Genomic DNA, 71,631 nt, shown 5'->3' with positions numbered 1-71,631 from the left:
GATGATGGTAGTGCTATAGTAGTGATGGTGATGATGGTAGTGCTATAGTAGTGATGGTGATGATGATGGTAGTGCTATAGTAGTGGTGGTGATGATGGTAGTGCTATAGTAGTGAGGGTGATGATGATGGTAGTGCTATGGTAGTGATGGTGATGATGGTAGTGCTATAGTAGTGATGGTGATGATGATGGTAGTACTATAGTAGTGATGGTGGTGATGATGATGGTAGTGCTATAGTAGTGAGGGTGATGATGATGGTAGTGCTGTAGTAGTGATGGTGATGATGATGGTAGTGCTATAGTAGTGATGGTGATGATGATGGTAGTGCTATAGTAGTGATGGTGATGACGATGATGGTAGTGCTATAGTAGTGACGGTGATGATGGTAGTGCTATAGTAGTAATGGTGATGATGATGGTAGTGCTATAGTAGTGATGTGATGATGATGATGGTAGTGCTATAGTAGTGATGGTGATGATGGTAGTGCTATAGTAGTGATGGTGATGATGGTAGTGCTATAGTAGTGATGCTGATGACGATGGTAGTGCTATAGTAGTGATGGTGATGATAGTAGTGCTATAGTAGTGATGGTGATGATGGTAGTGCTATAGTCGTGATGGTGATGATGATGGTAGTGCTATAGTAGTGATGGTGATGATGATGGTAGTGCTATAGTAGTGATGGTGATGACGATGGTAGTGCTATAGTAGTGATGGTGATGATGATGGTAGTGCTATAGTAGTGATGGTGATGATGATGGTAGTGCTATAGTAATGATGGTGATGATGATGGTAGTGCTATAGTAGTGATGGTGATGATGATGGTAGTGCTATAGTAGTGATGGTGATGATGATGATGGTAGTGCTATAGTAGTGATGGTTATGATGATGGTAGTGCTATAGCCGTGATGGTGATGATGATGGTAGTGCTATAGGAGTGAAGGTGATGATGATGGTAGTGCTATAGTAGTGATGGTGATGATGGTAGTGCTATAGTAGTGATGGTGATGATGATGGTAGTGCTATAGTAGTGATGTGATGATGATGGTAGTGCTATAGTAGTGATGGTGATGATGATGATGGTAGTGCTATAGTAGTCATGGTGATGATGGTAGTGCTATAGTAGTGATGGTGATGATGATGGTAGTGCTATAGTAGTGGTGGTGATGATGGTAGTGCTATAGTAGTGAGGGTGATGATGATGGTAGTGCTATGGTAGTGATGGTGATGATGGTAGTGCTATAGTAGTGATGGTGATGATGATGGTAGTACTATAGTAGTGATGGTGGTGATGATGATGGTAGTGCTATAGTAGTGAGGGTGATGATGATGGTAGTGCTGTAGTAGTGATGGTGATGATGATGGTAGTGCTATAGTAGTGATGGTGATGATGATGGTAGTGCTATAGTAGTGATGGTGATGACGATGATGGTAGTGCTATAGTAGTGACGGTGATGATGGTAGTGCTATAGTAGTAATGGTGATGATGATGGTAGTGCTATAGTAGTGATGTGATGATGATGGTAGTGCTATAGTAGTGATGGTGATGATGGTAGTGCTATAGTAGTGATGGTGATGATGGTAGTGCTATAGTAGTGATGGTGATGATGATGGTAGTGCTATAGTAGTGATGTGATGATGATGGTAGTGCTATAGTAGTGATGGTGATGATGATGGTAGTACTATAGTAGTGATGGTGATGATGATGGTAGTGCTATAGTAGTGATGGTGATGATGATGGTAGTGCTATGGTAGTGATGGTGATGATGATGGTAGTGCTATGGTAGTGATGGTGATGATGATGGTAGTGCTATAGTCGTGATGGTGATGATGATGGTAGTGCTATAGTAGTGATGGTGATGATGATGATGGTAGTGCTATAGTAGTGATGGTGATGATGATGGTAGTGCTAAAGTAGTGATGGTGATGATGATGGTAGTGCTATAGTAGTGATGGTGATGACGATGGTAGTGCTATAGTAGTGATGGTGATGATGATGGTAGTGCTGTGATAGTGATGGTGATGACGATGGTAGTGCTATAGTAGTGATGGTGATGATGATGGTAGTGCTATGGTAGTGATGGTGATGATGATGGTAGTGCTATAGTAGTGATGGTGATGATGATGGTAGTGCTAAAGTAGTGATGGTGATGATGATGGTAGTGCTATAGTAGTGATGGTGATGACGATGGTAGTGCTATAGTAGTGATGGTGATGATGATGGTAGTGCTGTGATAGTGATGGTGATGATGAAGGTAGTGCTATAGTAGTGATGGTGATGATGGTAGTGCTATAGTAGTGATGATGATGATGATGGTAGTGCTATAGTTGTGATGGTGATGATGATGGTAGTGCTATAGTAGTGATGGTGATGATGGTAGTGCTATAGTAGTGATGGTGATGACGATGGTAGTGCTATAGTAGTGATGGTGATGATGACAGTATTGCTATGGTAGTGATGGTGATGATGATAGTAGTGCTATAGTAGTGATGGTGATGACGATGGTAGTGCTATAGCAGTGATGGTGATGATGGTAGTGCTATAGTAGTGGTAGTGATGATGATAGTAGTGCTGTAGTAGTGATGGTGATGATGGTAGTGCTATAGTAGTGATAGTGATGATGGTAGTGCTATAGTAGTGGTGGTGATGATGATGGTAGTGCTATAGTAGTGATGGTGATGATGGTAGTGCTATAGTAGTGAGGGTGATGATGATGGTAGTGCTATAGTAGTGATGGTGATGATGATGGTAGTGCTATAGCAGTGATGGTGATGATAACAGTATTGCTATGGTAGTGATAGTGATGATGATGGTAGTGCTATAGTAGTGATGGTGATGATGGTAGTGCTATAGTAGTGGTGGTGATGATGATGGTAGTGCTATAGCAGTGATGGTGATGATGGTAGTGCTATAGTAGTGATGGTGATGATGATGGTAGTGCTATAGTAGTGATGGTGATGATGGTAGTGCTATAGTAGTGATGGTGATGATGATGGTAGTGCTATAGTAGTGATGGTGATGATGGTAGTGCTATAGTAGTGATGGTGATGATGATGGTAGTGCTATAGCAGTGATGGTGATGACGATGGTAGTGCTATAGTAGTGATGGTGATGATGATGGTAGTGCTATAGTAGTGATGGTGATGATGGTAGTGCTATAGTAGTGATGGTGATGACGATGGTAGTGCTATAGTAGTGATGGTGATGATGATGGTAGTGCTATAGTAGTGATGGTGATGATGATGGTAGTGCTATAGTAGTGATGGTGATGATGGTACTGCTATAGTAGTGATGGTGATGATGGTAGTGCTATAGTAGTGATGGTGATGATGATGATGGTAGTGCTATAGTAGTGATGGTGATGATGATGGTAGTACTATAGTAGTGATGGTGATGATGATGGTAGTGCTGTAGCAGTGATGGTGATGACGATGGTAGTGCTATAGTAGTGATGGTGATGATGATGGTAGTGCTATAGTAGTGATGGTGATGATGGTAGTGCTATAGTAGTGATGATGATGATGGTAGTGCTATAGTAGTGATGGTGATGATGATGGTAGTGCTATAGTAGTGATGGTGATGATGATGGTAGTGCTATAGTAGTGATGGCGATGATGATGGTAGTGCTATAGTAGTGATGGTGATGATGATGGTAGTGCTATTGTCGTGATGGTGATGATGATGGTAGTGCTATAGTAGTGATGGTGATGATGATGGTAGTGCTATAGTAGTGATGATGATGATGATGGTAGTGCTATAGTAGTGATGGTGATGATGATGGTAGTGCTATAGCAGTGATGGTGATGACGATGGTAGTGCTATAGTAGTGATGGTGATGATGATGGTAGTGCTATAGTAGTGATGTTGATGATGGTAGTGCTATAGTAGTGATGGTGATGATCGTGGTAGTGCTATAGTAGTGATGGTGATGATGGTAGTGCTATAGTAGTGATGGTGATGATGTATGTCGAACTTCTTTCGCACCGTACGTAGCCAACCGCGCTAATCGGAGGTGCGGTGGAAGGACAACATAAACTAAACTTAGAAAGCAGTTCTCAAGAAATGCGTTTTCAACCCAGATTTAAAAGTGCAGCACAGCTCCGAGAAGCTTCCTAATATCGGAAGCGAAGAGCGTTCCAGACGGCCCCATAAGCAGCGCGGTTCGCGACGATGCCTTTGTCCGGCGGCTAAGCCACCAACTCTGTCGCCCCTTCATTAATGCTGATTGTTGCTGGCCTTTGGGCCTGTGCTCAGCTTCTGTGACATTTAAAAATATATATATATACATATGTAATAACGTGTATCAACGAGAAGATCTCGCCAGATCTTGCAAGCGAAGTTTGGTTTTTGAACCTGGATGACCGCTTGGATGTTGTGTCAAACCACCGCGCGTAACAGGCGCTATAGGCTGCTGACGGCGATGCGTTTTGTCAGCGGATGTCAAGCGCGGAAACGTATGTTGTACCGTACCATGCTCCAACGGCTATGCTACCCCCCCAACCCCGCCCTGCCACCCACCGACCCAAACCGGCCATGCCGGTGAAGTATGGTCAAATGACACAAGCGCGACCCGTCACGGCGTAGGGGGAGACACCCTTCCAGCAGTGGATTTGGCGACGGTTCCGTGCGTGAATTCGGTTGTACGCTACACGGCGGTGACAGCCTCGCAGAGTATGCATGTACCGCGCGTATGTGCCGCATGCATGTGCCACATGTATGTATCGCATGTATGCATCACCTGTATGTACCGCATGTATGTATCACTTGCATGTACCACATGTATGTATCACGTGCATGTAACGCATGTATGTATCGCATGTATGCATCACTTGTATGTACCACATGTATGTATCACTTGCATATATCACATTTATGTATCGCATGTATGTATCGCATGTATGCATCACTTGTATGTACCACGTGTATGTATCACGTGCATGGAACGCATATATGTATCGCATGTATGTACCACGTGTATGTACCACGTGTCTTTACCGCATGTATGTATCACATATATGTATCGCATGTATGTAGCGCATGTATGTACCACCAAATAATGACGAATCGTGATGCATCTATATTGTTGAACTCCTTTCGCACCTTACGTAGCCAACCACGCTCACTTGAGGTGCGGGGGTCTCTGTGCGCGTCTCTGGGCCTCTGTGTGAGTCTATGGGTCTCTGTGTGAGTCTATGGGTCTCTGTGTGTGTCTATGGGTCTCTGTGTGAGTCTATGGGTCTCTGTGTGAGTCTATGGGTCTCTGTGTGAGTCTATAGGTCTCTGTGTGAGTCTATGGGTCTCTGTGTGAGTCTATGGGTCTCTGTCTGAGTCTATGGGTCTCTATGTGAGTCTATGGGTCTCTGTGTGAGTCTATGGGTCTCTGTGTGAGTCTATGATTCTCTGTGTCAGTCTATGGGTCTCTGTGTCAGTCTATGAGTCTCTGTGTGAGTCTATGGGTCTCTGTGTGAGTCTATGGGCCTCTGTGTGAGTCTGTGAGTCTCTGTGTGAGTCTATGGGTCTCTGTGTGAGTCTATGGGTCTCTGTGTGAGTCTATGTGTCTCTGTGTGAGTCTATGGGTCTCTGTGTGAGTCTATGTGTCTCTGTGTGAGCCTGTGGGTCTCTGTGTGAGTCTATGGGTCTCTGTGTGAGTATATGGGTCTCTGTATGAGTCTATGGGTCTCTGTGTGAGTCTATGGGTCTCTGTGTGAGTCTATGTATGCCACCAGCATCCGTCCTGGAACGACTGAATACAGTGAGGGAAAAAAAAGTATTTGATCTCATGCTGATTTTGTACGTTTGCCCACTGACAAAGAAATGATCAGTCTATAATTTTAATGGTAGGTTTATTTGAGCAGTGAGAGACAGAATAACGACAAAAAATCCAGAAAAACGCATGTCAAAAATGTTATAAATTGATTTGCATTTAATGAGGGAAATAAGTATTTGACCCCTCTGCAAAACATTACTTAGTACTTGGTGGCAAAACCCTTGTTGGCAATCACAGAGGTCAGCCACCAGGTTTGCACACATCTCAGGAGGGATTTTGTCCCACTCCTCTTTGCAGATCTTCTCCAAGTCATTAAGGTTTCGAGGCTGACGTTTGGCAACTTAAACCTTCAGCTCCCTCCAAAGATTTTCTATGGGATTAAGGTCTGGAGACTGGCTAGGCCACTCCAGGACCTTAATGTGCTTCTTCTTGAGCCACTCCTTTGTTGCCTTGACCGTGTGTTTTGGGTCATTGTCATGCTGGAATACCCATCCACGATCCATTTTCAATGCCCTGGCTGAGGGAAGGAGGTTCTCACCCAAGACTTGATGGTACATGGCCCCGTCCATCGTTTCTTTGATGCGGTGAAGTTGTCCTGCCCCTTAGCAGAAAAACACCCCCAAAGCATAATGTTTCCACCTCCATGTTTGACGGTGGGGATGGTGTCCTTGGGGTCATAGGCAGCATTCCTCCTCCTCCAAACACGGCGAGTTGAGTTGATGCCAAAGAGCTTCATTTTGGTCTCATCTGACCACAACACTTTCACCCAGCTGTCCTCTGAATCATTCAGATGTTCATTAGCAAACTTTAGACGGGTATGTATATGTGCTTTCTTGAGCAGGGGGACCTTGCGGGCGCTGCAGGATTTCAGTCCTTCACGGCGTAGTGTGTTATCAATTGTTTTCTTGGTGACTATGGTCCCAGCTGCCTTCAGATCATGGACAAGATCCTCCCGTGTAGTTCCAGGCTGATTCCTCACCGTTCTCATGATCATTGCAATTCCACGAGGTGAGATCTTGCATGGAGCCCCAGGCCGAGGGAGATTGACAGTTCTTTTGTGTTTCTTCTATTTGCGAATAATCGCACCAACTGTTGTCACCTCTCTCACCAAGCTGCTTGGCAATGGTCTTGTAGCCCATTCCAGCCTTGTGTAGGTCTACAATCTTGTCCCTGACATCCTTGGAGAGCTCTTTGGTCTTGGCCATGGTGGAGAGTTTGGAATCTGATTGATTGATTGCTTCTGTGGACAGGTGCCTTTTATACAGGTAACAGGCTGAGATTAGGAGCATTCCCTTTAAGAGTGTGCTCCTAATCTCAGCTCGTTACCTGTACAAAAGACACCTGGGAGCCAGAAATATTTCTGATTGAGAGAGGGTAAAATCCTTATTTCCCTCATTAAAATGCAAATCAATTTATAAAATTTTTGACATGTGTTTTTCTGGATTATATTGTTGTTATTCTGTCTCTCACTGTTCAAATAAACCTACCATTAAAATTATAGACTGATCAATTCTTTGTCAGTGGGCAAACGTACAAAATCAGCAGGGGATCAAATACTTTTTTCCCTCACTGTAGGTAGCAATCATCGCCAACCTACAAAAAACTACGAAACTAAAAACGAAACCACGTTTTATTTTACCAACAAGTAAGGCTCCACTGACCAATATAGCACTTTTGTTCAGAAGCGACCCGATCATACGAATGATAGCTCAACACAGTGGCTTGTCGTGTGGAAATTTATAGCGGCCAAATACTCCAAACGCGTGTTTCTAAACGTGGAGGGGGAAACCAGATGACCCGGAGAGAGAGGGACACCGCAAACTCCAAATATAGAGCAGGCTTCAGGGTCGGGATCGAACCCACGACTTCCTGTATACCAGACGAGGTAGTTAACATCTCAGAGCCACCGTGATGATGATGAGAGACGCAAACTGCAAATATACAGCAGCAGGCATCAGGGTCGGGATAGAACCCACGACTTCCTGTACACCAGACGAGGTAGTTAACATCTCCTAGCCACCGTGATGATGATGAGAGACGCAAACTCCAAATATACAGCAGCAGGCAACAGGGTCGGGATCGAACCCACGACCTCCTGTATTCCAGGCGAGGTAGTTAACATCTCAGAGCCACCGTGATGATGATGAGAGACGCAAACTCCAAATATACAGCAGCAGGCATCAGGGTCGGGACCGAACCCACGACCTCCTGTGTACCATGCGAGGTAGTTAACATCTCAGAGCCACCGTGATGATGATGAGAGACGCAAACTCCAAATATACAGCAGCAGCAGCAGGCATCAGGGTCGGGACCGAACCCACCACCTCCTGTGTACCAGGCGAGGTAGTCAACATCTCCTAGCCACCGTGGCGACCTCCTGGCAGACTAATACCGCAGTTCACTCGTCAACGTGAGACTCATCCTGGTGGCCTCTTGAGTTCTCGCCACGCTCCGCAGAAAACGTTTCTGATCCACAACTTGAGAGAAAGAGAGAGATAACCGCTGGAGTGGCTCATCCTCGCCGCTTGCCCAGGAGTTGTTTTTCTTGGATGACGCCATCGCCAGATGAGGTTTTTAACATCACGCCTCGGACGAATTAGGCGCCTTCACGGCGGCTAAATTAAGCTGTGCGTGGAGCGGTGGCGCAGTGGTGAGCGCGCCCCTCTACGATTCGAGTCACCGGGGAGTGTCAGTCGCAACAGCAGCAGCAGCTATTTTTGAAACTGGCAGAGGAGGACTAGATCTTTTTTTTTAAACTTTATTTTTCTTAAACTTAGGCCTGTGAGAGAGAGAAGGAGAGAGAGAGAGAGACGAAAAAAAAGTTGCGTCTGGAAGTTTTCAAGGGTGTTAAAAACGAATGCGTTATCCGCCCCGATCGATTATCCCGATGTAACGAACACGTGGGGACAGTTACGCGAACACATAATTGTTTTCTTCGGTCTCGAGGTGACACATTTAAAACAAAAAAATGTAAAGCTGTCTAAATATATACATCTTGCGTAACAAAATTGACAAAATCTAAGAATGTTTTTATTAAACGAGATGCAGTTATCTTACTTCCCCGATGCTGAAGGATATTACCGATGATGATGATGAAAATAACGACAACGATTGTTTATTATGACGAAGATGACATTGATGATGATGAAAATAACGACGATTATTTATTATGACGAAGATGACATTGATGATGATGATAACAATGATTGCAGAGGACATTGATAATGGTGATGATTACAATAACGAGGAGAATAATAATACTAATCAGGATGATGATGACACTGATAACGATGAAAATGAATACAATGGTGACGAAGGGTATCGATGATGGTGATGATTACGAAGTCAATCATTGTAGATAACATTGACGACGATGATGATGACGAGGATAAGAAGGATAAGGTTAACTAGCAATATGACGACGATTATGGTGGTGGTGATGATGATGACGAAAAGAAGATACATTCTCCCAAGTAAGCATACTAAAGTTGGCCCAACATTGGTATGCGGCTGGAACCGCGTTTACTTGGCTGTTGCTTCAATCGAAGAGGTCGACGCCTGCGATGCCTCCATGCCTCTTGGCTCAAGCGGTGATTTCATCAACCGGGCATCGAGTTGCATTGACAGGGCTCATCATCATCAACTGTCATCACCACCAGTGACGTATTAAACTAGTGCGGGGCCTGTAGCATATGTTACAAAGGGGTCCTAAATAAAAAAACGTACGTATAAAAACACAAGTTATTTTACTAGCACAGTTAAGTAATTGTATTTGTTCATTTGCTATACAGCCAGATAATACGACAAATCGCTAACATTAAACACCCATTGGGTCTGTGTGTGAGTCTGTGGGTCTCTGTGTGAGTCTGTGGGTCTCTGTGTGAGTCTATGGGTCGCTGTGGGTCTCTGTGTGAGTCAATGGGTCTCTATGTGAGTCTATGGGTCTATGTGTGAGTCTATTGGTCTCTGTGTGAGTCTATGGGTCTCTGTGTGAGTCTATGGGTTTCTGTGTGAGACTGTGGGTCTCTGTGTGAGTCTTTGGGTCGTTTTTGGTCTCTGTGTGAGTCTATGGGTCTCTGTGTGAGTCTGTGAGTCTCTGTGTGAGTCTATGGATTTCTGTGTGAGTCTATGGGTCTCTGTGTGAGTCTGTGGGTCTCTGTGTGAGTCTATGGGTCTCGGTGTGAGTTTATGGGTCTATGTGTGAGTCTATGGGTCTCTGTGTGAGTCTGTGGGTCTCTGTGAGTCTCCGTGTGAGTCTATGGGGCTCTGTGTGAGTCTATGGATCTCTGTGTGAGTCTGTGGATCTCTGTGTGAGTCTGTGGGTCTCTGTGTGAGCCTATGGGTATCTGTGTGAGCCTATGGGACTCTGTGTGAGTCTGTGGGTCTCTGTGTGAGTCTATGGGTCTCGGTGTGAGTCTATGGGTCTATGTGTGAGTCTATGGGTCTCTGTGTGAGTATATGGGTCTCTGTGTGAGTCTATGGGTCTATGTGTGAGTCTATGGGCCTCTGTGTGAGTCTATGAGTCTCTGTGTGAGTCTGTGGGTCTCTGTGTGAGTCTATGGGACTCGGTGTGAGTCTATGGGTCTCTGTGTGAGTCTTCGGGTCTCCGTGTGAGTCTATGGGTCTCTGTGTGAGTCTATGGGTCTCTGTGTGAGTCTGTTGGTCTCTGTGTGAGTCTGTGGGATCTCTGCGTGAGTATGTGGGTCTCTGTGTGAGTCTATGGGCCTCTGTGTGAGCCTATGGGTCTCTGTGTGAGTCTGTTGGTCTCTGTGTGAGTCTGTTGGTCTCTGTGTGAGTCTATGGGTCTCTGTGTGAGTGGATATCTGCATGTTGAACTTCTTTCGCATCGAACATAGCCTGCCGTGCTAATCGGAAGTGCGACGGGAAGGACAACAAACTAAACACAACACGAAGCAAAGCAGTTCTAAAGAAATTAGTTTTAATATTCGATTTAAAAGTCCATAGCAGAATTGACTCCATTCCGAGTCTCCACGTGTAAATACAAATGTTTTAGTTCATCGGTCTACTGATTCCCCAGACCAATATCATTCAGCAGTAATTGGTTACGCAAGCAACACTTTGGACATGTTTCCACCACCCATCAGCTTGTTTGAACAGTACTTGTTTAAACAAACGCTGCTGGGTTACGAGAGTTGGTTAAGTGGTTGTTGTCATCTCAGAGGTTGTAATGCCGTGAGATACACAGGACATCATTCTGTTAAAAAACTACTTTTTTTAAACGTAAACTATTCAAACGAGCTGGGTAGTTGGTTAAGATATCTACACCTTTTGCAAGATATCTATTTAGATACCTTTTGCAAGGTATCTCTTTTATTGAGGGTAAAATAAAACTATTGTTATTTTTAATTCCTATTATTCGTTTTCATACTTTGATTCTGGCCATTAAACAGGTGTTAAGATATTCTTGGTTCTTTCGGTAAAGTCACGTAGAAGGGAAATAATAAAATAATGAAAATAAAACTATTAAATTCTCACGACGTTTCGATTGCAACACAATAAATAAATTTTAATTATATAAATAAGGTAGTATTGTCATCAGTATGACATACCTATACCAAGTTTTCAGTCGATACGACATTGGCAAGACGGTAGAAATTGAGTTACAAGATTTAAGGGCACGAAAACACACGTAGTAAGTTAATTAAAAGCGTGTAAAATGTTAAAAAATATATGTTTTGGATTTTTTTATGATTGAATATAGTCTTGTCATCAGTATGACACGTAGGTATTTCAAGTTTGCAGTCGATAGCACATTGGGAAGTGGGTAAAAATTGAGTTAGACGTTTATTTTTTTGTGGAGGATGCAACAGACGGAGTGAGTTAAATAAAAGCGTGTAATAATAATAAAAAAGGCCGTTTGTAGACAGCACAAGGGGACGATTAAACCTGCGAATATCAAATAAAATATCGAACCTGAAATTAATGATACAGCCAATGTCACACTTGTTATCACTATACCGCGTGCATAATACAACATGACAGCAAACACGTCAACGTTGTAGCCATGTGATTTACACCGCATCGAAGGCTAATTGGCAGCAACAAGTTCAGGAGTTCAGATGCCAAGATCGAGATCTGCTAGCCACGACGAGAGGGCTTCAGTAGAGAGTTGGTCTAGTTTCGCTATTCCTCCTCCTCCGTTGAAGATGCGCAGGCCATCGTGGTCTACTATAACGCTTTAGCACGGTTGGCTACGCACGGTGTGAAAGAAGTTCAACGGACAAGATATACACGTGGTCCATGGATTTGAGTGGCAAGGCGAAGGCAACGACTGTGGACCGTTTTCGGACCTAGAAGCCGGCCTAGCAACTTCCCAAAGCGAGGGGCAGTCCTGAAATTTGCAGCGTTTTAAATAGGACACGACACTAATAAAAACAACGTTCAATCCGTGTTCTTTGGTCAATGCTGTATCAATAAACGTACTGCACATATTTCTGGGGCGGGGGTTGAACAGTTTGAACGGTTTATTTAGAATTGTCCTGGGAGCTAAGAAGCTAAAGCAAGCTTCCGTCTTCAGGTGGGACCAGTTACAGCAAAATCGCTGCTGTGACTGGTCCCACCTGAAGACGGAAGCTTGCTTTGCCTCCGAAACGTCGTGTTTTAATTGTTTCTTTCATTTTATTTCAATTTATTTTAATTTGTTTTACCTACGTGACTTTACCGAATAGAACCAAAGAGTATGAATCCTTGCAGTCACGAAAGCTTCAAATCTAGAGCTAAGAAGCTCTTGAATCGGGTTTCATCAACAAAACAGAACAACTGTAACATTAAAAACCACAAAATTAGCAACAGGTCGCATAAAAAATATATAAATACAGTAAATACAGCAATTAAAAAAGTCAACAAATTTGAAAAATTTACAACATATTACTTAATTATAAATTTAATATTTACCTCAACTGAACATTAAGATTAGAGAAACGAATTGGAAAATGTGCATCTTGAGTGAGGAATAGGATTCGCTCAAATGTTACAAAACGAGGAATAGAAACGCCTTTAATAAAATAGTTTTCCTGTGCAAACAACTAATTCGAAGTAACGCTAATAACCATAACAATCACTATGACATTGCACACATTACAACAGAACAGGACTCATATACAGAATTAAAAAAAAAAAACACGATGTGTACATCATCCACTTGCTTCAGCAGTGGCAGATTGGCAGGCGTCTCAAGGGGAAGGAGGTGGGTGAATATCCCTCACCCCCCTTGTATCCGCAACTGGGTTTCACCTTTGCTAGGAATCATCAGTACGCGTAGAGCAATCACGGCCCCTCGTTACTTCAAGGCCTTTCTGTGGAAAAGCACTCCCTGATTTCAGCTGTGCCAGCTCAGTGGTTTAACCCCCTGAGTCAGCCGCATACGTCTGTATTATACTGGAAGGAACTTCCTGGTTACACCAGCCCACAGGGGATTATTGTGTCCGTCCGTCCGTCGTGCATCCAGCAATGGGAGGGGTGGGGCTGGGTGGAGATGGGAGGGTGGGGAGGGAGAGGCTGGGTGGGGAGGGTGGGGCTGGGTGGGGAGGGTGGGGAGGGGCTGGGTGGGGAGGGGCTGGGTGGGGAGGGTGGGGCTGGGTGGGGAGGGGCTGGTCACCCCGTGGTGCCCTTATAAAACTCAAAGTTTAACCTACTCACGCTGGCTTGTGCCTGCCCTCACAGTCGGGCATATTTGCAGAATACACCATGCCGCCGTTGACCCTGGCCATTGACCGAGCAACCCAACGTTCCTACCAGCTCCCTCCGCAGGAATGTGTTTATTAAAAGCCTCCTGCTGTTGTGCAGGTGTAATGACCGAAAAATTACCCAAAGCCAACCTGCAGCCTAACGGCCATTTGAGAATAAACAAAGTTCTCCGATTGGTAGGAAGAGGCCTCCTCGGTGATTGGTCGGGAGGCAGATTTTTAAAGTTATTGGAGGAATACGATTTGAAGCTTTCGTGACTGCAGGAATCCATACTCGTTGGTTCTTTCGGTAAAGTCACGTAGGTGTAAAATAAAAACGTCGTGATTTATTTTTAATTCTATACCTACGTGCCTTTACCGAAATAACCAAAGAGTATGGAGAAATACAGTTTGAACGAGATAAATCGGGGGAAAACTACAGAGTATCTGTTAGAGGGGAAGGACAGGGAGTGGCCAAGGGAAACCCAAGGACAAGAGAGAAAGGTTCCAGAAAGGGAGCTCGAAGAATATTAAAAAGGGGAGAGGACGAGGAGCGGGGACGTTCGGAGGAAGTTACAAGCTGAAGACAAGAGCGAAGCCTATTGCATCATCGTCTGAGTCGTTGCACATGTACAGCCTTTTCGTCAATGCACTGCTGGATGATGGCCTCCCCAGTAAACATGGAACGTTGGTCCAACATTGGGCCCAACGGTTCAAACCATATGCCGACGTTAGCCCAACGATGCATGTTTATTGGGGTTTGTAACAAAAATACTTCACGTTTGAAAACGGCGAGTACAGTATAGAAAAGTGTACAACTATGTACAAGGGCTCCTCTATTTAAGAACATTCGACTTACGAACTTTCAGAGATACGAACAAATCCATCCGTTATGTCCAGTTCCCCGTTCGGACCGAGAGTCGAAAGTTCAACCGCTGCGTAATAGATGGCGGTGGGGGCATCTACATCTGCAGAACGTGAAGAACCAGTGGCATCTACATCTGCAGAACGTGAAGAACCAGTGGCATCTACATCTGCAGAACGTGAAGAACCAGTGGCATCTACATCTGCAGAACGTACAGAACTAGTGCATCTACATCTGCAGAACGTGACAAACCAGTGGCGTCTACATCTGCAGAACGTGAAGAACCAGTGGCATCTACATCTGCAGAACGTGAAGAACCAGTGGAATCTACATCTGCAGAACACCAAGAACCAGTGGCATCTACATCTGCAGAACGTAAAGAACTAGTGGCATCTACATCTGCAGAACGTGAAGAACCAGTGGCATCTACATCTGCAGAACGTGAAAAACCAGTGGCATCTACATCTGCAGAACGTGGAGAACCAATGGCATCTACATCTACAGAACCTGAAGAAGCAGTGGCATCTACATCTGCAGAACGTGAAGAACCAGTGGCATATACATCTACAGAACGTGAAGAACCAGTGGCATCTACATCTGCAGAACGTGACGAACCAGTGGCATTTACATCTTCAGAACGTGAAGAACCAGTGGCATCTACATCTGCAGAACGTGAAGAACGAGCAGCATCTACATCTGCAGAACGTGAAGAACCAGTGGCATCTACATCTGCAGAACGTGAAGAACCAGTGGCATCTACATCTGCAGAACGTGAAGAACCAGTGGCATCTACATCTGCAGAACGTGAAGAACCAGTGGCATCTACATCTGCAGAACGTGAAGAACCAGTAGCATCTACATCTTCAGAACGTGAAGAACCAGCGGCATCTACATCTACAGAACGTGAAGAACCAGTGGCATCTACATCTGCAGAACGTGAAGAAACAGTGGCATCTACATCTGCAGAACGTGAAGAACCAGTGGCATCTACATCTGCAGAACGTGAAGAACCAGTGGCATCTACATCTGCAGAACGTGAAGAACCAGTGGCATCTACATCTGCAGAACGTGAAGAACCAGTGGCATCTACATCTTCAGAACGTGAAGAACCAGCGGCATCTACAGAACGTGAAGAACCAGTGGCATCTACATCTACAGAACGTGAAGAAACAGTGGCATCTACATCTGCAGAACGTGAAGAACCAGTGGCATCTACATCTGCAGAACGTGAAGAGCCAGTGGCATCTACATCTACAGGAGATTATAACACCTTTAAAGCCTTCTCCCGTGTTGACTTACGAACAGACCTCTGTCACCTAACTCGTTCGTAGGTAGAGGAGTCCCTTTATGTTGCTGCACTGCCCTCTGCTGACAACGTGGCCTATAGCGGACCCGCGATATTTTACTCATGAACACGTGTGGAGGAAAGCACGCCGCGCGATGACGTCACGACGCACACTTCGCGCGGTTTCAAAACGTGATTTTTTAAGATTGACGTCACGCGTTAAAGGTAACGAGCCGACGCAGTGACGTCCTCAAGCCACGGTCCTTCAGTCTGCGCGGCAAGCGGCCCGACGCGATGACGTCAGGACGCTCGCGCAGTTGGCTTTGCGTGGTGACGTCACAGCAACATTCCCCACAACGTAATGGCGACATCGACAGACCCACATTTCAGGCTGCGCACACAGACCACGGAGGTTTGACGTAATTTCATTTTATTTATTTTGGTATAGCCCTGTGAGCCATTCGGCTCTTGAATCGAGTGCAACCGCAACACACAAAAACACGAACAAGAAAACATCTTAAAGTGACTACGTGTGTGACTGTGCAAACAGAAAATCCATGACAAAAAAAACAGCAAAATATTCCTGAAAAAAAGTACCGCACACCAACGCTGCGTTCAACAAATCCCAGTGGGATGCAAGTCAAACAACAACAACCACGAGAAAACTTAGATTAAGGCCATCAGTCTAACTCCGTACTGCAACAAAACAAACATGTCCAAACCAAAAAACGTTTTGGAAATCACCAAAAAAATAAAGCCATAATTGCAACGTAACAGTGATCATAGGGACTGTGACCAAATTGTAAAAATTCGGTCACAGTCTCTATGATCATCTGCAGAACGTGATGACGACACGTGCAGATACAACGGGGGGGTGGGGCGGGGGTGTGCGCAATGACGTCGTGTAACTTTTTAAACCTGCGTAGGCGACCTCTCGCTCGGCAAAACCCTACGTGATGACGTAGTGGGGATGACGTAACGACGTCACGCGCAGATCCAACAGGTGGAGGTATGCGCAATGACGTCGTGTAACATTTTAAACCTGCGTATGCGACCTCAAGCTCGCCAAGATCCTACGTGATGACGTCGGGGGAATGACGTAACGACGTCACGCGCAGATCCAACAGGTGGCGGTGTGCGCAATGACGTTTTGTAACATTTTAAACTGCGTAGGCGACCTCACGCTTGGCAAGACCCTACGCGATGACGTCCGGGGGGTGTGGAGGGGAGTGTTTAGCGTGATGACGTCGAGGGGGAGGAGAAGGCTTGACGTGACGACGTCACGAACCGATTTCCATGCGTCCCGTCACAACAGACGCACGCGGCTTGCAATGGGTACGCAATGACGTAGCGCGCGTGTTTTCTGCCGGGGCTCTCTAATTGGCTAAGCGGACGCGCGCCCACTCCCTCCCTCACTCTCCCCCCTCCCCCCCTAAAAGTGCCGTGCTGCATATGGCGGCGCGGAGTTGCTGTGCGCTGTTGGGGTAAGCCTTTGTTCTCTTGACTCGCTCGGCCGATTTCCCGGCTCGCTACATCGAGCGCCGCGGCTCCGTGGCGCCTCGGCACCCCGCGCCGAGCGTCGCGCCGTGGGGGAGCTCGAGCCGTTCGCTGGACGCCAGTGGCGTGACGCGCGTGCGGCCTCGCTCGCCTGAGTGTGCCGCCCGGGGCCTGCGCGTAGGCCTCCCGCCTGGGAGCGTCAGGCAAGACCGCGGTGGCGCGAGGAAAAAAAAGCTTCGGGGTGGAGAGATCCGCTTCGGATTTGGTCGCTCTTAAATCGTTTATGTTTTTTCAGACTTAGCGTTTATCGTTGTGGCGATCGTGTTTACTTGAGAGGCGTTACGTAATTAGTTGGCGATATATGGGACCCCCCCTACCTCCAGCATAACATGAAAAACATGTGCCCCTATAGGCCAAAGGTTATGTTCACGCAGTACGTATACATTAATACGCATCTACGCATTTTACGATGCTAGGGGAATAAAACGCACCCCATTCGCGTGTCCGTTGTCAATAAAGTTATACACTTATGAAAAAAATATGTTTTATCCTTTCTAGCAATAAAGCAGGAGGTTTTAAGATGTTCAAACGCCAAATATAAACCTTTTTGCGAGGAATCGTGTTACTTGCGTTCACCACGCAACGGTAAATGCAGTGAACATGCAAACAAACATGCTCTGATGTTCATGATAATACATCATAGTTTGTTACTGGCAAATAAAAAAGGTCCCAAAGTTATACAAATCTGGTGACAGCGGATTATAAGACGCGACCGCGACTTTTTTGTTTCGGAATACAGAGAGAGAGGGAGAAGGTGATGCATGTATGATGTGGCTAATACGGTAAGCGCGCACGTACGGTTTGATTGTCAGACAATTCCAATCCACTGCTGGATGACTGCCTCCCCACGCATTCCGACATAATCCCCCACTTGGTCTTGAGTTGGTAAAAAAATATATAAAAACCTCGCCACATTAGTCGGTCAATAAGACTGCCCAATTTGAAAAACAGTAATCGGCGATGTATCGGGCGACGTACCGTTAATAGCTGTGGACGACGTTAATGGCAAGAGAAGGCTGCAGGTCTCCTTTAAAAGGGGCAGTTACCGAAACGTCGCCTCGCTCTCCTTTTTTTTTAGGGCGGTTGTCATTCGCGTGAGGGAGTTTGTTATTTGTGCTAGGTTGGCACGGCCGACACAAGTATCGCGAAAACATATTTGTCTTGCGTCCTCGCTGAGCATAACTTAACAACCTTGACGTGCGAATTTAAAAAAAAAACTGCTTTAAGCCCTTGAACACTTGATCGATATTGGACACGCATACGTGTATTAATACACGGAGAAACACACGCTATTAATCAATGTTGCATATCTGCCGCGATCTTATAATCACTGTTGGATTCAGGCCTCTCTGCGTCCGTATACCCATCCCTCATAATCCATCTCTGTCGGTGAATGATTCTCTCAGTCGCGAATTTAGGGACCCAACCAGCTACCAAACAACGCTTGCAGCAGCGTGGCCTGCCCTAGCCCCACCGGGTTTTGTTAAGTCACTATCCTGCGGTCAAAATTTACGCATCTTCTCTGATCAGTGTGCCCCTTTTCAATATTTTCGCGATGCAATTCTCTCATTCACCACTCTGTGCTTCTTTTGCGCACTTTTAAACTTTCATGTCAAGTTTTGGTTCAGTTTACGTGTTTCTTGGCCCCCCATATGTCTCGATTTAAAGCTTTCGTGACTGTAAGGATTCATCTTCTTTGGTTCTTTCGGTAAAGTCACGTAGAATGAGAATAAAATAACATATGTCATTGGACGTAATATGTACGCGTGAGAAAACTGATGATGATTGCTTGTGTTGCAATCGAAACGTCGTTATTCAATTTTTTTTTTACCCACGTGACTTTACCGAAAGAACCAAAGAGTATGGAAAACTGTTCTTATCTTCTTTGGTTCTTTCGGTAAAGTCACGTAGAATGAGAATAAAATAATACAATGATATAATAACACAATAATATTCTCACGACGTTTCGGCCACAACACAAGTAGCCTTCATGCAGTCACGCAAGCTTTAAATCGAAACTGTTCTTAGGTAATTTGGTGCTGTACGTTGCTTTATTTGTCAAGTTATGGTGGGCAAAAGCGCTCGGATCTGCTCGTAGCCTGGCGGGCCTACAATAACTCAAAAGAAGTAAACATTTATATTCTGCGATGATGATTTCCAGTTGTCCATCCCGTGGGTTTTGCTTTCATGGTTTGCCGACTGTTAACCATCCGAGCAATCCTCTTTATTCGGTTCAACTCTCTTCCTGGAGTACATTTCCGTTGGTTATTCTCATTACTTACATCAGCAAATTTTTTGAGTTTGTATGTACATATATAAATACTCCATTTATGTTTTCAAGGTTTATTTCTCCCAAACTATTTTCCGGCAAACTTGTCACGTTGCGTAAAGTCACGTAGGTGAAAATAAAATAACAAAAGATCACGACGTTTCGGCCACAACACAAGCGGCCTTCATCGGGTGAAGGGACGAGACTGTCTGGAGGACAGCGCTGGAGTGTTGTGGCCGAAACGTCGTGATTTTTTGTTATTTTATTTTCACCTACGTGACTTTACCCAATAGAACCAAAGAGTATGGATCCTAGCAGTCACGAAAGCTTTAAATCTCTAGTAGGTATTTGTATAAAATGCGTATTTTATTTACCTTCACGTAGCCTCATTGTACCGTTCTGTTGACCTATTTTAATGTTTGTAAAATATATAGTTAAAAAATATATATTTTTTAGTGCCTTGGTTTCTCAGCTTGGAAAACTCGATCAAATTTTCTCAAGTCACATGCCTTGTCATGGTTCACGAAGGCCTGGAAATTAGTATTTTACATTTATTTGAGTATTCCTTTTAAATCTTCACTTACAACTTTCGTGACTGCAGGAATTCATACTCTCTGGGTCTTTCGGTAAAGTCACGTAGATAGAAAAATAATTTTAAAAATCACGACGTTTCGATTGCTTGTGTTGCGATCGAAACATCGTGAATTTTTATTTTTTATTATTTTTCTATCTACGTGAGTTTACCGAAAGACCCAAAGAGTATATTCCTTTTAATATGAGATAGAATGTGTGTCGGAACTCACAGAGGAGCCTTTCATAAACACGGCCTGCTCGTGTGGTTCGTTGACCTCTTAATGATAACACTTTGATTTTCCAAACAAGCATTCCTGCTGTTGTGTTTATTGTCTATACAGTAATGTATTATCACAACAGTAACTAATAGGAAGGTGTTAAACAGAAAGTACTACAATTAAATATACCGTAGAAAACAATAAGAGCAGATCGATATAGAGATATACATATTGCTTTGATAATCTTAAAACATGACATCTCTATTGTACACCAGCGAGACCTAGAATTCTATCGTTAGTTATGGCCAATAGTAAAATATCGTCTCAGCTCGACGTTGCTCGATCATTCTACAGTGACAAAGTCAGGTACCGTATTTATCTTTTTATGTAACATAAATGAGAGGTTGTATGGAGTTGGCATAATTCTGTACCCGTAACTTTTAAATAATGTAATAAAATAATTCGAATGCAATGAAACAACATGGTAAATAATGACACGATACAATATTATTTTAACGTAGGCACTTGTTACCCCCCCCGCCGCCACCATTATCACCAATGTAAAATGCCTTGAGGTTTTATGAAAGGTGATCTATAAGCTCTAATTATTATTACTGTGGCTGAGGCTGACTTTTTGTTAGGTAAACACATCATTACAGTTTAACACGTAGGCTTTCGCGACCAATATTATTCATAATAAAGGTTTTTGGGTTAGATCGCGTTTATTTATAAATGTGTCGTAACCCTCCACCACCCGACACAGCCAATCAGCAAAAAAAAGGTGTCACGTTGACAAAAGACAAATAATTCACTACTTTATCCCACCGGTGTGTTGAAGAGTGAATCCACAACATTTACAGTTTGAGTACGACGTTTCGCTGGTAAATACATCCAGCATCATCGGGCAATTCGCCAGAATGGTAAAGCCCTCGCTTGCTCCCGGTTTTATATAGAGCAGCAGCAGGGTGACGTCATCACTTAACTCATATCAGGTGCATTGATTAGAGGCGGAGGGGGGGGGTATTGTAATTATATAATCGATTAGTAATCAGTCATTGGTTATGATTAGTAATTAGTTGTAGATTAGTAATTCTTTAAATCAAAATGTAACGTGTATTATTTAATAATACGCTTCCAGGCCGCACTAAGCCTGTAGCTGTCAGAGCGATTAAAGTTATCATTACAGCCGATTCGACGTGTGCTTCGTTAACCCCGGCGAGGTTGGCGGTTGCCCCAGTGTGAGTTTCACGGCATGTTGAAATTCAACCCCGCATCTCGCCAGCATAGTGAAGTATGGCCACTCGTCATCTCGCGGTCACAGAACAGCCTGAGGCCATGGTCCGCTATCGCCTGGTACGCCGAAATTCACCAAAGCGTTGCGCGGCCATGTTGACGCGTGGGATCTACATTGCCACCCGCGATGAAGATTGGAGATCAGAATTGGAGTTTTAAAGTAACTCGCAGCCAACGCGGAAAGATCCCTGGGTTTTATATTCCACGAGGCTCATGGGCGACCCTAAATCGCATCCACTGCACATGCGGGGATGCCTGATGCACAAATGGAAAATGAACAGCTCCATAGTGTGTGACTGGTCATCCAGAACAGACCGTATAACGATGCAATGCCCGATCAGCAAACATGAAGGAGACATCACACCCGATGCACTCCGCTGCTCCTGACGCAGTTATCTGGCTTTGACCACCTGAATGTGAAATTGTAGTTGTTGGGTCTGCATCTACATCAGCAGCCATACGAAAGAAGAAGTTCCTATGAATTGGAAAACGGGTCTGTCGCCTTTGTTTCCGGTTAAGAATCACTGGGTGTGAAATCGGTGTGCCTTGATTTTTTTGTTTAGTATTTTACCAGTTAAGGCCCACTGAGCTATACAGCTCTTTTTTTTTCAAAGACCACCTGGCGACAAATGATAGCCCAACGAAGTGACCTACAACGTGGAAATTTATAGCAGCCAAATTATCTAAAACGCGTATCCATGCTAAATGTGGAGGGGGAAAACTGGAGGACTCGGACAAATTCACGTGACCACGGGGTGGAGCGAGAGAGAGGGAGAGGCACGCAAACTCCCAAATACACATCAGGCGTCAGGGTTGTGATCGAACCCGTAACCTCCTGCACATGAGGCGAGGTAGTTAACATCTTGCCACCGGTTGACCCGGAGAAAAATCCACACGGGGAGGGGGAGAGAGAGAGACACGCAAACTCCCAAATATACAACAGGCATCAGGGTTTCGATCGAACCCACGACCTTCTGCACATGAGGTGAGGTCGTCAACATCTCACCACCGTGCGGTGCTGCGGAGGACCCGGAGATGGTAATCAAAGCAGACACTTGGTCAGTGTTCGTACACCACTGTGAACGTTTTGAAAGGTCCCCCCACTTAAGTATGAAGCACACTTCATTGGCTTCGACTTGTCGAATTGCAGGGGGCAGTATCGCGTTGTTTTGACCAAGTCATAAGACTGTGACAGTTGGCGATCGATCGTACGTGGAGGCCATTCGCCAGTGGAGTGACCGTGGCTGCTGCTGCTAATGATGGCCTGTCAGGTCATGTCCTGTAAAGAAACGCGCATTAAATAGTGCTGGGAGGACTGTGAACCATGAGGTTGAAGAGGTATAGGAAAAACACGAATTTTGCGTTGTTGTGGAATGTATGTATGCATGTTGAACTTCTTTCGCATCGTACATAGCCAACCGTGCTAATTGGAGGTACAGGATATAGGTATCGTCTTCCCTGGAGTAGAAAAAAAACGCTCTCCTGAAAGTAAAATCGACCCCAAACTTGTGCCCAATGTCAATGAAGTTACCCAAATGGGATTACACACACACAAATGCATACCTCCCTAGATTATAAAATGCACCGCCAGCATTTTATTTAAATACAGGGAAATAAGTGGGTATTATATTTCGGAGAAATTAGCAGCCTACGGTTGTTTTGGACCCATATTGTTTATCCTATATTAAACAAGCACTTGCTGGACTGGTTCAACCATTTTTGTATCATCAGCCGCGTTAAGCCAGTGGGACACTTCTAGATTGATCAGGGCCCTGATTTTCAAAAGCACTGCTCTGGCACTGCGACATTCCAGCAGCAAAGCCTTGACTGCTGATGAGATCGAAACGGTCGAAAACCTGCCCATACTATGCCTGCCTAAACAAATGCCTCCGGATAATATCGGTCTGAAAACCACACGGGCCGATGGACTAAAACATGTAACATTTGTACATGGCGGGTCTTATTTTTTATTTATTTCAAGAGCTGTAGGTAATGCGTCAACAGTTGTGTTTTTCCTCCTTTATGTCATAGTTATTTCTGTTGCTTTTATTTTAGGATCGCCGCATTGCTGCCTGGAACGTTAGTCATCTTAAGTTAACGGTTAAAAATTTCCCCCTGCAGATACGGGAAGTGTCGCTGCAGGGCAATAAAAAGGAAGCCCTGCGTTTTCACTCTCCTTTCTCGGTGTCAACCGGTTTATGGAGCCTCTGGCCTCTCTCTCCCCCTCTGTTATGAAGGGCCCTTTTCCCCAAACACAGCCCATTTTACTACACCTTTTCATTCTCAAGGAAGTGCTACTGACGTGGTCGTCGAGTCGTTTTATTATTTGTGCTCGGCACCACCGACGCAGTAGCATCGCTTAATAATCATGCACGAGTACAGCGGGGTCATTCGGCTGGTTGAATAATCGGTTGCTCTGCCGATTATTGGGTTCGATGCCTCTTATCGGATAACACGAACGTAGTTCGGTACGGGGAAAAACAAAAATAAACCTTAACCTCTGCAACCATGCGTTGCCGCTGGATGGGAGGTGTTGCCAAGGTTGGTGGCGTCGTCAGGCGCGTCAAGCCGAGCGTTGGTCGCTCTCAGGAAGTATGATGTGGGGCGAGGCTGCCATTTACAAAGGGCCTCTAGGAATCGTCCAGTGGCTTCCCTTTGCCGAACGAATACGTCATGAGGTCGCGTTCACTACACACGCACACAAAGTGCTTGCCACAAATGAATCGCAATACCTTGCTGATCTCGTCAAGGAGCATAAATCATCATCACGCGAACTCCGGTCATCCTCGCAGGGGCTTTTGGCTGAGCCATCGAACAAAGACGGTGGGCGCCTCATCGCGCACTTTCGGATGCGCTTCTGCGGCCGGCTGAAACGCTCTTCCGATGTTAGGAAGCCACTGGAGTTATGCACAGTCAAAGCGCACCTTTACCGAACCGATTCGTTTAATATGCTGTACCGCTAATCTCCCGAGATATAATCTCTCAACCTGGGGCAAACCCGTGCCACACGCTGCAGCCGTGTGAGTTCTGCGCGAAGGCTTCCCCCCGGTCGCTCGTAGCAGTGGTGGAATTTCCACCGTTGGCTCGGGGGCAGTTGTGGACAGTGGTGAGCAGAGCCAACGATGTGTTGCTTTGAGCGCGGAGAGGCTTGGACTAAAATGAAAGCGTGCTTCACGAGCGCGATAAGGTTCCACTGGAGAGGCCTTCTCCTCTATCTCAACTGCTTGCATGTTTGGGGGGGGGTCACCCTTAAGCTAGCGACAATCTCTAACATAGTTCACATGCTGTTGCTCTTAAGTCTCCCGCGCACGGCTTGACGTTTTGCAGTTGCCAACTGGAGTGGATTTACCATGCCCCAAAAATAGCCTCGTTCGCATTCCAGATCGAGCAAAGTAATTCCACACCCGCAAAAAAATCAAATCTGGATACCGACTGGATTTCTGTTGTTGCGTCGGTGACTTTTGATGCAAATTCTACCGGAATGGACCTGCATATAAAACGTGTGCATCTTTGCTGATGGACATCCGCGCGTGTCGTTTTGACCATTACGAATACGACTGAGAATAAGGCCAAGGTTCAGCGGTCACGTGAGCAACGACAACGATGTGTCTCGCCCCACCACACTTTGACCATCGTCTTGCCTGCTGCTGCTGGGGTCCATCGTAGCAAAGCCGATAACCCAGCCCTCCAAGCGCCGTTGAGTTGTTACGGATTGAGATGAGTGTTTGATTTGGCAGCTTGTTGCAATGCTGACCCATGGAGTAATTTACACAACCGAAGGCAATGGTAAACAAATCTAAAATGTGGTGTTCAGATGTACGCATCTGGACGTGTGTGTTGCGCAATAACTAGTTTTCTTGGGAAATAATTCATTATCGTGTTTGGGGGAAAAAAAAAAGTTGTGCTGGCTGGATTCTTGCGCAATGACATCACGTGCAGTCCCACAGCGTTGAGTCGGATTCCTGCGTTGCGCTCATTTCATACCCCCACCCCAATCGCTCTCCACCACCCCGGCCTTCGATGCTGTGCAAATGTGCCGGATACCCTATCACTCTGTGTTTGAGAAAAGTTTGGCTGGCTGGCTGGCTTGCTGGCTAGGAGGAGGGAGGGAGGGAGGGCATATGAGGTACATCCACGTCATTTGGACTGCGCGCTGATAGCGTTGTTTAAAAATAATAAGTACAGTAAAACCTTGGATTGCGAGTATAATTCGTTCCGGAAACGTGTTTGTAATCCAAAGCACTCGTATATCAGTTGTGATCACGTGACACTCGGCAGACAAGCGTACACGTACACTACTCGTATTGCAAGACCCTCGCTCGTTTATCAAATTAATAATTTATTTAAAAATTTTGCTCGTCTTGAAAAACACTCGCAGACCAAGTTACTCGCAATCCAAGGTTTTACTGTACATTTGTTGGGCCACCGTTTATTTTTCGATTTAAAGCTTTCGTGACTGCAAGGATTCATCTTCTTTGGTTCTTTCGGTAAAGTCACGTAGAATGAGAATAAAATAATAAAATAACACGATAAAATTCTCACGACGTTGAAGCTCTGTCGTCGCGACAGGTCTGTTCCTTCCACCGTTTATTGTTGAGAAGTGTGTTTTATAGTCGTTGTCTTGTTTCCAGCGCAAGCTATCGCGCCCGCGAAGGGATAACCCTCGTGCGCGAATCCCTCCGTGGTCTGGCCCCAACGTATCTCGCTTCTCTCCTTTCGTTCCACGCTCTTCTCCGCTCGCCATCCCAGCTGTCTCACTGTCTGTTCCTACCTCCTTGTGCCCAATCACCATTCCACGTTTTTCTCGCTTCTGGTTCCCCCCTTTACACTGGAAACCAAGTGCCCCTAAGTGCCAAATAATCGACCTCGCTGTCCAAATCGCGTTCATCCCTTAAAACCCTCGTTCACTCGCCTACCCCAACTCCTCATCCTCCTAACTCCCATCCCCTTTGCTAACTTCCCGAACCTACTCATTGCACTCGTTCATCGTCTGTTTCATCATTTTATTTCGCGCATAGTCTTATTTATTACGCACCACCACCACCATCATTTCAGCACACTTCTGCTGTCGAAATGTATAATTCCTTTTTCAGCGCCTTAGTCAAGGAAGTATATGAATTAAAATAAGGTGCCAACGGTGGCTCGGAGATGTTAACTACTTCGCTTGGTGTACAGGAGGTCGTGGGTTCGATCCCGACCCTGACGCCTGTATATATGGAGTTTGCGTGTTCTCCCCCGTGGTCGCGTGGATTTTTCTCCCGGGTCATTCGGTTTTTCCCTCCACATTCAGAAACATGCGCTTAGGGTATTTGGCTGCTAGAAATTTCCACATGATAAGGAACTTCGTTGAGCTATCATTTGTGGCCAGGTCACTCCTATACCTCTGTGCCTTACTTGGTAAAATAAAACGTTGTTTAGTTTATAAGATAAAAGTTCTAACGTGTCTGCTGTTGCTTTGTGTGCGTGTTGTTGCAGTATGCTGTGAAGTAAAGTGGGATTCCATCTGAAGTCGAGGTATAAAGAGAACAAAAACCAACGAAAACGCTGCTCAAAGAACCTAACGACGTAAAAACTAAAGAAAAAAGTAAAAAATTTCCACCGCGCCAAGAAAGATACCAAAGAAACCGAGCAGAGAACAACTAAAAGGGAACGTAAAAATTGTAATCTTAAAGACGAATCAAGTTTGAATCCAGCGTCGCCAAGTTTGTACCTACTCAACAGCTTCAATCGGCACTCTGACTGCTGCAGTCCACACAACCTCTTTAACAAAACAACAACAACAACAACAACCGCCCAGCCGCTGTGGTGGTACGCTGTGGTGGTACGCTGTGGTGGTACGCTGTGGTGGTACGCTGTGGTGGTACGTGTGTGCCAGCACGTGCCGTGTACCCCACCGCGCACCGCCGCGTGAGCCCAACGGCCGTCGCGCGGTCTCGTCAAAACCACAAGCAAGGCAAAGTCACGAAACGTGCACCTCTTTACGAAGATACCTTCAACTGCAATTTTTCCGATACGAGTAATTAAAAAAAAAACGCGAGCAAGGTGCGTACCACGCTTCCGCCGGCCGTGTCCGCCCCCCCCCCTCCCCCCCAACGCGTCGAGCCGGTGAGCGTCTGCTCTTGTCGCGCCCATTTTTTTTTTTTCCTTCGGCGGGTTTCTCCGTTGAGCGGTCGCGTGCCTCCTTTTGAACCCCTTTCCTCATTCCGGTGACGCGCGCACGCACGCACGCACGCACGCACGCACGCACGCACGTACGCACGCACGCACGCACGCACGTACGTCACCGGTTTTTCTTTTCAGGATGTCCAACGCTGCCGCCCACGGCCTTTCGGTTCGGGATACTGGTGGGTGGTCAAGCGGGGGTCGGCGCTTTCGGAAGAGTGGAGAGTAGCCCGTCCCCTTACAAAAACCACACGTTGTTTCTTCGCACCCAACCAATCCCGCGTGGTTCTTTGCCCGTTTTTTTTTTGTTTGACAGTTGATGAAAATACCCAGGGTACAAGAGCTATAATGTCGTCGTCCGCTGTCAGCTGAGGATCCACGCGCACCCCCCACCCCTCCCCACCACCACACCCCCCCCTGCCCAGGGTAGAACCCCTGCTGTAGTTCCGTCACTTGTCTCGGGCGCCTGCCCCACCCATCACAACCTCTTCCCCCCCCCCGCCCCTTCCTCATTTACCTTCCCACTACTTTGCACTCCCGCCGTGTTTTCTTTAGCGTTGTTTGTTTGCGGCAACTTTCTGACCCTGTGCCCCCCCCTCCCCCCCCCCCCCCTTTTACTGGACATCTGTGAAAAAGAGCATTGTTACGGCTCATCAGATATATAATCGATTCTGACGTCCGTGACTCTTGTGCTACGCTCCGTTCAGAAACCTCCCTAGTTGCTCGCACCCCCCCCCCCCGCCCCCCCCGCCCCCCCCGCCCCCCCCGCATCTCCTTCCGTGAAATCCCTTGGCATCCTCTACGTGCACCTGCACTCAAATGCAAATTTTTCTCGGAAGTAGCTCGGGTGGGAAGGTGTTGTGCGCCCCCCCCCCCCCCCCCGCCCCCTCTTGATATGTGGATTGGAAGGGCAGTTGAAGGCATCTTCGGAGTGCCGTTGAAGTTCGCTTTGATGGGGGCCGTATTCTCTCTCACACGGGGGTGATGCTGCGCTGCTCACGGCGAGTTTCCTGTGGGTCCGTCACGTCTTGACGCGACGCCGATAGCACGGTCCGATTTATATTGGGGGGGAGGGGGGAGGTTTAAGCAAAAAATCGTCAAAATGATCACCTATGGGGGAGGAGGTGTAGCCGCCGAGACAGGATAATAATCCATCTCTCCACGTGCACCTTGCGTGCCGCTGCCCCGTCCTCTCTCCATATGCTGCTGCTGCTGCTGCCTTCCCTCTCCTCCCCTTCTCTCCCCCCCCCCCCCCTTCCCCGCTCGGTCGTCTCCGTTAAAGTCGCCGCGGTTGTGACGATGGCCGGCGCTTGGAAGGGTTTCTCCTCCACGGCCGAGTTCCCTGTGTCCCTCTGCCCCTTGGAGTGCGCGGGTCCTGATGGCGGTGGCGTCGTTGGTGGTGGATGCCCCCCCGTGCCAGTCCGTGCGTCCCACGCTCTGGGCGTCTCCCCGTCGCACCGCTCCACCGTGAGTGTGCGTTGATGACGCCTGGGTTCGACTCCACGTCCACGTCAGGTTTTTTTTCCCCGCGGTGGGTGGCGGGATTCGCTTGCCCAACGTTTCACCCGGGGGTCGTCGCCGCTGGTCGCACGCAACGGGGGGGGAAAAACGGCGCACTCTGTCGCCGCGTCAAGCAACCAGTTCGCGTGACATCCACACAAGCGTCATTTAGTTCCACGCAGCCTTGTTGGGCAAGCAATCGCTCGGGAGTTACGATTCTGGAAGTCGTTGCGATTATAATTATTGCTTGGCATTGCGGTGTATTGTTAGCGCAATTTTTTTGGCTGCAAGGGGTCGGGGGAGGAGGGGGGGTGGGTCACGTGAACCAATAGCATCGCGACGCGTACAACACGACAACGATCGTTTCGCACGTTGCCGGGATGCCGTGCGCGCGCAGCGAGCTCACAGATCGATTTGTAAGTCCAGCAAGGCATTGGTGGCGATTGGGCACTTGAAAAATGTTGGCGTCGATCGAGGCAATCGCCGCGGTTTACCGCATCGTATCCGTCTTGCAAGATGTTGCTTTCTCCCCCGATCGGCGTCATTGCTCGTTTAATTTTCTCCCCACGATTAATTTCCTGGCAACATATGCACGAAATAGTTAAGGTTTTCGCTTATGGTTTAAAGCTATAAATAGATTATCTCCCATTTAAATCTGTGCTTTTTAAAGGCACCACAGCTGTTACGTATCACATCATCGTTTTCTGACAGCCTGCCGATATAGCCTGCAAAGTTGCAATGATTATTAGAAGACATGGTACGGCACTTAATGTTGCGTGACCTGTGTTACTAATTTTTCACGCTTTTACGTACTTGGGAGGACAAAAGCAATGCAGTACAAACGTGCATTGCAACTTTTACAGAGTCATGGGGGACTGATGTCTCTGGTTGTCAAGTTTGTGAAAATGTGTTCCTATATCGAGTCTAGCGAAAAGTGATATCGCAGCAAACTCTTACCTTCGAACATAACCAACGTAGGACCACAGGGCTTGGGCAATTGTCGGCGGGGGGGGGGGGGTCCTGGTTTCTGTTTCCTTGGTGCCCCCTCTTCCCAACTCCCGCCCCCCCCCGCCCCCACCTCCACCACTTCCATCTTCACTCCTCTTTTCCATCCTCCTCCAGTCCCGCGCACATCCGTCCTCCAGCCAGCATCCTGCTCAGCGCAGACGCAAGCCACTGTACCAGCGCTCAGTAAGTCGCCCCCGAGGCGCTTAAACCGCCAGCGGGGGGCGGTGTGTGGCGCGCCTCTGTGACGGATCGGCGGTGAAGGGAGTCCGCCCTCGCAACCAACGATCCCAAACTACTAACGTGCCTGGCCTGCCCGCGCGTGCCTAACTTGCCTTGCCTGTGTGCCGTGTGCCCACTAATGAAATGCGCAAATGACGACAACAAAAAAAATGTGACGAACAGCAGCGGGCACCTGAAAAAGTGCATTGCGGTCCTCGCCTCGCTGGTCGCCGTCAAAATAAATTTGAGCAAATGTGAGCGACCGTGGGGCAGCGGCGGATATTTTCAGGGGACTCTGCTTACGATCGTTCGACTTGCGAACGTTCAGGGATACGAACAAGCCTGGCCCGTACGTCCAGTTGCCTGCTCGGAGCGAGAGTCGTAAGTTCAACCGCCGCGCAATAGATATGGCGGTGGTTGTGTTCGGTGTCATTACCCAGCATTGCCAGCATTTCTGCATGGAGAAAGGCACGAGTCTCAGGACCCAAACACTGAAAAGGTTTACTGAGGTGTCGGCAGCTGTTCACGATGCTGTTCCCCGTCACAAGTTGATTTACGAAGAGAAGAGAGCAACTGTGCAGACTAAACATGAGCACCAAAGGGAATGAGCATCTACATCTATAGAACATGAAGAGAACCAGTAGCATCGACATCTGTAGAACATGAAGAATCCGTGGCATCTACATCTGCAGTAGATTATACAACTTTAAAATCTATTCCCCGTGTTTAGTATACATGCCATACAACACGTTTGGAATCGACAAGTAAAGTTGGACTTAAGATCGATTTACGAACAGACCTGGAACCTAACTCGTTTGTAAGTAGAGGAGTCCCTGTAGAGTTTGATGTAACGATCTGCGTTCTCTGTAATGCCCTGTCGTGCATTCAGAGTCGTAGGCGGCACTTCTGATCGTTTATTTGTTTTCATGCGGCTAAAACGTTTAATGTTTATTTTTTTGTTTCTCTTAACCCCGTTCGTGCCACACTCCTTTTCATGTTTTACATTATAAAGATGTAATTTTGTGTTGTGCAACCCCACAGCCACGAGGTTGACCGAGGGTGGCGGGCCTGAAACCTTTTAGAAAATACGCCCTAACCTCTCACCTCTCACGCCCCCATGCCCCCCCGGCCTCCGATGACCCCAAAACGCGCGTGCCCACGCGCTGCCTGAGGAGTTGACATGAGCATTGAGCCATCGGTGGCGGCCACACCGTCGATGAGAATGGTTGGGGGGGGGGATCTGACCATCTCTAACCCCAGCTCCACCCCCCCACCCCCACCAGCCCTCCTGGGGGTTAAGTTTTACGGTTTGTGTTCAGCAGTTCGGCGTTTGGTCGTGCAGTTCATAACGCCTCGTTTTTATATTTTCGTGCTAGTGTTTTTTTGGGTCAGGCCGTGCAATGATCTGGCCAGATTTGTGTCATTAAGACCCCCCCCCCCCCAGGACCCGATCTAGCCAAACAAGTCAAACAAAATCCCAACTGTTTGAATCGTTTTTTAACTCGCCATTGAGCTGAACAATAATAATAACAATTGGCGCGTTAAAGTTTGGCACGTGGGACGAGTTCCATTTAGTTTGGCCACATCGGGTGGTGGCGGGTCCCAACCAAAACAAATTTTCGGCCGATCGTTGACGTGGCCTTACCCAAAAAAAAAATCCGACTGCTCCATCATTAATGCCGGCTGCGAAAAACCTACTACGCGTACACATTTTCACTTCCAGCTATCTTGCCCACTCTTGTCCGCCCTTGCCTGCCCCACTCGTCTGCCCGCCATCGGCTGGCGCGGTCCAGGTGCGAGTCGTCTCTGCGCGTCTCGCGCGCCAGCTTGACGGGAAGGCAGATGGTGTTGTGCCCAATGTGGGCGTTGGTGCGCGTGTGTTTGGGCACGTCGGTATTAACGCTTTAAACAACAGGTTCTGCCAGTTTTTTTTGCAAGGAGGAGACTTCACAGTTTGCGTGCGCGCATGACTGTGTAGAATGCTTGGGGGGAGCAGTGGTGTAGTGGTTAGCGCGCTGTGCCACAAACCCAGCGACCCGAGTTCAGTTCCCGCTCGTGGCCAACGCCAACCAGGTGGCGATTATCCGGAACGGTCCTAGGCCCTTCCCTAGGTCGACTCGGCCTTAATATTCAGTACCTTGTGCGTTTTGTGAATATCGCCACTGCGGCTATAAAGTTGGGTGTGGAACTGCACGAAATGTGTGTGGTGGTATGCAGCAGATAGCTGGCCGTGCACAACGCTTGCGATTGAATTCTGAAACCGGTCTTGAGGCCTCGCAAAGGTCAGCTCAGCCTAAAACGAGTACGTGGCGTGTGACCGGTGGTTGTTGTTCGCACATGGGGGGGGGTGGCTGGGGGCGGAGTAGGTTGGCGGTGTTTTCGCCCACACCAATCCGTGTGGGACTTTTTTACTGCTCTTAACAGGTGCTCGCTAACGGCAACACCCCTGGTGGGTGCATGGCTCTGTGTGAGATGGTTGTTGTTGTGCCCTCCCGTTGCCGTTGATGCGGCCGTGTCGTCGGGCGTGCACACCCAGCAGCGGCGACAACAACCCCACTAACCGCGGCCAACCCCCCCCCGCCCTCCGCGTGGCTTCAGGCACTGCAAGACAACTCTCGATTTATCCGCGGTAGCGAGAGGGGAAGGACGGCCCGGATCGAACAAAAAATCAACGAACGCGGATAATAATTATGAAGTCCGGAAAAACACTTGCGTAAATTAGGCTAGTGAAAACGTACCGATTGATTACGGTCGTCTAACGGGGCGGCGGGGGGGGGGTAATTAACTTTGAATGGATTCGCCTTGGTGTTTTTATTTCCTCCTCAAGTAAAGCGGCGTTTGAACTGGCCGGTGTTTTTGCGGCCGCGTGGGCACCGGGCCGCCGAGCCCCCAACGGGCGATTTAAGATGTCAACGGTTTGGCAAGCACCGGTTAACCTCATTTGGATAATCCACCCGCGGAGAATCAAACTATTCCTGTCTTTTGCATTTGTGAATGACAGGTCGTTGGCACGGCAGCGTGTCATCCCACAAGCGGGGGGCGCGCCCTTTTTTGAGTCCCCTTTTTGATGGAGATGAACACGTTTAAACCCGGGAGCTGTGCATGATGAGGGAATGCCAACTCCGGCACTTGGGGCACGTGGCTCCTGGCTTTCCCCCTTGGTTGACCTCGTTCAGCGGGTTCTCTCTTGTGAGCTCGAGAACCCCGTGGGTGAAGGCGGAGGGAAGGGGGAGGCCGAGGGGTCGGCCACAGCCCCGAGGCTGCGTCGGGTCGACCGCTGCTGTCGAGACTCGGCGATAGAAAGGGGGCTCTCTTGGGGGGCTCGAACAGTCGGGGACCCCTAGGAAGGGAATTTTTTTTTTTGGGCAATGCCAGGGAGGGGGGACCCCTAGAGAGAGGAGACTTCGCTTGGAGACTTTTCCAGGAGGGACTCCCAAAGAAGGGGCTTTTTACTTGGGGGGGGGGGGGGGGGGGCTTTGCCAGGAGTGACCCCTAGCGGTTGCCACTTGAGTGTCGGTACTACTACTACTACTCCGCGGCACTGTCTGGGCGTGTGCTCCCACACTTGACTCGAGATGCTGTCGCATAAGTCCTCCGAGTTGGGCGGCGGCGGGGGGGGTGGGTGGGTGAGAGCCGCCGCCACCTCCTCGCGCTCGCCCGTCGTTATCCATCGTTGAGCGCGCTGGGGAATAATTGGCGCTGGCTGGCCCCCTCCCCTCTCCCCCTCTCGGCCGCCGTCTGCGCAGATGAGCTATGACGCGAGCCTGTTGAACGGGGACGGCGTGACGGTGGGCCCTGTGCTGCGCGAGACCGGCTGCGTCGAGAAGCTGATGCAGTCCTACGGCTTTGTCAAGTGCTACGAGCGCCAGGCGCGCCTCTTCTTCCACTACTCGCAGTTCCGCGGGCACGTGCAGGACCTCAAGGTCGGAGGTGAGCAACGCCGCGCGCGCGTGCGTGTGTGTGTGTGTGCGCGTGTGTGTGTGCGTGTGTGTGTGTGTGCGTGTGTGTGCGTGTGTGTGTGTGTGTGTGCGTGCGTTGAACTTGTTGAGCGCCGCACGTCGCCAATCGGAGGTGCGACGCCTCCGCGATTGGCGTTGCTGTTTATCGCTCCGCTTGTATTCCCAGCAGAACCTCGCTCGGTCCTGTGATGTTGTTTTTTCAGGAGCGTCCTGCCGAGTCGTCCCCGTGGGGGCGGCGATTACTGCGTGTACTTAGAGTTCGATTGAGTGATTAGCGGTGGGTTTTTTTCTTTCTTTCTGTTTGGCAAATTTTGGCCCGTGATGCCAGCACACACAACGAACGGGGGGGGGGGGGGGGGGGGCTCACTCTTGCGTTCTGGCGTCACGGGGAGAGATCTTTTATTGCGGGGATCGCTCGCCCACGGTGTTCATCGGGGGCGGCCGCGGGGAACCTTGCACCGTGAGCAACTGAAGGCGGCGGTGCAACAGACGAGAGCCTGACGTTTATTGTGTCGAGCGAGGTCAGAAGAGACAGTGCGGGGGGGGGGGGGTGCGGTAGAAGGCGGCGCGCAGGAATTGCGAAAGTCGACCCGCCCGCCAAGCAACGCCCGACGGTGGTCGATCGCAGCCCCCCTCAACCTGGAGCCCACGGCTCGATGACCCCCCCCCCCATTGCGTGTCCTCTCACACGTGCCCCCCCCCCCCTCGCGCGCGCCCCCCCTGCATACCCCCCCACCCCTCGCCGCAGACGACGTGGAGTTCGAGGTGTCCACCGACCGCAAGACAGGCAAGCCCATCGCCGTCAACCTGCTCAAGGTGAAGCCACCAGTCAATTCGTTCGAGATGCCCACGGAGGAACGCATCGTGGGGCAGGTGAGAGGGGCTGTGTGCGCCGATCGCCCCGCCGCGGGCAGGGCCGGCCCACGGGCCTCGCTAGGCCGCGGGTCGCATGCCCGCCGCCGCCGCCGGTGGCGGCCTGGGAGAGCGAGTTGGCACGGGATGGGCACGATGGCCAGGCGCCCCCCCCCCCGGTAGTAAATTTTAGCCATTTTAATGATATTTTTTATTTTACCAGGTAAGGCTCCACTGAGGTGTGTAGCTCTTGTTTACGGAAGCCGACCCGGCCACAGACGATAGCTCGGCGAAGTGGCTTATCGCGTGAAAATGTAGAGCAGCCCAGGATGCTCGAAACGTGTGTTGTTGATTCTAAATGTGTAGGGAGGGGGAAAACCGGGTGGCCCGGGGAAAAATCCACGCGACCACGGGGAGAGATAGACACGCAAACTCTAAATCTACCGCAGGCGTCAGGGTTGGGATCGAACCCACGACCTCCTGTACACGAGGCGAGGTAGTTAACATCTCCTAGCCACCTCTTGACTGACGCTACAACCAGAAATTCCCGTGGTTATGGTGCCAATTGGTTAGTTTCTTTCTTTCTGTGTTTTTTCATGCCCTTGAAATTACATTTTGGAAGGGGTAGGCGGCAGAGAGCCACACTTTCCAATCACCGCATGGAAGGTTGCGTGCGGTGGTATGGGTTAAGGGGTTTAATCGCACAACACCTCGCTGATCTCGTCAAGGACCATAAACTATCGCGCAAACTCTGGTCACCCTCGCAGCAGCAAAGACTTTTGGCTGCCCATCGAACAGACGGTCACCGCATCTCGCGGTGCTTTCAGACGTGCTTCCGCGGCCGTCTGGAATGCTCTTCCTTCCGATATTAGGAAGCCGCTGTGATCTACGCCCCTTTTAAACCATCATCTAGATTGAAAACGAACTTCTTTAGGACCGCTTTTTGCATTTTGTTTGTCCTTCGTCCCTCCCCATTAGTAACGGTGCAAAAGAAGTTCAACATACGTACCTGCATACGTTAGCGAGCGCCTATTGAAGGCCGAAACGGCCTTCAATAGGCCGAGTCAACCTTGGGGGTGGGGGGGGGGGGGTGCAGCGGGGGGGAGCCCCAGGACAGGATTAATAAATCACTCCCAAGGTGCGGCTACTCCCAACCCTTTTTCCAAGACCGACTGGCCGGCGTGAGCGGGTCGCGGTGCACGACAAGGCATCGCGTGGCGTCCCATCGTCCACACTCAAGGGGGAGCAACCGTCGCTCTTGTCGCCCCCCGCCCCCCACCGAGCCAGCATTGGAAATTCCACGTTCCCTTGAAAGGGACGGACGGCACCCCCACCCGATGTCTGCGTGGGACGGTCGGTCGAGCGGTAATCATTTTGGCCACCCTAAAATTACTCGGAGGGGATGTCGGTCTGAACCGTGGTGGCGCAAGGCTCGCTTGCGGTTTTTTTTCAATGGCAGCATCCCTCCCGCGTGACGGTTCCGACGACAGCGAAGTCCGCGCCCCTTCCGACAAGTAAAGCCAGCCAGCGTCGGGACTCGAGATGAGTGAAAGTAAAACGGATTTGTTTTTTTTTCTTCTTCTTTTCACGTTACCTAATTTAACTTCCTGTAAACTCATGAACAGTCTTCTTGTTTGCGAGTTTAGCAACGGTTCCCCTTTCTTGTTGAACTGTAACGCATTCCATAACGCTGGCCTCGTGGGCATATGAATGCAGTGCATCGCTGTGTTTCCAACTTGCGGAACCGGTCCACGAATTGTCCGTAACCCGAGGGCTTGCCCGTACAATACATCCTTATTCATGAGTTTTAACAATGCTGCTTCCTTTTTATTGTTGAACCGTAACACAATCCGTGACACTGATCGTACAATTAAATTTTGAGTTCTGAGATTCAAACAAAACCGACTTGCGAATGGGAATCGGGAACGTAACCCCGTTCGTAAGTCGAGGTACTGCCTGTGTGTGTGTATATATATTTCCTTCTAAAGCCCCATCACTACTACAGACATCGCTGCTATCACCATCTCGGCCATCACAGCCATCCTTCTCTTATAGGTCCGACCAGATTATCCCGTACCTCCGATCTTCCCCCTCGCCTCTGATTAGCACGGTTGGTGCTACGTACGGTCCAAAAGAAGTTCAACATACAAGTTGATCGTCAATTGCCGATTATCCGGCTGCTTCCAACATTACCTGGTGGTCCTGGGCCGATCCGGCGAAGCCGCTCCAAAGGCTGTAACCAGCCCGGCAATCGGCACTGCGTGTCAAAACAAGTAGCTATGCTTGATTATCAGTGTTAAATATTATATACACTACATTATACACTACATATAACAACTTAATGAAAATACTGCACATATATACATCACCCCATGCAGAGTCTTCGAGATTAGAGTGGTAAGCACGGTACAGTAAACACGGTAACTTTTTAAAAGCAGGATATATTTATTTTTGTCTTTGTATATTTATGCCAATTTCACATAGTCAACAAATTTAAACCCCCCCCCCAAAAAAATAAAACATAACAACACCTACAAACAAGATTGTGCAAAAATAAGCAATTTTTAATAACGACGATGTGATTTTTCCGGTGTTTTACACGCACGGTGCTATTTCTGTAGAATCGGCGGTTCTTGTAGGCCGGTATCGAGGCTGTGGGGCCGCTGCCCACGCTGGCTGGAGGGCCGCGCCAACTTGACAGCAGGGTCGTGGCCACGATACGCCGCCGTTCGATGTTTAGAGCGGCGACGGTCGTGACATCGCTGTTTTTTGTTTTCCCGCCGCGCCGCGATTGTCCCGATGCTCGTTTTTTTTTTTCACCCGAAATGATTTTTACTTTTTATCCGCAGGTAATACATTTGTGGAATGATGAATGTGCTCATGAAATGTGTTCATAAATGCCCCCCACACCCCCCCCCCTCCCCCACACATATTGTTGGTTCGTTTTTGGTCTTTTTGTCTTTGCCAATTTCATAACTTCATCCCCCCCCCCCTTCTGTTTTCCTTCCTATGTATTTCTCTCCCTGCCGTTATTATTTGTACGACGTGTTATCTATCACGCTTGTTCACCTGGGAAAGCCTCACGAGTTGCCCAAGCTCTCCATATTAAGTTGCGTTCAGACAATTGATGAGACCTTTTTTGCACGCGGGAGGAAACCGAAGTGCCCCCCCCCTCCCCCCCCGAGAAAACCTACGCTCGTGCGATGGTGCAACGCTATCCCGTGCAGACGGGAGAGATGACTTGCTACTCCATAACCTCGCTTGTACTACTTTATCCTGGCAAGCTAGGGGGGGAGGAGGGGGGGTACATCATCCACCCCTCCTCGACACCCACGTGGAGAAGGGAATTTTCGCCACTACCTCCACAGTTGCTGGGCCCACAGGCAGCCGCTCGGCGCGGCGACGTAGCAAAACCGTCGCCTCCGCTCGGCCGGCTAAAGCTGCTCGCTTAACCGGGGAGAGACGCCTCCGCCTGGCCCGCCATCCACCGCCGGTTTGGCTGTCGCCGCTCTGGCTGTTGTCACGGTGGGTGGCGGCAGCGGCCCGCGATCACGCGGTGCTTTGTCGCCAATGGTTGGTGGATTGCGTAGAGATTTGCGAACCCACCCGGGCGGAGCCTTTTTTCGGCGTATGGCCGCCAGGGTTTTCCTGTCGGATTACTCGGATTTCCTCCCACGCACGCACGCACGCACGCGCACGCACGTAAAATACTTTTTGGAACTCTTTGTGTAGGCCAGACAGTCCCAAAGACATTGCACGTATTATCGGATCGTGTTTTGCATGTTCACCACAAGTGCTCTGTGTGGTTAATGCAGTACTTGATTCCTTGCAAAAAAAATATATAATCCATTTGGTGTTTGAACATCTTAACACACCGCCTTTTTTTTTTTTTGCCAGAAAGGGGTTAAAACCTATTCTTATTTTTCATCCTCTAAGATACTGGCAAAAAGGTCCAAATCCGTAGCTGCTCGCCCCGAGCTGTGAATGCTCTGATGTGTGGGCATTGTCTTTGCACTGGTCGCCTTTTGCCGTTCTCTGGCCTGTGACACTGGTGACACTAGGCCCCCGAAAGAGGAAGGCTGCCTCTGGTGTAGGCCAATCAGTTGGTGTACGAGTAACGGACTTCGATTCCTTGCAAAAAATGTATCTGCACTAATTTGGTTGTTTGGACATCTTAACGCCTCCTGTTTCATTGCCAGAAAGGGGGGGGGGTAAAAAACCTATCATTATTTTTCCTTCTATATAAGGCACGCTCGTTACGAGAAGACGCAACCTAATAAGCGGGACCGCTCTCGCGATAGATGCACGCCGGGACCGTTGTGTGTGTCTCTCGGACCGGCACGCGTGTGTTTGTTTTTTTTGGAGCCGCGTTAGGAGCGAGTAAGAGAAACAATGCACGCGCTGTGGATTTGCGTAGCCCCTTTCCAACGCGCGTTTGGTCTTCGGAAGTGTTTTAGTCGGCGGTCTGAAAGGCGGCGGCGGGGGGGCGGTTAGCTTGTGAGTTCCGGGACCCGCACCCTTTGCACGCATGCAAACGTGCCCGTTGCTCTTTCATCCGATTTGTGTATTTGCGGGGTTTTTTTGGTGGGGGGGGGTGGGGTGGGGCGTCCATTTGGCGTGATCAATTTGGCCGGTTTTTTCCCCGACATTCGTAAAATTAATGGCAGCGCAACTTTTTGCGGCAAAGTTTGGTTCCGTTATTGGATCGTTTCTACGAGATTTTATCGTGACCTCTCTCCCCCCCACCCCACCCCTCCCCCACCCCCATCGTGTGACGGACAGACAGCGGTGAACGCGTAAATGCTTGGTCAACTGCGGGTTTGGACGGTGCTGCGTAGACTCCCATCGACGTCACGGTCAGATGAGCCGGCGCGTGTCTGCCGTTGACATCGCCGGCGTTGCGTTCGTAAGCGTAGGGGGCCTCCCCGACCCGAGTTTGGTTTCCTTCATAATCTTGACTGACTTTTGGACAAAATTTGGGACACTACAGGGTCATCAATTTACGAAACGGATGGATCGTTTGTTACCGCTGTGAAATGGATGAGTCTTTTTTTTTCGTCCCATCGCCCCTTTGCTTTAATGAGACTTGGGTAATCGAAAGTGGGGGGCTGGGCTTTTCCCACCGGTATTCCGTTTCCAACGGAATACCGAATACCCAGGCGGCGCTCTTCCGTCTGGGGTGGGGAGGGGGGGGGAGGAGGTGGCGCTTGGATTTCGTGACGCCGGTAAACTTTCATCGATCGAGAGCCTTATTCGCCTTTTTGGGTTGCGTCTTGCCTTCCGATTTTTTTTTTTTTAGCGCTAATCGCGGATGCGTTGGTCGAAACGCAATTTGCGGGCTCGATCAGTCCCCCCCCCCCGCCCGCCCGCCGGTCGGTCGGTCGGCTGGCCGGCCGGCCGGCCGCGACGCCAAGCGGCGTCTGCGTGTGTGCGTGCGCGGCGGTGGGGTTGGCTAGATGACCGGCTGGGTGTACCGCCTGTGTGACTGGTGTTTTGTGTTGTTTGTGGCCGTGGCGGTGGTTGCGGTGGCGACGACGGCGGTGGCATTAGGTGGTGGCAGCCATCCCGTCCGTCGGGGGCAAGGAAGGGGGCGGTGTCGGCGCGCTGCACAAGGGCAGCGTTTGCTATGAGCGCAACGGGGTGAGGATGCCGGCGCGATGATTTCGATGGTAACCACGACGACGGTAACCACGACGACGATTATGATGACGACGGTGATGAGTAGCAACGACGGAACATATCGCGCGGTCGACGGAGAGGAAAACCAGAGCGCACGCGCTCGGTCGACGTTGAAAAGTAGGCCCGTAAAGGAACGCTATCGTTAGCGTGCGCCTGCCGTATACTCCCCGTATTGAGAGCGCGCTTGCGAGGCATAATAGTAGTAGTAGTAGTCGCACGCTCGCTGGTTCGGTTGCAGTGTTCTCACGATTGTAAGGCTTTAAACCCCCCCCCCAGACGTCGAGTCGCACACCAATGACTTAGCGCGGTTGGCAACATGCGGTGCGAAACCAAGTTGTACGTACACATACATGCGCACCTTTCCGACTCATAAGGCGCTCCGCCAAGTGATATGCCCGCATTTTATAATATGCAAAATAGGGTTAACATTGAGCATGGAATTGGGTGTTCCGTTTTTGTAATCTCGCCGAATATCCTGAAGGTGATGCAGGAAGGAGTGCTCACAGCACTCGCGTTCATCGCAAACTAAAACTTTAAACTATTTTTGGGCAAGGCCCACTGGAGCTCTTTGGCTCTAGTTCAGGCGATCACAAATGTTAGCTCAACAAAGTGGCTTATCGTGTGTAAATGTATATCAGCCAAATACTCTAAATGCACGTTGTTTCTAAATGTGGAGGGAAAAACCGGAGGACCCGGAGAAAAGTCTACGCGACCACCACTGGGAGAGAGAGAGAGACACGCAAACTCCAGATATACAGCAGGCGTCAGGGTCGGGAGCGAACTCACGCCCTCCTTCATACCCGGCGAGGTAGTTAACATCTCGGTACCGCGACGCCTCGGCGAATTGTGACCGTGCCGAGGAGAGACGCGGGGCGGCGTTGTTGTTGCCGCCACTCGTCGTTGCTACGATGTCAACAAAAGCGAACGGCGTTGACGTCATCGGCGCACGAGCATGGCGAAAGCGTCGGCGACGATGAGAGCCTCCCATCGTCTTGCTTGGTCGCACGGCATCGACTAAAGCGTCACGAACCAGCGCAGCTGCCTTTTTTAGCACCCTCGGATAATTGAACGGCCTTTAAAGTTCCCCGCGCGTCCCCCCCTGCACGCGAATGCGTTTTTCCCGTCGGAACGGCCGCTCAAATTATCAACAACGGTGGCACCTCGCCGGCCGCTCCTGGGTTCGCTCTCTACCGTTCGCTTATCCCTCGCCCGCGAGCCAGTTCCCGGCAATTCCACGTTCCCTTTGAAAGGGAGGGGGGGCGGGGGGTACCATTTATTTCCCCGCGGGGAGTGGGTAATCGTTTTATCGAACCCAAACAATGGCGGGGTCCTGCGGACGCCCAAACCGGTAATTGAACTCGCGACCTTGCGGCGAATCGAGCGTTGTAACCACAGGTCCACCGTGCGTCCTTGGTTGCTGTTGGTGGACAAGGCAGGGTCCAACCACCCCAGCCAACCCGTGGGCATTCTATCCCCCGACAAATAATCGCTCTTCAAAGCTAAGCAGCTAACGGATCAAAGCTGTTAAACGCGTTAGCCGTGTCCCGTCTTGTCAGTTTGTAAGGAGAGAGGAGGTGGGGGGGGGGAGGGTCACGATAACTCTTGAAAAGTCGATCCAACGTCGACAGAATTCGAATGTAACGTTGTGTTGCTTGCCGAAGACTCGTTATACGAGAGACCCGGAAAGGAAATAATCGCAGTGTTACTGCTTGCCCAAAACTTTGCCAATTACGACGACGACGACGACGACGACAAAGTCTGGGCTCGCTCGGCCAAGGCGACGATGTCACGTGCGACGTCGCCCAGTTCGCGCGCCTCGAAACGTAACGTTACGATCGCCAGTTAAATACTTGCGCGGACAAACGCCTGTTGGAAAGAGTTGCGAAATCCACGATTTTTCTTACTTTGTTTACGTGCATATATGCACGTGATATACATTTGAAAAAAAGAATCTCGTGAACGTGCATTTGCGTGCGGGCTGGAGGGGATGTTGGGCGGGGGGGGGGGCGTGGAAGTGTTTGCCAAGGCTGCCTGCTGTGTGGAATCTCGGCGCGGGGCGCGCGCCAGTGCTGCTCGTCGCTTCAAAAACGTCGCGGTTCCCCTCCCCCCCCCCCCCATCCCATTCCGCCCCCCCCCCCCGCGCCCGCCCCCCGCCCGCCCTGCCACCTCGTCACGAGGGCAGGAGGTGTTCTACCTGAACTTCTCGTGCGACGACGTGGAGGACGCCATCGATATGGAAGTGGGAGACAAGGTCTCCTTCACCGTGGCCACGAACAAGCCGTAAGCACCGGGCACCCGACAAACACCAGCACACGCACACACACACCGACAAACACCGGCACACACGCACACCCAGTAAGCACTGGGCACCCAACATAGGCACACAAGCAAAGACAAAGTTACCCTGTATAGCCTTAACAGGCTGTAGGGGCAAGTGCTGTTCGCGAACACCTATGAAGGCCGGCATGGCGCACGAGGGGGTGTGTGGCCAACACCACTCCCGGCCGCCTTTGTCTCCCCAGTGGTGATGTTTACACACCCCACACAGGTACTCATTCGAGGCCTAGTCGACCTAGGGGAGGCCCAGGACCGGTTCAGATAATCGTCACACTGGTGTTGGCCGTGAGTGGGAATCGAACTCGGGTCGCCGGGTTCGTATCAAGCGCGGCACTAACCGCCACGTTACCGCAACCCACACACTGGAAAGCACATTGTCCTGGCAATATTGTGGGGGAGGTTTTTATATTTTATTTAACACTTGTTTTTACCCTGGAAAGTCTCACCTAGTCCTGTGACCTTTTCAGAAGGGTCCTGCCAGGTTTTGGCAGTAGATGGGGGGGGCGATAATTGCTGCGGTGTGTGTATGTGTGGGTACATTGAACTTCTTTCGCCCCGTACGTAGCCAACCGTGGCCCATCGGAGGGGCAGGATATTATCGGTATCGTCTTCCCTGGATTAGAAAGACGCTCTCCTGAAAGTAAAATTGACGCCCAAAGTTACCCCAATCTGATTTTATACACACACACATACCTCCTAAGTTATATGATGCACCCCCAGCATTTGATTTACATATATGGAAATGTGCGGATAATTCAGTTGTAAATCGATCGCTTTTTTAATAGAGCAGCCTACGGTGGTTTTGGACGAATGTTGTTTATTATTCAATATTAAACAAGCTCTTGCTGGACTGGTGCAACCATTTTTGACTGGTTAAGCCATTTTGGTCTCATTAACAACTTTCCAGTGTGCAACAGGTGCAAATCGGAAGTGTGGTGTGATCCCGGTTGAGCATTTGGTGGTGACATTTGTATTGTTGGCTAATTTGGATACTTTCCGCAAAACGAGGATGTGCCTGTGTTTTATGGGTTGTTTGTGGGGAGCGGTGGTGTAGCGGTTAGCGCGCTGCGCTTTGAACCCGGCGATCCGGGTTCGATTCGCCTTGACGGCCAACACCAGTGACGATTATCTGAACCGGTCCTGGGGCCCTCCCCTAGGTTTGACTCGGCCTCAAATGAGTCCCCGGTGCAGTGCGTAAACATCGCCACTAGGGAGACAAAAGCTCCCGGGCGTGGTGTTGGCCACCCACACCCTCGTGTGCCGTTCCGGCTTTTATAGATGCTCACGAACAGCACTTGCCCCTACAGTCTGTTATGGCTATTACGGGGGGGTCTTTGGCTTTATCTCGTCACGTGACAGATCACATCGTATAGCGTCCCGTGGTTTGAACTTTCGCGTGCGAATCGTTTCGATCGTAAATGAACTTGCACTGGAATCGATTTTCGATTAAATTAAAATGAAACTATTTTTATGTTGCCAGGTAAGGCCCACTGAGCTATATAGCCCTTTTTTCAGAAGCGATCTGGCTTTCACAAATGAGCGCTCAAAGAAGTGGCTTATTTTGGAGATTTATAGCAGCCAAATCTAAACGCACGTTGATTCTAAACGTGTATGGAAAAACCGGAGGACCCAGAGCAAAATACACGCGACCACAGGGGAGAAATATACAACAGGCGTCAGGGTCGAGATCGAACCCACGCCCTGCATATCAGGCGAGGTAGTTAACATCTCACCACTGCAAGACCCGGAGAAAAATCCACGCGACCACGGGGGAGAACAAAGCAAACTCCAAATAGGCAACAGGCGTCAGGGTTGGGATTTGAACCCACTATCTCCTGTATACCCGGCGAAGTCATTAACATCTCACCATCGTGAGATGTTAACCGGCCGTTGATTCCACAAACAAAGCAATTGCCGTCGCCTGCTAACTTCGGTGACTGTGACCAGGCAACTAATCTGAGCTCCGTGCGTTCTCCCCCGTTTGCTCCCCACGTTTTCACCCCCCCCCCCCCCCCGTCTCTTCCCCACCCACACACACACACACGCACACCTCATCGTTACCACCACGACCACCTCGGGACCACAACGGCGTGCGCCTCTCTAACCGTCGCGTCCATCCCCGGAGCGTGGGGAGCAGCGGGTTCATGAGCGCCAGCGGCGTGAAGCTCATGGAGCGCAAGCGCCCCGACCGCTTCCAGGGCGTCGTGTGCGCCATGAAGGTAACGTCCCGACGCTGGCGACGCTGGCGACGCCCCCGGATGGCGCCGCCTGCTGGTGCCGCCGCCGTTTCTGTCTCGCGGGGGCGGCAGCGGCTGAGCGACTCCCACCGCGGTGGTGTGGGGAGTGGGTGGGGGGGGGGTGCGTGAAGGGGGCAAGTCCAGCAGGTGGGGCTGATTTGTTCCTGCGTGTGATGATGGAAGCAAGCAGCAGCAGCACTGTCTTGTGGTTCAGGGTGTCGATGCCAGTGTGCTGGTCCTGCTGCTACTGCCACGATGAGAGGGGGCTGTGCCGCTGGGTAAAAGTGCAGCTCCTTTTTTTTTTTTTTACGAATACAATGATTCGAATTTTGGGGGGGGGTTCTTCTGCCACGCGGTCATTTTATGCCAAAGTTAATACTTTTTGCCGTTTTACGCAATGAAATATAACAGATGCGTCCCGGGGCATGCTACTGACGCCCAACCGCCCCCTGGCCCTGCTTGGCCCTGAGCCAGATTTGGACGTTTGGAGGACAGCGGCAGCGTGTCACGGTTTGGTTCTGGCTCGACTCTGCATGGAGCCAGCGGAAAAAGCCACCCCCGCCGCGCTGGCTTGGCTCGCATGTGCCGGTGGAAATAGGTGGGGGGTTGGGGCGGCGGTTTTGAGGGGAGCGGGCGGTCGTAACGTCGTGAGTGCGCGCACGAGATGCTTGTCGCTGGACCTCGCACGCACGGGCCCCTTGCCGCTTTCTCCGCGTCGCTCAGGAGACGTTTGGATTCATCGAGCGAGGGGACCAGGTGAAGGAGATCTTCTTCCACTACAGCGAGTACAAGGGCAACCTTGAGACCCTGCAGCCTGGGGACGACGTTGAGTTCAGCATCCAGGATCGCAACGTGAGTGGCCCGCCGTGCTGGGGCGGGTGGGGCGGGGAGAGCGGGTGGGGAGAGCCACGATGAGTGAGTGTGGGTAGGAGACGGTAGATTAATGAGTGAGCGATTTAGAGGGGGTGCGGTTGAGTGGGTGGATGTGAGAGCGAATGTTTCAGAGATACGAGGAGAGGGGGGGGGTGGGTAAGTGAGTGGGGGAAGAGGGTGCGTGATTTTGTGTCCTATGATTATCACAGTTGGCTACGTACAGTGCGAAAGAAATTCTACGTACATACATTGAGTGGGAGAAAGGGTGGGAGAGACAGGGTGGATGAGTGGCTGAGTGGGTGAATCGGAGGGGAGAGGTGGGTTTAAGTGGTTTGGAGACTTGAGTGGGTAGGTGAATAAGTGGGTACTTTAGCTTGAGTAGTTGTTGGAGAGTGGTTGACTGAATGAGTGAGTGTGAATGTGAGTGAGCGTGTGGATGATTGAATGAGTGAGTGGCAAGGCGAGCACGATAGTTCAGCCGTGTAAACCGTAATGCCCATCGCAACCGTTATCAATCCACTACTGAATGGAAGCTGCCTTCCCTTCCAGCAACTTGGAATGTCTCGTGGCAATGTCCCAGTTCATCACCCCCCCCACGGCCCCTTCATCCAAACCAATCACCGCACCAGGCAGCCCCGGTGACCACAGCCGGGACGATACCGAAACCCCCCTGCGCTCGCAAAACCGGGCCGGCACCACCGTCGAGGCGGTCACACGTGTACCGCTTGAGACGGCGCGGGTTCCGCCTTTGTCTTTCGTCCCGGCAGAACAAGGAGGTGGCGACGGACATCCGACTGCTGCCGGAGGGCACGGTGATCTTCGAGGACATCAGCATCGAGCGCTTCAAGGGCGAGGTGCTGTGCGTGCTGCCCAAGGCTCCCAGCAAGAACCTGGTGCGTTCCCCTGCAGGGGTCATGCTGCTGCTGTTGCCTCTCTTGTTTGGCTTTGTGCGTGCGTGCGTGTGAACTTCTTTCGCACCGTACGTAGCCAACCGCCACTAAGCAGAGGTTGTGGGGGAATGGCAGCAAACTACGGATCTCCGTGCGAGTCTGTGGGTCTGTGCGTGAGTCTGTGGGTCTGTGTGTGTGAGTCTATGGGTCTTTGTGTGTGAGTCTATGGGTCTCTGTGTGAGTCTATGTATGTATGTGTGTATGTTTAACTTATTTCGCACCAGACGTAGGCAACCATGCTAATAAGAGGTTGCGTGTGAAACACAATAAACTCAACACAAGAACGATAGGCAATGACCCATTGACATTTCCGTTTCTCCTGCAAATCAACAACACGAACTCCTAACTAAACCACCACTTTTAATAACAATCCCACTCTTTATCTCAACCACTATCATCTTATGTACAATTTTATTATTGTTGTAAATCTCCTTGGATTAAAGCGCTGCTATATAAATCTACAGAAGGTGAGAGCGAGGGAGAAAGACACGCAAACTCCCAAATATACAACATGCGTCAGGGTCACGATCGAACCCACGGACCTCCTGCGTGCCAGGCGAGGTAGTCAACATCTCGCCCACCATGCGGTGCCGCACGCAGTCTGACCCCCTGCCGGGCCGGATCCACATGGAGTTCCCGACGGCGCGGGACCTCCCGTACGGCGAGAAGGACACGCGCAGCAAGGTGACGCTGCTGCCGGGGGACCAGGTGGAGTTCAGCATCTCGACGGACCGGCGCGACGGGCTGGAGCGAGCCACCACCATCACCCTGCTGTCCGAGACGTTCACCGCCTCCGACGAGAAGAGAGAAGTGGTGAGCGTTTTTTTTTTGCGTGCGGCGAATCCCCCCCGCCCCTCCCCCACGGACGTTTGATTTTGCCGCTCAAAACCGAAGAGTGGAGAGCGTTTGAACCGGTCCGGGGCCTTTCCCTTAGGTCGACTTGGCCTTTAAACAAAAAAAGTACGGGAACTCCTATACTTACGAACGATTTAGGTTCCAGAGGTCTGTTCGCAAGTCGATTTGTTCACAAGTCCAAACTTTACTCCTGTTGATTCCAAACGCGTTGTACGGCGTGTACGCTCAACACGGGGTAAGGCTTTAAAAGTTGTATAATCTCCTGTAGATGTAGATGCCACTGGTTCTTCCCATTCTGCAGATGTCGATTCCATCTACATCTGCAGAACATGAAGAAGCATTGGCATCTACATCAGCAGAACCAATGGCATCTACCTCTGGTTCTTCACATGAAGAACCAGTGGCATCTACCTCTGGTTCTTCACATGAAGAACCAGTGGCATCTACCGCCATCTATTGCACGGTGGGCGAATTTACGACTCTCGGTCCGAACGGGCGACTGACATACAGGACAGGCTTGTTCGTATGGAATGTTCGTAAGTAGAGGAGTCCCCCCCCCCCCCTGTGCTTGGTGCGGTGTACGCAAATAATCGGCGCTGGGGGAGACGAGGGCGTTGTGTTGGTGGCCACCCCCCCCACCCCACTTCGTGCTCGCTTCCGCCACTTGGCCCGACGGTTTGTTGGGATCTGTTTCTTTGTGCGGGCGTGGTGTTGGCCGCACACCCCACCGCTTGCAAGCTTGGGAGAGACGCTCCCGGCACGACCGCAAAATCTGCGCGACGCGGTGGCCTTTGCTCGGCGCTCGCTCGCTCACGGCGCGGGGACGGTTAAGACCGAGCGTCGTTTTCTCGTTGTCGGTGTCGTCGTCGTCGTCGTCGGTGGCGCACCGCAGGGCGTGGTGGCGGCCCTCCGCGACGGCTTCGGCTTCATCAAGTGCGTGGAGCGGGAGCAGCGCATGTTCTTCCACTACAGCGAGGTGATGGACGACCCGCAAGCCCTGCGCATCTCCGACGAGGTCGAGTTCACCGTCATCCCGGTACGCACGAGCGAGCGGGCGGGCGGGCAGGTGAGTGGGCTGACGAGTGTGCGCGGGGCGGGCGAGCGAGCGGGCGGGCGGGCGGGCGGGCGGGGCGAGCGAGCGGGCGGGCGGATGAGCGAAGTCGGTAAGTAGGCAGGCAGGAAGGAAGGCGAGTGGTGTGAGCGTTTGTGAGTGTGTGCGAGTTTGTTGGTAAGTGAAGCTGGCTGGCAAACGGGCGAGCGGGTGAGTGAGCAGGGAGTTGAGCGCGAGTTGGTTAAAGAGCGTGCGGGTGGATGAGCTGGTTGGCGGGCGAGCTAGCGGACGGAGGAGTGAGTTGGTGAGCGAGAAGGGGCGGGGGGGTGGGGGCAGTATTTGCTTGGATTGGCTCTCGAATACCGGACTTGTTAGGATTCGTCAACGCGTGGAATCCTTTGTGTTAGAAATCAATGATTCCCTTCCTTGCAAGTTGGTCGAATTGTCACAACTTAAAGGGGGTCCGCGATCCGATGGAAACATCAAATTCTTAGATTGGTCAGTGGAGTCAGAATCTTTATCCGAATCAGAATATTTACCCGATGAGCCGTATCAAAGCTCTTTTTCACAGATGTCCAGCCGGGGGGCACAGGGTCACAAAGTTGCAGTAACAAACAATACAAAAAACACGTAGGAGGAGGCTCTGCCAATATTATCCAATATAGAGGGGTTTTTTTTTGGGTTAGGTAGCGTAAGTGTGTCGTTAGACCCGCCACCACCCGACGCAGCCAATTAGTGAGGTTTGTCACGTGATCTGGCTATGGCCCGATGATGCTGGTTGTAATTACTGGCGAAACGTCGCGCTAGAATTGTAAATTTTGTGGGCTTGCTCTCCCAACACACAACCCGGTGCGCTGAGCTAGTGACGAATTGACACGTTTTGTTTACGTGGCAAACCTGACTAAATAGGCTGTGTCGTGTGGAGGTGGCCGGTTCAGCGACACGTTGGCATTTACGCCACCTAACCCAATATACCTCTCATGAATACAACAACAAGTAAGGGGGCGTGGGGGGGGGGGGTCAGCAATGGGCAGCGGTGACGCATACGACGTTGACGAACTGAACAAAACCCCTGCCGTTGGATTGCTACACAATGAGCGGTCGATTGTTCTTTGGCCGGTGGGAGCGTGTGGCGCGATTGTCGGGACCGCGCGTTTAACTCCCCCGCGCGTTTGACTCCCCCCCCCTCCCCCCAGCCCAGCACGTTTGACCCCCACTCCATGCGTTTGACCCCCCGCGATTTTTGACCCCTTTGCCCCCCTTCGCCCCCTTCGTCCCCTTCGCCGCCGCCGCCCAGGACGCGATGCTGCCGCAACGGAACCACGCGGTGCGGATCCGGCGCCTGCCCAAGGGCTCGGTGTCGTTCAGCACCCGCCTGGACGAGCGCTACGTGGGCGTTGTGGAGCGCGAGGCCATCGGAGCCGCCCCCAGCCCCTCTAAGGCCAAGGAGAAGGTGAGATTCCCCCAAGCCCCCGCCCGCCCCCATCCAATGTCGTAGTCTTATTGCTTATCAGGACCGGTACCACCGACCAGCCACTCTTGTTCGTTGCCACCGCAAGTGCTGTCAACCGCTACCGTCGTCACCGTCCGTGCCGTCGTCGCAAACAGTCGTAACCAACCGTCGCCAGCACCATAAAAACCACGACCCCCCCCCCCACCCAATCACCGGCAGTGCTGCATCATCGCAACCGCTCGGGTTGTTTCTTTCCGCGCGCGTTCGTTCACCGCGGTTCCGCTTGTTGTTCCCCACTTGTCGTTGTCGTCGTTGGCTATTATCACCCTCCTCTGTGTTTTCATCCACCGCTGCTGCCTGCGTCAGTGGAGTGACTTTTTATTTCTCTTTTCTTCTTCTCCTCTCCCACGCCGCGCACGCACGCGCTTGTTTCACCGCAGAAGAGGGAGCGGGTACGTCCGTGTTGGGCTGCACTCGCATGGTCCCCTCCCCCCGCTAACCCCATCCCCACCACGGTTGTTCCATCGCAGAGCTCGCCCTAAGCACGCTTTTTCGGTTGCGCGCGTCATGTGTGCATCTAATTTTGCGTCAACCTGAGGACCCACGTGTTTAAAAGCCAGCGTGTGCCCTTGCCAAGGGTAGAATATCTGGCAGCACGCGAGCGCTGGTTCCTGACCCTGCTGCTGACGAGACGGCGGACGTCGAACACGGGGGACCCCGCCCCGCGGGCTTGATTCCATTTCGAATCGATGCTTCGCTTTTGACGTTGCGTGCGCTCGCAGAAGGCCGTCCTGCTGACGGGTCGTGTCAGAACTTATACCTCTCACGCGGGCAGACAGATACGCGGAGGAGGAGACGTATCGTCAGCTCCTGTGTACTTGGCGTGTGTCCGTGCCTGTGCTGCCGTGTCCAGCGCCTACACGACCGCGTGTTGATGTTGGCCACGATGTCCGACGTTTTTCCGCCACGTACACCGGTAGCTTCTTGGGGAACTGAATTAGGGGCTATTCAGTTCCTGAAGAAGCTTACCGGTGCTTGCAGCGAAACGTCGGACGTCGTGCCAAATACACATCGGAAAGCCGTACAGCACAACCGCGAAAACCCACGCTGGTCGTTTTAGCTCGTATTATGATTATAACGTAACGGTGCATGTTGAACTGTCACCGCAACGTTAGCCAGCCGTACCAATCGGACACGTGGGGGGTAGGGACAACAGACTATAAACGCAACATCGAGCAGTTTTTAAGAAGTAAGTTTGTCGATCTAGACGACTTAGAAGTGAGAATGGCTCCCGTGGCTTCCTTAATATCGAAAGGAAGAGCTTTTTCCAGACGGCCACAGAAGCGCTTGCTTGTTATAATAATAACAAGGATGTAGTTTGTTTACCCAGGGGAAGCTCGCCCTGGGTCTCCTGACCCTTTTTTTTCAGGATGGGGGCCCTGCTCCATTGGGATGTTTTGGCCCAGCAACCTCCGTTAACTCGGCGACCACTCATCCACCGCTATACCCGTAGTAGAGAGAGAGGGGTGGGGGTGCTTTGACAAATGAATGACCTGTAACAAGACATTTTGACTGCTTGGAATTGACGAGTGCTTTGCCCCAATTAGCGGCTGCCTGCCCTGTGCTTTCGTTCAGCCTGGTGCGCTGTGTAAAGTGTGCTCGCATGAAATCACACACACGCGTGTGTGCACGCTTGTGTGTGTGTGTGTTTATCGCTGCAACTTCTCATAACTTTACTGTGTTTCTATTATTTACGTTTTAATTGTTAAAAATTCAGTTTCACGGTCTTCCCAAAGTCCATCTCAAAAAATATTTATTCTTTAAAACGTGGCCAATAATTCCACGCTGTGACCAATCGGCTGTGGTGGAACTGCGGTGGCCTGTGGTCTCCATGAGCTGTGTCACACCACAGGCAATTGACAGCCACACCGAACCGAATCGCTTCGTAAAACTTCACGCCCCCCCCACTGGGTATCGTTAGCAGAACAACAGCTGTGAACCGCCGGGTTAAACGACATAATGCTCGGAACATTTTAAAGTGGAGGTAAATCGATAGAGGGTACGGGGCCCGGTGGTTCGTTTATTCTCATCGCTCCCGATTGGAAGGGTCTCCCCGCCGGGGCGGTGTTTGCCAAACTCTTCTTTGGCCTGCCGCCGGCACCTCTCGACCGATGCGAACATTTTCGCGGACCCCCACGCAGACCCCCCAACCCACCCCGCGTGACAAAACTCATTCACTTCTCGCTCTAAATACCAGAAATACAAAGTTATTCATATTACCGGAACAGAAACACTTCGTTTTTTAACACAGCTACGTGTTGTTTGTTTATGAGGGGCATTTAGACCTTAGGGTTAGGGGGAACCAACACGTCGGTGGAGGGGGGGGGGGGGCCTGTTTGTGAAATTGCGCGAGGGTGAATTCGGGATTTGAGTTTCCCAAAGAAGCTTCCGGCACATGGAGACCAGAACTTGGGAGGACATCGTGCCGAACAGCGCCGCGGTTACGACCCAAACTCGCATCGGAGCAGAGAGTAAGAGAGAGCGAGAGAAAGGGAGAGTGACCGAAAGGGAAAGAGAGAGGGAGAGAGCGCAAAGCCGCACGGCAGAGCGGCTGTAACGACGTCCGTCGTAACAGCACCAGCAGTGGCGGGGGAGGTGGGGGTGGGGGGGGGGGCGGCCTAGATTTGACCTGACTCTTGCGAGGCCTCCCCCCACCTGCACAGGACCAGGAGCCGGGGATCATCGCTTACGAGGAGGAGGAGGGCGAGAAGATGACCATCTCGTACCTGTGCAAAGACGTGGAGGGACGCGGAGCGCCCAAAGTCGGCGACAAGGTACGGCTTTGCGTCGCGATTCGCGACGGGTGAACGTGCCTTGGCGTGGCTCGGTGTGCCTGCCCGGTTGCGCTCGTGAATGGGCTTTGGCTTCGGCGTGGGAGGAAACCACCGCGTCACGAGACAGCCCCCGGCACCCCCCCCCCACCCCCACCTCCTCCAAAGGCAAGGCCGCTCTGGCCGATGAGACTAATCCTGGTGTCTTGAGTTGTCTCCTGGTGAAGCGAACGAACACGACGTTTGCCTTGGGAGGAACAATCAAACCGGCCACGGTTGCACCCACGGTGCGGAGCCCGCGTCCCCGAGGACCTAGCCACGGCTGGCTACGTACAGTGCGAAAGAAGTTAAAAGCGCACGTACCCACCGAGGTGGAGTGATGAAATCGACGCGGGCGCCAGGCTGGATTGTTCCGTCGTAGGATCTAAAAACTAAACTAAACAATATTTTAAAATGATAATAGGTTTTTTTTTACCCTTTTATTTGGCAACAAAATTGACACCTTTTGACAAGGAGTCATGTTTGCATTGACCACAATGCCTGCGCTCAAAATGCAAACAAAAAAAACAGCACTGATAATGTATGCATTGTCCTTGAAATTGATTGGTCCACACCAGAGACAGCTTTTCTTAGAGCCCAGTCTCACATTGGTGTCCGACCAGATAACGCCAAAAGGCGCACAACTCAAAGACAATGCACCATCAGAGTATTGAGAACTCGGGGTAAGCATTTACATCATGAGACCTCCTTTGCCAGTAGCAAAATATGATGGTAGGCTTTTACCCTTTTATCTGGCAACAGAACTGACAGGTGAGGCCCACTGAGCTATATAGCTCTTGAGAAGCGACCTGGCCATAAATGATAGCTCAACGAAGTGGCTTATCACGTGGAAATTTTTAGCGGCCAAATACTCTAAAGGTTTACGTAGACAAATCCACGCGACCCACGGGGAGAGCGCGCAAACTCCAAATATACAGCAGGCGTCGGGATCGGGAACCCACGACCTCCTGTATACCTGGCGAAGTAGTTAACATCTCCTGGCCATCGTGGGACGCTACGGTGGTATCGCTGAACCCAGCAGGAAATCGACTTAGGTCGATCATGACGACGACGATGTGATGATACTAAACCTTTGCGCGTCCCTCGCCCCGCTACCCCCCCCCCCCTCCCCGCCTCTCTCGCCTCCCACCAGGTGGAGTTCAGCATTGCGGAGGTGAAGAGGAGCGGGCAGCGAAGCGCCGCCTGCGTCCGGGTGCTGAGCCGCCTCGCCAGTGGCGGCTCGGGCAACAGCAGCGGCGGCGGAGGCGGCACCGTCTCCGGCGGCGGCGGCGGCGGCGGCGGCGGCGGCAAGCGGCAGGTGGGCTTCATCGCCACGCTCAAGGACAACTTCGGCTTCATCGAGAACATTCAGCACAACGCCGAGATCTTCTTCCACTACAGGTGAACGGGGGCCACGGGGCCGGGGAGGGGGAGGTGGCGGGGGAGACGGGGCCACGGGGTCACGGGGTCACGGGGGCACGGGGCCACTGGGGGTGGGTGCCCGAGTGAGCGAGCGAGACACGAGTGGCGGTGTAACACCAGTGGGGTTGATCTTTGGTTTTTTCGGTAAAGTCACGTGTAGAAATAAGAAAAAATACAATTACATAATATACGACGTTTCGATTGCAACACAAGCAATCATCATCAGGTAGAGGAACACACATAACCGCAGATATATATATACAGACCTTAAGTAGAGGGAATTAACACAGATATACCAGGGGATACAGAGAGACGGAGCATCACACTAAATCAAACAGGGTTCAGCAAAATTTGGAAACTGTGTAAAGCAACACAGACGGTCGGTTAAAACACAATTAACACATGGTCCGGTTGAATACACTATTTCAAAGATTGTTAAATTGTAAGTTGAGTGTGAAATTTAAGATAGTGATAGAATGCATACCGTAGAGAGACCTATGGGGGGAGACACGCACACAGTTAAGAGGTAATGCAGCTTTGTACCGAGGCCTTAAATAGCCAGAGATGGAGGGACTGGGTCTCAGAGACAGTGGGACACAAATTGGCATGACACAAGTTGTCAGGCGCACAGAGAGGGCGCCGCAGCGGCGCACACTTAGAGACACCCAGGCACACAACTATAGGCAGAGACAGCACAGCGACGTAAACCCAATTCAAGACACAAAGGCAGACACACCAGCAGAGAACACAGAGACACAGATTTCATACCTCCCCGAATCGAGTTTGAACCAGTGGGGTTCTTTGTGCAGCGATCGGTGGCCGGGCGGAGACCATCGACTCGCTGCACTTGAGAGGCCGGTTTAATCACTGCTCGGGCTAAAATTAGTCTACTGTCTGAATTACGACAACAGGGTTCCCAGGGACGCATTGTAACGTCATGAGAGTGGGGGGGGGGGGGCGGGGAGGACCGCCTGCGTATATGTGCGCGTGTGTGTGCACGCGTGGGGAGCGGTAGTGTAATCGTTAGCGCACTGCGCGACGAACCTGGCCACCCGAGTTTAAATCCGGCTCAAAGCCAACATCGGTGAAGATGATCTGAACCGGTCATGTGCCTCTCGCCTACGTCGGCTCGTCCTTAAACGAGTGCCTGGTGCGGTGTGTGTAAAACATCATCACTGGAGAGACAAAGGTGGCCGTGCGTGTTTTGCTGACCACACCATCCCCTGTTGTGTACCGTATTGGCCTTGATAGCTGCAGCTCTGTCTGCTAACAGCACTCGCCCCAACATTCCGTTGGGCCTGTACGGTGGAATCTTGTGTCCGTGTGCGTGCACAGCGAGTACAACGGCGACGTGGACTTGCTGGAGGTGGGCGACGCCGTCGAGTACTCGCTGTCCAAGACCAAGGCGAACAAGACGAGCGCTGACAAGGTGTCCAAGATCACCAGCGGTGAGAAGTTACGGCCGGGGCGGCACGGCGTGGCATGGCCTGGTTGGACGTGGCCTGGCACAGCGTGGCGTGACACAGCCCGGCGTAGCGTTGCTCAGCATAGCTCGGCGAGAGACGGTGTGGCCGACAACGGCCTGGTGTGGCCGGCCACGGCCTGGAATGGCCGGCCACGGCCTGGCATGGCTCAGCGTGACACTGTGTGGCTCAGCGTGGCTCAGCGTGGCACGGTGTGGCCTGGCACAGCATGGCACAGTGTGACGCACCTTAAAACAACATGGCTCGGCGTGATACGGTGTGGTCTGGCATGGCCTGGTATGGCCTGTCACAGCATGCAAAAGTATGACTTAGCATGACATAGCGTGGCTCAGCATGACATGACCGTGGTCTGGCATGGAGTGGCACGGTGTTCGACTGCATGGCCCGGCTGTAGTGGACGTGCCATTGTCCACTCGTGAAGTTGGGCGGTTGGGGAGCGTTCTTTTTTAATGATGGTTTATATATATTTTTTATGATGATTTATATGTATGTATCTTCATATGTATGCTGAACTTCTTTCGAGCACCATACGTAGCCAGCCGTGCTAATCGGATGTGCGGGGGGAGGACAACAGTTCTAAAGAAATGAGTTTTTCAATCTAGATGATGATGATTTGAAAGTGCATAGCTGCCCAGTGGCTTCCTAATATCGGAAGGGAAGAGCGTTCCAGACGGCCGCGGAAGCGCAACCTGTAAGCGCCGCGCGACGCCGTGAAGACCCGCCTTTGTTCGATGGCTTTACCGAAAGCTTGCCGTCTGAAAATTACGCGGGTTCGTGAAAAAGACGCGTGTCCGGGATGTCCTTGGCCCCCCCGCCCCCCTCCCCGCGCAGGAAACGTGCCCAAGGACGACGTGCAGCCGACGATTTACCTGGGCAAGGTGGCCCGGCCGCTCCGCAGCGTCGATCCCCAGCAGGCCGAATACCAGGGGCTGGTGGAGGTCACCGAGGACTGTGCGTACCTTTGACCCCCCCCCCTCCCTCGCTGAACCTGCCGACCTTCCGCGATCGCACGAACCTTGACGGCCATCGTGATTTGGTTTTTATTTTAGAGTCTCCTTTTAAGCGAGCGATTCTGGGGAAATTGCTTTTCACAAAGCTGGACTATTTTTTTTATATCGCCAGGTGTTGTAAGGTCCTCCCACTGAAGCTGCGTAGCTCTTTGTCAGAAGCGACACATGATCGCCCAACGAAGTGGCTCATCACGTGGAAATGTATAAGCAGCCATATACTCTTTAAACGCGTGACGTCGATTCTCAATGTTGGATGTAAAAACCGGAGGAACCGGGGAATAATCCTCGCGACCACAGAGAAAACATGCAAACTTCAAATATACAGGGGTCAGGGTTGTGATTGAACCCACGACCTCCTGTATACCAGGCGAGGTAGTTAACATCTTGCCAACGTGGCGCCCCTTTTCATGTGATAAGCGACTTCCTGACAGGCCAGATGCCAAGTCTCACCTTGTGCCCCGCACAGGGAGAGCTGCCACCTGGGGGGGGGGTGTTCTAGGCTAGAACACGTAACGGTAATCATCGCCTCCTTACTGACAGACTCATGCCCGCTCGCTGGCCAGGTGCCCTGTCAACCTTTTGCCGCACAGGGAGGGCTGCCACTGTTGGGGTGTTTTTCTAGACCAGGGGTGGGGAACGTCAGGCCCGCGGGCCGTATGAGGCCCGCGGAACCGTTTGGTGTGGCCCTGCCAAGGCAACCGCAGGGCGGGACTCGAAATTCAATAAATCTAGGAGCAAACCTGGAAAAGCAGTTGCGAGTAGCAACAACATCGTCAAATACCAGCTGACATCATCACCACGCCTCGCCAAAGAGAAGCAGTTCCAGCCATCGCATTACGGGCGAGTTAATTAAATGTTTGACCAAATATAACAGGCTCATTTTTTAAGTTGATGATTTTGTTTTGGCCCGCGAATGATGCCATCAATATCCAAATGGCCCTTGGCAGAAACAAGGTTCCCCGCCCCTGTTCTAGACAAATCAAATCGGGTGCGCGGGTGGGGGGGGGGGGATGACATCGCTCACCCTGTTGTGTTGCCGCCCGTGCGAGCGATCGATTGACTCGTGTATTTGTGGCAGGTGCCCTGAAGGGCGACACTTTCCCGTACGGCGTGGTGGGGCTGGCCAGTCGCTGCGAGTACCTGCAGAAGGGCGAAAACGTCAAATTCCAGCTGTGCACAGTCACGGCCACCGGGGGGCTCATGGCCTGCAACATCACGCCCATGCGCAAGCTGGAGAGGGCCTTCATCGACTCGGTCAAGAGCGAGGTGGGGCTCCGTTATCCTTCGCGTTATTGCATGGAGTGCGGGGGTGGGGGGAGGTGGTTCGTGGTTCCAGCTCGGCGTCCGCCCCGGTTAATACTGCGGGCGTGGCGTTAATTAACTCCTGCTTCCCAACTATGTTTTTTATTTTACCAGGTAAGGCCCCCCCCCCCGCCCCCCCGCTGAGCTCCGTAGCTCTTAATTTTTACAGAACGCTGGCCCACCTGGGCCGCGAATTATGGCTCAACGGGGAAAGCGGCATCGTCATCACGTGGACATTTGTAGGCGGCCAAATACGATTCGTAAATTGCTGCCGATTTTTTCGACACCCATAACACACGCTTTGGGGGGGGCTAGGCAGCAAAACCACGACGACAGCAGTCCCAGTACCGCGCCACGTTCTAGCTTGTGTACGCGTGCAAAGGCGGCACTAAGTTGGATAAGGGGCCGTCCATAAATGACGTCACGCACCTGGGGTGGGGGGGGGGTGGGTGGGGGGTCAGACATTTGTGTACGGGGGGGGGGGTTTGAGAAATGTGACGTCACCTCAAAATAAGCGACTTTAAATTAATATAGGCAACACGTTCTACTTGCTTAAATAGACTTTCTAATAAATGTTTTCTCCGACAGCATCAGAGTGCAGCGCCACATTAAATACGCACTACAATGACAATAGTTTAAAGCGATTTGACGCATGTTTTATTTTTGGGGGGGGGGGGGCGATAGAGCTTTGTGACGTCATATTTGAGGGGGGGGGGTCTGACTTTTTGTGACGCCGTGTGACTAGTGGGGGGAGGGGTCCAAAATCGTTGTTGTGAAGGCCAAGTGCATTGGCCTTCACAACAAGGTCCCGTGCCTGCCGCCAGCCAAAACCCCACTCCCCTCGCTTCCCTCTCCCGGGAGCACCCCCCCCCCCTCTCCAATCCCCACCCATGCCTTCTAACCAATCCCTCTGCTCCCCTTCTAACAGTCCCCAACAGATCTCCACACACCACCCCCCCCCCACCCCCCCCCCCCCCCTTTGCCTCCTTTCAAATATTCTCGCCTCTTTCAAACCTTCCGACCAATCGCCATCTATACCGAGCCACATCCGAGTAGCGTCCCCCCTCGTGGCGCGGTTATGGTGGTTATGATGATATCCGTGTCGTTACAAGACGCTGCCCAAGGATGTCTAACAACACCCTTACACTGGTGGTCTACTTCGTTGTTAGCGACTTTGTTTTTTGGTCTGGTTTGTCGGTGTAACCCGCCGACTCCGTTACCCCGACCGAACACACAGCCCCATCGACGACGCATCCTCCTCCTGCGGGATAAATCGGGTGAAGACGACGATTCCGATTCTTGTCGTTGTGCATTTCTTTTCTTTCCTCCGTTTCCGGCGCGCGCTCAGTTTGGCTTCATCGCGTACGAGGTTGGCGACAGCAAGAAGCTCTTCTTCCACGTGAGCGAGGTGCTGGACGGCCTCGAGCTGATGCCCAACGACGAGGTGGAGTTCCACGTGGTCTTCAACCCGCGCACCAGCAAGAGCAGTGCCTGCAACGTGCGCCGGATCGGGTACGCCGACACACTTGCGCGCGCCCCTCGACCGCGAAGCTTTTTGCACTCCGTTGCCGTGACAGAATCACCGCCGTGATGACGAGTCTGCTTCTCATTCGTCCTTTGGCACGTGCATGGTGCCAAAGAAGGTCAACATTCATACATGCATGGACTCGCACGGAGGCCCATAGACTCGCACGGAGACCCATAGACTCGCACGGAGACCCATAGACTCGCACGGAGACCCATAGACTCGCACGGAGACCCATAGACTCGCACAGAGACCCATAGACTCACACAGAGACCCACAGACTAACACAGAGACTCACAGACTCGCACAGAGACTCACAGACTCACACAGAGACCCACAGAATTGCACAGAGACCCACAGAATAGCACAGAGACCCACAGAATAGCACAGAGACCCATAGACTCACACAGAGACCCATAGACTCACACAGAGACCCACAGACTCACACAGAGACCCACAGACTCACACAGAGACCCACAGACTCGCACAGAGACCCACAGACTCACACAGAGACCCATAGACTCGCACGGAGACCCAGAGTTTGTTGTCCTTCCTCCGCACCTCTGATTAGCACGGTTAGCTTAGCTACGTACGGCTGATGTGGACTTAGAGCAACAGCTATGATTTTACTCGCTGTAGTGGTTGAGCCAGATGATTGCGTCAGGAGTATCAGAGTGTTGTGACGCCCCCCCCCCCCCCCCTCCGTGTTTGTGAATCGCTGACCGAGTCGACGTCATGACGTGTCCACGGCTCTGTTCTGGGTGGTGATCACATTCGCCACACACCGTGCGGATAGTTTGTCAATTTCCCGTTTGTGCATCATCATTTTAATTGTCCAGTTTAATCGCATCTGAGAAGAGAGCAAGCAAGTGAGAGACGCCAGACCCCAGGGATTTGAAAGTGCACCCCTCTGATTGACTCGCCTAACCCCTCTGCCACCTGCCCCCCCTCGCCTACCTTCCTGCCCCCTCCTCTGCCACCTTCCTGTCCCCCCTCTGCCACCTTCCTGTCCCTCTGCCACCTTCCTGTCCCCCCTCTGCCACCTTCCTGCCCCTCTGCCACCTTCCTGCCCCTCTGCCACCTTCCTGCCACTTCCGTGTCCCTCTGCCAACTTCCTGCCCGCCCCTGCCCTTGCCCCCCCCCTTGCCGCCCCCCACACGCAGCGAGGCGTCGAAGATGACTCCGTCCCCGCGGCCCGAGCGTCTGGTGAGCCGTCTCAAGAGCCTCACGCTGGACGACAACAGCGCCCCACGCCTCACCGTCACGCGGCAGCCTCGCGGGCCCGACAGCACCAAGGTGAGGGGAGGAGGGCCCCAGGTGTTCGAATAACAACAATAACAACAACAATAATAATAGTAATAGGTTTTACCCTTTTAACTGGCACAAAAACTGACACCTTTATTCAAGGCATCATGTTTGCAATGACCACAACACAAGCAGTCAAAATGCAAACAAAAAAGACAACTCTGATGATAATAATAATATGCACTGTCCTTGAATTTGATTGGTCCACACCCGAGACAGCTTTTCTTAGAGCCTAGAGCTGTCTCGGGTGTGGACCAATCAAATTCAAGGACAGTGCACATTATTATCAGAGTTGTCTTTTTGTTTGCATTTTGACTGCTTGTGTTGTGGTTATTGCAAACATGATGCCTTGAATAAAGGCGTCAGTTTTTGTGCCAGTTAAAAGGGTAAAACCTATTCCTATATCTTGTTTCTGGCAAAGGAGGTCTCATAATGTTAACAATAATAATACTAAATTCTTGGTTCTTTCGGTAAAGTCACGTAGAAGGGAAACGATAAAATAATAAAAATATAAAACAATACACTTTCTCGCGACGTCACGACTGCAACACAAGCAATCATCATCAGGTGTGAAAACCACAGCAAGAAAATTTGAAAAAAGTGGTTTGCTTGATGATTGCTTGTGTTGCAGTCGAAACGTCGTGCGAATGTTATTGTTTTATATATACTTTTTATTATTTTATTGTTTCCCTTCTACGTGAATTTACCGAAAGAACCAAGAATATGAATCCCTGCAGTCACGAAAGCTTGAAATCGAAATAATAAAAGTTAGAAATAAAATAAAACAAATCGCGACGTTTCGACCGCAATTTATTTTATTTTATGATCAACAACAATAATAATAACGACGACGATGATCACGACAATAATGTAAGATTGTTACACGCCACCACCGTACAGTATACGCGGTGACCCGGCGTTAATTCTTACCCCCCCCCCCCCCACCCCTGACCTGCCCTCCAAGTTCTGCGGTCCTCGATATACGAAGGTGTTATCGGCCACTTAATGAGCGTTGTAAACGAGAGAGGAAAACCGGAGCGTGCGAGGGTGCAACGCTCTATCCCAAGCAGATGTAACAGATGGTGATTAGTCCGCTTGTGTTTTTTTTTTTCCTTCTTTTCCCAACCTGCCTTTTGATTCTTGAACTCGGTATTGACAATTGCGTCACGCGCCTGCCGGTCGCCATCGCAAGTTGGCGCGCGATGCCAGCGGCGACCGTCGTTCCGTTCAGTTTCCTCACGGCTACCGCTCGCGCTCCTGGCCTCCCGATTGCGTCCGCGGGGCCTCGCGTGACGGCCGCCCGTGACCTCTCCCCCGTGTGTACGTGTGTGTACGCGTGTGTGCGCGTGTGTACGCGTGTGTACGCAGGGCTTCACCGTGGAGCGAGTGCTGCGTCAGGTCGGGGTGGCCGAGTAAAGCGGCGCCGAGCGAGGAGCGGCGGCGTAGACCCGTGACGCCGTGGGGGGGGGGGGGGGGTGGCCGCGTGTCTGACCCCCGCCGCCGTCGCGCCGCGTGCCGCCGCTACCGCTCAACCGCACGCTCGGGCCGCGGCTTTGCCAGGCCCTGCCCCCCCCCCCGTGTTTATAACGCAGCCGGCCCCACGCGCCACGTGCTCATAAACTCTCTCTCTCTCTCGTTGCCCCGTCTGCTGCAATAGGCCCGTCGGGCCGCATCGCACCACCACCATCCCCTTCCCCGCCCTCCGGCATTGTAACCCTGCCCAGTTCACCCCTACAACTCCCAGCTCCATCCGTCCCACCTTGGCCTTGCCTGACCCCCCTCCCGCATGTCCCCGGGCCCTCAGTGGTATGTCTGTCTCTCTGCGTGTGCGTGCGAGGATGTGTGCGTGTGTGTGTGTAGGCCTGAGTGTCTTTGCCTTCATGCGTCCGTGCGCGTGCGTGTCCATGTTTCTCTGTGTGGCTATCGACGTAGGTGCTATCTGTTTTTTGTGTGCCGTTTGTGTGCGCGTGTGTCCCGTGTGGTTTCGGGTGTTGTGTGACCGTGCGTGTCCACTTGTGTGTCTGGGTGCGTGTGTGTGTGTGTGTGTGCGCGCATCTGCCTTTTTGTGTCGGGAGTTGTTCGCTCGCGTGTGTGTGTGTGTCAGTGGTTAGCAGCAGTGCAGCGGCTCACGCTACGAACCCGGCGACCCAACAAATTCCCGCTCTCACGGCCACCAACGCCGGTGACGATTATCTGAACCGGTCCTGGTCCTCCCCTTGGTCGACTGGAACCTCAAATGAGTACCTGGGTGCGGCGCGTAGTAAACATCGCCACTGGGGAGACGACGTGCGGCCTGAACATCGTACTGGCCACCCTGGGGGGGGGACCCCCTCCTGTGCCGTGCCGGCCTTCATAGGTGCTGCTGCTACTCCGCTAACAGCGCCCTGCCCTGCAAAGTCTGTGGGTGGTGGCGGGGAGGATCTGCGTGGTGTGTGTGTGTGTGTGCCTGCCTGTGTGTGTATCTGTGTGTGTGTGTGGTATCCGGGTGCACACGTGTGTTGCCATCATCACCCAGAGAAGAGGAGGAGGGAGGGGGTTGGTGCGAGCGCGTACTCGCACGCAAACGCCGCCGCCTTCCAAGCCGATCTCGCAAAGCTCGGAGAAGATTTGCCGCTGCTTTGGTTTTTTTTTGGTTTGCCGCCGAACGGCACCGGAGGTGGGAGGGGTGCCGGGGGGGGCGGTGGTTGCGAGTTCACCGACGTCAACTTTGGGGTTTGGTTTTTTCTCCAATTGTTCAAAAAATCTGCGTCAGTCGTTTTATTTAAAGATTGCACACCTCCTTACCCCCCCCCCCCGCCGCCCTCCCTACCACCCCTCCCTCCCCACCTTTTTCATTTTCCATTCCTTTCGGTCGCCTTCCCCCCCTCCCCCCCCTAAACTGATCATCCAGCCTTTGAGATGTTGCTTGTAATCACGCGCCTCATCCACTTTGTTTGTGTGTTCAGGCGGTTAAACCTTGAAGCGATAATTTTACCAAAAAAAATCAATAACTGACGATATTGGCCGGGGAGAAACGCGTCGCCCGCCCGCCCGCCATCTATTTTGTATTTCATTTTTCTCCCGAAATTTTTTGTTTGGTGTTCAAGCGCGGCACCGTATATACAAGCCCCCGGGAATCGACGGGGAGTTTCCCCGGGGCGGGAAAGAAATCCATCCGAGACCGTTGGGGATTCCCCGCGCCGGGAAAGAAGTTCCGGGATCTTTGGGGATTTCCCCGGCGGGGAATGAAGTCCTGGGATCGCTTGGATTCTGGAGAGAGAAAACGAGTCTGGAATCGTTGGGCATTCCAGAGAGGAAACAAGTCCAGAATCGTTGTGGATTCCCCGGGCGGAAAGAGGTTCCGGGGATCGTTTGGATTCTGGCGCGGGAAGGGGAGGGGGGGGGGTTGGTCCGGGGATCGCTTTGATTCCGGAGTTGATGACAAGTCGGGGATCGTTGGGATTCCCGGCCGGGGGAAGAGGGGTCCGGAGATTGGTTGGGATTCCGGGGCGGGGAAGAGATCCGGGGGGGGGGGGGGTGGGGGGACGGGGGGCGGGGGGGAGATCCGTTGGGATTCCGGGGCGAGGAGTCTGGCCAGAGTGGTGTGAGAGCGTACGTGTGCCTAGATGCTTGAGCATTTCACCGTGAAATCATTGGCGAGTCGCAAGCGCCGCGCTCCGTCCGCGCCCCTCTCTGCCTCTCCCTCCGGCCGCGTAGCGACGCGAGCGCCCGGAGTGTTCCTCCCGATTCTGTGCCGTGCTTCGGGCGGAGTTAGGAGCGCGGGAAGAGGGCGAGGAGGGAGACGCGCGGAGTTACGAAATAATAATAATAAAAAAAATGCCTGATTAACGAATAAAATGAAAAGTACAAAAAAAAGATATATAACAACATCGACGAAAAATAACACGGAAACAGACTCGCCGAGGACCTTTTTTTTTTGTTTGAAAAGCTGTTCAAAGTTTGTAAAGCAGTACAACCGAAGCAGTTAAAATAAAATGCAAAAATAAAGTAATACCTAATAAAGTGTGCAACGTCTAATTCCCGCCGCGTCGTCGTCGGTTCCCACGTCCACGGAGGAGCGAGAGTCGGTGCGTCGGTGAGTCTGTGCGTCTGTGAGTCTGTGAGTTGTCGGTGCGTCTGTGAGTCTGTGCGTCTGTGCGTCTGTGAGTCTGAGTCTGAGTTGTCGGTGAGTCGGTGCGTCTGTGAGTCTGTGCGTCTGTGAGTCGGTGAGTCTGCGAGTCGGTGCGTCTGCGCGTCTGTGAGTCTGTGCGTCTGTGAGTCGGTGAGTCTACGAGTCGGTGCGTCTGTGCGTCGGTGAGTCTGAGTCTGCGCGTCTGCGCGTCGGTGAGTCTGCGAGTCGGTGAGTCGTCGGTGAGTTTTTGAGTCGGTGCGTCTGTGAGTCGTCGGTGAGTCGGTGAGTCTGTGCGGCTGTGCGTCGGTGAGTCGGTGAGTCGGTGCGTCTGTGAGTCGGCGAGTCTGTGAGTCGTCGGTGAGTCTGTGAGTCGTCGGTGAGTCTGTGAGTCTGTGAGTCCATTCGTCTGGGGCAGGAAGCCGCTCCAGCCGCGCCGTTCCCACTGAGCGGCGGCCTCGCCAGCAGCTACAGAGGCGCGTCGGTCGATGGCTGCTGGCGTGTTGGGGGTGGCCCGGTCGAAGGACTCCGCGATCGGGAACGCAGCGCACGCTCGTTGGCCGAGCCAGGCGCGTCGTCGCGTCACACCGCACCTCCGATTCGCCGTGGCTGGGTTACGTACGGTGCGAAAGAAGTCCAACGTACATCGACTCGCACAGTGACCCGTAGACTCGTATAGACCCCCATAGACTCCTACAGACACCCATGGACTCCCATAGACCCCCACAGACACCCATAGACTCCCACAGACACCCATAGACTCCCACAGACACCCATAGACTCCCACAGACACCCATAGACTCGTACAGACTCGCACATACACCCATAGACTCGTAAAGACGCGCACAGACACCCATAGACTCCCACAGACACCCACAGACACCCACAGACTCGCACAGGCACCCACAGACACCCACAGACTCGCACAGGCACCCACAGACACCCATATACTCGTACAGACTCGCACAGACACCCATATACTCGTACAGACTCGCACAGACACCCATAGAAACCCTCGTATCACACAGAGACCCATAGACTCCCACAGACACCCATAGACGCGCACAGAGCCCCATAGACTCCCACAGACACCCATAGACTCCCACAGACACCCATATACTCGTACAGACTCGCACAGACACCCATAGACTCCTACAGACACCCATAGACTCCCACAGACACTCAGACGTGCACAGAGCCCCATAGACTCCCACAGACACCCATAGACTCCCACAGACACCCATATACTCGTACAGACTCGCACAGACACCATAGGCTCCCATAGACTCCCACAGACACCCACATACACCCACAGCCACCCATAGACTCCCACAGACACCCATCAACTCCGACAGAAACCCATAAACTCCCACAGACTCCCATAAACTCCTACAGACTCGCACGGAGACACCCGTAGTTTGTTGACCTTGCCCCGCACCTCCGATTCGCCCCGCTCGGGCTCCCTGCTGTGGTGCGAGAGAAGTTGAACGCGCGCCTTCGCGAGGCGCTGCGCGTCTCCCCCCCCCCCCCCCCCAAGTGAGGGCACCGGCCACCGGACGGCTCACGGCATCCCCGTGGCAGAGCGCCACGTCAGAGGGCTCTGCACAATTTCACGAGACCCCCCCCCCCCCACAGCTGCCCCCGTTGTATCTTCGTGTGTGTCGAGATTGTGGTGGTCACTGCCGATCTTTGTGGAGACATTATCTGGTGGTGGCGGTGGCGCGCGCGTGCGCGCGCGCAATTAAATCGTCTCGGAACACGTTAGTCGGTAAACATTGGTGGCCTTAGACGGGCATAAACGTGCGCGCTTTCGAGCAGCCAAATATTCTTTATAAACGCGTGCCGAGCACGGGCGGTGGTGGCGGCGGCTTCGCGCGTGCGTGGCCTGCAATCCAGCGCGCTGTGGCGACGGGAGAGGTGTTGGTGGATCACGCAGATGTTTTGCGAAAGTCCCGTTCCGTGGGGCGTCGAGGAGGAACGCATCCCGCGATGTAGCACCCAAACGAGAACTAACCTCCCTCCATGCGTCCCCATCTGTAAGGGACAGTGCTGCCCCCCCCGCTCTTGGGTGGGTTTTCTCCAGCTGCGCGCTGGTTTCACCCCCACGTGTTAACACTCCGTAGAGTCATTGTCTGAGCATGAATATATAGGGGGCCGCAGCGCTTGGGAAATTGTTCGCTGCGCTCTCTACAACCACTGATAAGAGACCTGTTAAAGTGAGCTCCATTTGACTATCTCCTCCACCACTAGTAAGATATCTGTTAAAGTGAGCTCCATTTGACTATCACCACCACCACTAGTATGATATTTGTTAAAGTGAACTCCATTTGACTATCTCCTCCACCACTGGTAAGAGATCTGTTAAAGTGAACTCCATTTGACTATCTCCTCCACCACTGGTAGTAGATCTGTTAAAGTGAACTCCATTTGAATATCTCCACCACCACTGGTAAGAGATCTGTTAAAGTGAACTCCATTTGACTATCTCCTCCACCACTGGTAGTAGATCTGTTAAAGTGAACTCCATTTGACTATCTCCACCACCACTGGTAAGAGATCTGTTAAAGTGAGCTCCATTTGACTATCTCCACCATCAATGATAAGAGATCTGTTCAAGTGAGCTCCATTTGACTATCTCCTCCACCACTGGTAAGATATCTGTTAAAGTGAACTCCATTTGACTATCTCCTCCACCATTGGTAAGAGATCTGTTAAAGTGAACTCTATTGGTATATCTCCACCACCACTGTGATAAGATATCTGTTTAAGTGAACTCCATTGGACTATCTCCACCTTGAACGTTAAGAGATCTGTTAAAGTGAGCAATGTTGGACTATCTCCACCACCACTGTGATAAGAGATATGTTAAAGTCCACTCCATTGGACTCTCCACCACTACCACCACTGCTGTCATACGATATCTATTAAAGTGAGTATCAATGGATTCTCTCCACCATCAAATCCGCTATCAAATTCAATCGCAATTTCCTTTTGTATCGTAAACGACCTTAACCCCTTAGGCCGACTCAAGACGAGGGATATTGCCGTAGAATTCGTACAATGGGCTGGGGGTCTTGGGAGGGCACTTTAATGGACTTCTATGAGAGTAAATGACCGTTGGTTGAATAAATGGGCCCTTTCAATAGCCATCGGGAAACGTTTGGCTGATTCTGCCTCCTTAGCGTTGGACGGAGATTACCGTGGGGTGTGTGATTGGGTGTGTGTGTGAGTGGGGGTGAGAGTGGGTTTTAGAGTGGATGTGTGTGTGTGAGTGGGTGGGTGAGTGGGTGTGAGTGGGTGGGTGTGTAAGTGGGTGGGTGTGTGTGAGTGCGGATGAGAGTGGGGGTGTGTGAGTGGTGGGTGTGAGAGAGTGTGTGTGGGTGGGTGTGAGAGTGGGTGGGTGTGTGAGTGGATGGGTGTGTGTGTGTGAGAGTGGGTGTGTATGAGTGGGTGGGTGTGAACAGTGGGTGTGAGAATGGGTCTGTGAGTGAGTATGGGTCTGTGAGTGAGTGTGGGTGAGTGAATGGGTGTGTGAGTGGGGGTGTGAGTGAGTCGATATGTGAGTAGGTGGGTGTGCGAGTGAGTGGGTGTGTGTGAGTGGGTGTGAGAGTGCGTGTGTGCGTGAGTGTGTGCGTGTGTGAGTGAGTGGGTGTGTGAGTGGGTGTGAGAGTGGGTGTGTGAGTGCGTGGGTGTGTGAGTGGGTGTCAGAGTTGGTGAGTGGGTGTGAGAGTGGGTGAGTGTGTGTGTGAGTGTATGAGTGAGTGGATGTGTGAGTGGGTGGGTGTGTGAGTGAGTGGGTGAGTGCGTGTGTGAGTGCGTGGGTGTGTGAGTGGGTGTGAGAGTGGGTGAGTGAGTGGGTGTGAGAGTGGCTGAGTGTGTGTGTGTGAGTGTATGAGTGAGTGGGTGTGTGAGTGAGTGGGTGTGTGAGTGCGTGGGTGTGAGTGGGTGTGAGAGTGGGTGAGTGAGTGGGTGTGAGAGTGGGTGAGTGTGTGTGAGTGTATGAGTGAGTGGGTGTGTAAGTGAGTGGGTGTGTGAATGAGTGTGTGTGTGTGAGTGCGTGGGTGTGTGTGAGTGCGTGGGTGTGTGGGTGTGTGAGTGGGTGAGTGGGTGTGAAAGTGGGTGAGTGTGTATGTGAGTATATGAGTGAGTGGGTGTATGAGTGCGTGTGTGAGTGAGTGGGTGTGTGATTGGGTGTGTGATTGGGTGTGTTGTGGGGGGAGCAGGAGTGTAGCGGTTTAAAGCCGCTCCGCTACGAACCTTGCGGACCCGGGTTCGATTCCCGTTCAGGGCCAACACCGGTGACGATTATCTGAACCGGTCCTGGGCCTTCCCGCAAGGTCGACTCAGCCTCAAATTAGTACCTGGTGTGGTGTGTTAACATGGCTACCGACGCCCTCGTGTGCCGTGCCGGCCTTCATAGGTGCTCGCTAATAACACTTGCCCTGACAATTTGTTAAGGCTTTATGGGCGGGTGTGGGGGTCTTTGCCTTTGTATGCATGTGTGTGTACCCGTGTGTGTACCCGTGTGTGTACCCGTGTGTGTACCCGTGTGTGTACCCGTGTGTGTACCCGTGTGTGTATCCGTGTGTGTATCCGTGTGTGTATCCGTGTATCCGTGTGTGTCTGTGTGCATCCGTGTATCCGTGTGTGTGTGTCTGTGTGTATCCGTGTGTGTATTTGTGTGTGTGTCCGTGTGTTTCCGTGTGTGCGTCTGTGTGTGTCTGTATGTGTCTCTGTGTGTATACCCGTGTGTGTCTGTGTGTGTCTGTGTATATCCGTGTGTGTTTGTGTGTATCTGTGTGTGTGCATCTGTATGTGTCTGTGTGTGTCTGTATGTGTGCCTCTGTGTGTATTTGTGTGTGTCTGTGTGTATACCCGTGTGTGTCTGTGTGTATCCGTGTGTGTCTGTGTGTATCCGTGTGTGTCTGTATGTACACCCGTGTGTGTCTGAATGTATCCGTGTGTGTCTGTGTGTATACCCGTGTGTGTCTGTGTGTATACCCGTGTGTGTCTGTGTGTATCCGTGTGTGTCTGTGTCTATATCCGTGTGTGTCTGTGTCTATACCCGTGTGTGTCTGTGTGTATCCGTGTGTGTCTGTGTGTATCCGTGTGTGTCTGTATGTATACCCGTGTGTGTCTGTGTGTATCCGTGTGTGTCTGTGTGTATCCGTGTGTGTCTGTATGTATACCCGTGTGTGTCTGTATGTATACCCGTGTGTGTCTGTATGTATACCCGTGTGTGTCTGTGTATCCGTGTGTGTCTGTGTGTATCCGTGTGTGTCTGTGTGTATCCGTGTGTGTCTGTGTGTATCCGTGTGTGTCTGTATGTATACCCGTGTGTGTCTGTGTGTATCCGTGTGTGTCTGTGTGTATCCGTGTGTGTCTGTGTGTATCCGTGTGTGTCTGTATATATACCCGTGTGTGTCTGTATGTATACCCGTGTGTGTCTGTGTGTATCCGTGTGTGTCTGTATGTATCCGTGTGTGTCTGTGTGTATCCGTGTGTGTCTGTATGTATACCCGTGTGTGTCTGTGTGTATCCGTGTGTGTGTGTATAGCGGGGAGGGTGGGGAGTAAGGCAGACGTCTTGGCGTTGCTCGCTGCTTGCTGTGCCGTGTGGCTTGCTCCGTTAGCCCGTGAAGCCGACGGGGGCGACCGCCAACCCGGCGTGAATAGGCGAGCGCCTTCTAATCCCCCAACTCCCCATTGACGCCGACACAGCCGCCGTGAGCGGCTGCTGATGAGAATGAGAGAATGAGACGTGGGGGGGGGGGGGAGAGCTAAGGGGGGAGAGACACCCCAGGCGGCCCAGCTACGCCGATTAACTCACACAGGCAGGAGCAACGGACAATCCCAGCGGGGAACTCCCAGGGCAGGATTTGGTGTTCGAGGCTACTTGTGTACACACGCACCACCTTTAGAGCCGTGTGGGGCCACATGATCTCTGTCCTTGCTGGAG

General features: G+C 51.4%; 1 protein-coding gene across 17 annotated transcripts; it reads left to right on the top strand.

The window, feature by feature from the left end:
• The first annotated feature begins 16,964 nt into the window (after positions 1–16,964).
• Positions 16,965–65,582, top strand: CSDE1 (cold shock domain containing E1). Of its 17 annotated transcripts, none has more exons than XM_076054300.1 (21): positions 16,965–17,086; positions 26,988–27,554; positions 34,148–34,331; positions 35,109–35,233; positions 40,763–40,852; positions 41,568–41,699; positions 43,074–43,171; positions 45,354–45,447; positions 46,189–46,317; positions 47,106–47,231; positions 47,889–48,101; positions 49,036–49,209; positions 50,492–50,647; positions 53,371–53,481; positions 54,671–54,918; positions 56,275–56,387; positions 57,255–57,374; positions 58,512–58,699; positions 60,084–60,247; positions 61,424–61,556; positions 62,934–65,582. In XM_076054300.1, exons 3-21 carry the CDS (start codon positions 34,148–34,150, stop codon positions 62,979–62,981), a joined length of 2,646 nt encoding a protein of 881 aa, XP_075910415.1. In that variant the 5' UTR covers positions 16,965–17,086; positions 26,988–27,554; the 3' UTR covers positions 62,982–65,582. The 17 variants fall into 17 exon arrangements, with proteins under 17 accessions (XP_075910415.1, XP_075910402.1, XP_075910406.1 ...); XM_076054287.1 differs by lacking the exons at positions 16,965–17,086; positions 26,988–27,554 and adding exons at positions 28,974–29,141; positions 30,297–30,365; XM_076054291.1 differs by lacking the exons at positions 16,965–17,086; positions 26,988–27,554 and adding an exon at positions 28,974–29,141.
• Positions 65,583–71,631: the final 6,049 nt, after the last annotated feature.

This window comes from Petromyzon marinus, chromosome 65, assembly GCF_048934315.1.
Source record: "Petromyzon marinus isolate PM22_M1 ecotype Great Lakes invasive population chromosome 65, UKy_Petmar_22M1.pri1.0, whole genome shotgun sequence".
In the NCBI taxonomy this organism is placed as follows: Eukaryota; Metazoa; Chordata; class Hyperoartia; order Petromyzontiformes; family Petromyzontidae; genus Petromyzon; species Petromyzon marinus.
Note: the sequence above shows the minus strand (reverse complement) of the source record. Positions and strands in the feature narration are given on the sequence as shown.

Excerpts from the sequence above, each read along its gene's own strand:
- CSDE1 (XM_076054287.1), top strand. The coding sequence starts at position 28,974 with ATGGCCGGCGCTTGGAAGGGTTTCTCCTCCACGGCCGAGTTCCCTGTG. Across the intron at positions 29,142-30,296 it reads CCCCGTCGCACCGCTCCACC|TCCCGCGCACATCCGTCCTC; the intron begins GTGAGTGTGCGT and ends ATCCTCCTCCAG. Across the intron at positions 35,234-40,762 it reads AGGAACGCATCGTGGGGCAG|GTGGTGGCAGCCATCCCGTC; the intron begins GTGAGAGGGGCT and ends CGGTGGCATTAG.